This window comes from Miscanthus floridulus, chromosome 6, assembly GCF_019320115.1.
Source record: "Miscanthus floridulus cultivar M001 chromosome 6, ASM1932011v1, whole genome shotgun sequence".
NCBI lineage: Eukaryota > Viridiplantae > Streptophyta > Magnoliopsida > Poales > Poaceae > Miscanthus > Miscanthus floridulus.
Genome location: NC_089585.1, coordinates 58,296,862 through 58,368,950, shown reverse-complemented (window position 1 = coordinate 58,368,950; position 72,089 = coordinate 58,296,862). Strand labels below are relative to the sequence as shown.

At 47.5% G+C, this 72,089-nt stretch overlaps 1 protein-coding gene and 3 pseudogenes across 3 annotated transcripts; 2 read left to right on the top strand and 2 right to left on the bottom strand.

Moving 5' to 3' along the window:
* Positions 1-34,801: 34,801 nt before the first annotated feature.
* Positions 34,802-64,210, bottom strand: LOC136456061 (2-oxoglutarate and iron-dependent oxygenase domain-containing protein CP2-like). Of its 3 annotated transcripts, none has more exons than XM_066455819.1 (9): positions 63,747-64,210; positions 62,035-62,082; positions 54,062-54,238; positions 53,834-53,984; positions 53,654-53,740; positions 46,964-47,088; positions 37,049-37,167; positions 35,133-35,244; positions 34,802-35,043 (listed from the first exon to the last, which is right to left on the bottom strand). In XM_066455819.1, exons 1-9 carry the CDS (start codon positions 64,074-64,076, stop codon positions 35,008-35,010), a joined length of 1,185 nt encoding a protein of 394 aa, XP_066311916.1. In that variant the 5' UTR covers positions 64,077-64,210; the 3' UTR covers positions 34,802-35,007. The 3 variants fall into 3 exon arrangements, with proteins under 3 accessions (XP_066311916.1, XP_066311917.1, XP_066311918.1); XM_066455820.1 differs by having other exon boundaries at positions 35,133-35,232; XM_066455821.1 differs by lacking the exon at positions 34,802-35,043 and having other exon boundaries at positions 35,162-35,289.
* Positions 47,276-48,511, bottom strand: LOC136456062 (uncharacterized mitochondrial protein AtMg00810-like; annotated as a pseudogene).
* A 1,056-nt stretch (positions 64,211-65,266) lies between the features above and the next one.
* Positions 65,267-66,789, top strand: LOC136460622 (probable inactive receptor kinase RLK902; annotated as a pseudogene).
* Positions 66,790-69,943: 3,154 nt separating this feature from the next.
* LOC136461467 (uncharacterized) lies at positions 69,944-71,050 on the top strand (annotated as a pseudogene).
* Positions 71,051-72,089: the final 1,039 nt, after the last annotated feature.

The window sequence follows — 72,089 nt, the reverse complement described above, 5'->3', positions numbered from 1 at the left end:
CTTAAGACTCTTGTGATCTATGAAAATGTTGCACACATTACCAAGTAGATAATGTCTCCAAATTTTTAGGGCATGCACAACTGCAGCAAGTTCAAGATCATGTGTTGGATAGTTGACCTCATGCTTTCTCAATTGATGTGATGCATAAGCAATGACTCTCCTTTCTTGCATAAGAACACAGCCTAATCCAGTTTTTGATGCGTCGCAAAATACATCAAATGGTTTCTCGATATCTAGTTGTGCTAGAACAAGAGCAGTGGTCAATAGTTTCTGCAAAGTGTGGAAAGTTGCTTTACACTCCTCTGTCCACACAAACTTGTGATCCTTCTATAGGAGACTCATCATCGGTTTGGCAATCTTTGAGAAATCTGGTATAAAGAGACGGTAATAATCGACTAGTCCTAAGAAACTTCTAATCTCAGGAACTGTGGTCGGTGCTTTCCAATTCATAACTTCTTGCACCTTACTTGGATCGACTGAAACTCCATTCTCTCACAGAATGTGACCAAGGAAAGGAACTTTCCTCAACCAGAATTCACATTTGCTAAACTTAGCATACAGTTGATGATCCCTAAGTCTGGTCAAGACAGTTCTCAGATGCTCTTCATGATCTTTCTCATTCTCGGAGTACACCAGAATGTCATCGATGAACACTACCACAAACTTATCCAATTCTGGCATGAAAATTGTATTCATCAAGAACATAAAGTATGCAGGAGCATTTGTCAAGCCAAAGGACATGACAAGATACTCATACAACCCGTATCTGGTGGAAAATGCAGTTTTTGGTATATCCTGTAGCCTAATCTTGATCTGATGATAACCGGATCTCAAATCTATTTTTGAGAACACCTTGGCCTTGGATAATTGGTCAAACAGAACATCAATATGAGGCAAGGGATACTTATTCTTGATGGTCATAGCGTTGAGTGGCCTATAATCTACGCACATTCTCAAAGTGCCCTCTTTCTTCTTCTTCACAAACAAGGCGGGACATCCCCATTCAGACTTGCTTGGCCGAATAAACCCCTTTTTTGATAAATCTTCTAATTGCTTCTTTAGCTCAGCTAACTCATCTGGAGGCATCCGATAGGGTCTCCTTGAAATTGGAGCTATTTCGAGGACTAACTCAATTCCAAACTCAATCTCCCTATCCAGCGGAAGACCAGGTAGCTCATCTGGGAATACATCCGGAAATTCACACACTACCAGAATCTGATAAATAGGAATGACTACCGTAGCACAAGTAACACTTATAAGGTCTGTTCTCCGAGGCAATGGTACTTGGAAAGTACCCTTACCCAGGGGATCCTTAAGGGTAAGTACTCGACTTCTAGTATCTATGACTGCTCCCCAATCCTTCATCCAATTGATCCCTATAATGACATCCAAAACTAATCCAGGCATAACTATCAAGTTCACTCGGAACTTCCTGCTACCTAATTCAAGGGTTGCCCCTCGAACCATCTGGTTGGTCAAAACATTAGCCCCTACTGAACTTATACGGTAACCATAACCCAATCCTATGCATAGTTGTTCATGTTTCTGTGCAAATGCTTGACTCATAAAAGAATGCGATGATCCAGAATCAAATAGAACAACTGTAGGGTTTTTGTTGATAAGAAACTTACTAGCAGTGATGGGCTCTCCCTTAGGAATTTCATCCACAGTCGTACTATGCACTCTAGCATTATAAGTTTGCTGCTTCTTCTTGGGTGGGTACGGACAAAACCTTGAGAAATGGCCGGGTTGATCATAGTTATAGCAGGGTCCCCTCACTGTCCTGATAGATCCCACAGCTCCCTTGGAACTGCCTTGTACCACAGTTGCGGCTACTTTGTTGGGCTGCACTGCCATCTTGTAAGGCTTCTGGGGTCCATGGAAATTCTAACTTCTTTGCTGAGGTGGCCTGAACCTAGCACAAGGTGCCGATGGGTGATATGGAGGATGACCTCCCATAGGTGCTCTAGCTTGGGATAGACCACCTTCAAGGGCTCTCTTGCGTGTCTTGGCTGCGATGCTGGTGTTGTTATTCTTCTCTTGCTTCAGACAGTCGCTGATGAAGTCATTGAATCTGACGTGGTTGTTGGTACCAACATGTTTCATCATTTTTGGATTGAGTCCTCTCTTGAAACTGGCTATCCTCTTAGCATCTGTGTCAACCATGTCAGGAGCATAGCGACACAAGTTGTTGAAGGCATGCAGATATTGCATCACGGTCTTGGTGCCCTAACTTAACGCCAAGAATTCTCCCAACTTCATCTCGGTCAGCCCGGGTGGAATATAGACTCCACAGAAGGCCTCAGCAAACTCTCTCCATGAAATCTGAGCATTTGGAGGGAAAGTGGTGCGATGGTGCTTCCACCACATTCCCACTGGTCCTTGCAACTAAAGTGCAGCATACTCTGTTTTCAACACCTCAGTCATCCTCAACACACGAAATTTATCTTCCATCGTGTTGATCCATTCCTCAGCATCGAGTGGCTCTGTTGCTTCCTTGAATACTGGCGGCCTGGTGTCCATGAAATCTTTGAAGCTACTATATTGGTTCACTCCCATGCCACCGCCTTGATTGTTACCACGTTGAACGTTGTTGGCGATGGTGCGCAAAAAATCCTCCATGTTATTCTGAGATTGTTCCGCGTTGCGCTGACTCCCGAGCAACTGTGCGAGGAACATCTTGGGGGTAAACAGGGGAGGAGGTGGCAAATGCGGTTCATGGGGAGGTTCATTGTTGTTGCCGTGGTTTCCACCACCACCACCACCGGTCCCCACACCGTTAGCACCGGTCTCAGTGGCCTCATACATGATTCAGCGAGTGTTTGTCATCTGCATATTTCAGCAACAAGTAATGATTGAGTGAAGCTGTAATAATTGCGAGTGAAGGAAAAATTACGCCATACTAAATTTACTGGAGAGAATAAATTCATACAATAAAATAGAGGCACAACAATCGCATCCCAATTAAAACAACATCACTTAATCAAATTACTTCAACAGCAAACATCGCGTCCATACAACCAAATTGCCAGCATACATACACTAGACTTTTTATGTGTTCAGATATCGCATTCGAAATCAAGTTCCCACCACATGCCAAGTCTCATACGTTCAAAGCAACATACAATAGGTTACATGCCAACAAAAGAAAGGTCATCGCGACAGGACCTAGATACTAGCGCAAGGCAACTAGCCTACTCCTCGGGGCCATCGTCGGGATCGGAGATTTCACCATCGCCCCCAGGTGAAACTATAGGCTCGTCCTCGTTGTCATCGTCGATGTCCATGCCAGCGGTGTCTGGTGGAGCATATGGGCCAACCCCATTGTAGAGCACGTGAAACTCCTCGTGTAGGTTGTCGTTGTATTCCTCTAGCTCATCGACCCTCTGCAGCAGAAGGTCCCTCTCATCCTAGGCTTCATTCCTTTCCTGAACCAACTGTCCTATCATGCGGTCTGCATTGTTGTTGGCTTGAGTCAACATATGCACCCGTTGCATAGCTCTATCACCTCTCTCAACCGCCTAATCTCGTTGTAAGTTTATATCAGCCAACTGCTCCTACAAACTAGCTATAGCACGTGCCTGTCTCTTCTTCTACTTTCTCCCCTTGAGCTTATCCTCACCACGCAAGCCAGTCAAAGTCCAGTAGGTACTCTCAACACCCTTATACGCTCTGATGGCAGTGAACATAGCACTCATTGCCTGGTTGTCGCTAGCCTATCCTTCAGCTAGACCTCTGACCAATGCACTTCCCTAAGGCTGAACCCAAATGGCATCACGAGGATCATCCCTAGGAAAAGTGCCAGCTAGAGGTGCTGCAAGCTCACTGGGAAATCTGCTCATAATATCCCTAATGACATGGAAGGCTACTCCCTCTGCACCCTTAGCAGGAGTGCGACCTTCAAACTCCAAGTGCCAACCATCCCAATCTGGAGCATCACCGAGAGTAGGAATCATGATTTCTACCACTGCAAGTCCATCCTCTGCCAACTGGCTCTCATTCTAGGAGTACACTGGTTCTTGACCCTCTGGGTACCCCACATCATGGAGCACTCTCCAAAGCAAGGTCGGCATGCCAAACTTGCTCAAGAAGGTGTCCATGGTGCGGTGCTCCCTCAGGGCCAACAGACGTCGAGGTGCTCTTCCTCTGGTGGACTTACGGGCAGTCTGCTTCGTGCGGGCCATCTGTAGCAAAAGTTCTTTTATTACCCCGGGGAAACATATTTTAGGTGATACAACTTTTATCAAAAGGAGATAATCAATTTATAAGGGGAGGAATGCATGACATGAATGAAATGCACAAGTAATATGATGTATGTACGTGCCGTACGTTCTCACAAACTTATGAAATAAATAATTTCTAACGACAAATTCGGTGGCATACAAACGATCTCTCAAATACATAGCTAATACGTTCTACATAATAGCGTTGTTATGTACCTGTAGAAGATTCATTTCAGCCCAATTCCCAATGAATGCATAAAAGCAGTAAATTTTATCTACACGCTCTACACGAATCCCCAGATACGTGTACAACGGTAGTAACTACCCGAACCATCGTCCTATTGACGGCATCGCCTCAATAGACGGAAGACCCACACATGAGATACCTTTGTAAAACATGCGTAAAACATGTAATTACTTCAGCATCATATAAGCATTCACCCTAGATCGGCGGTGTATCTGATCATGCTCTCACAACTCACACTTACCGAGGCATAGAGGCAATTGATCCATACATTACCACTCAAACAAGTGGCACTCATACAATAGCACGCCATATGAGCGACAAAAGAGAAATATGATGCAAGAACCCCAAGTCAGTACTTAATTAAGCCACCTAGAGTCCTTAACTGGGCATAAAGGATATGATCACTGGCACACTTTATAGTTTGAAAATCACGTTTTCCAAATGCCTTTTTGTTTTAAATACACTTGTGAACAGTAACACGCTAAACCATGCTCTGATGCCAGCTGTAACAGAACCGACCAATTATACGAAATTAAGTAAGAAAATCATCCGCTAGAGTAGACAATTTAGTAAACTTAAGCCCATATAACCCGGTAGTCCGTGAAATCACAAAGGATTTCAAACCAACTTCCATTCCAGCCAAGATCATAATAAGTTTAGCGGTCACCATCACATATTACATAAAAGTTCACAATCTCAGATACATCAGAGTTTCAACATAGTTATTACAAAACCAGTTCGAATAAAAGTAGCGGAAGCCATTTGTTCAAACCACACACACACTCACGCGGAGTTCAAATATAGTGCCAGCGAATGATCATCTCTAACAAAAGCATCAGACGAGACGTAAAGAATGACCATGCCCATGGTCCTAAGCATCACCCATCACAGGATAAAGGCAGTTGATACAGTAGCCATAATACATCTACCCATCTGCAACAAGTGGGAATAAAACCCTGAGTACGAGAAGGTACTCAGCTAGACTTACCCAACATAACTGAAAATAAATGACACCAAGGATTATGAAGGGCTTTATAGTAGGGTAGCTGACTCATTTGCAAAAGAAGCATTTTTAGCATTTCAAGAACCTTTCTAAAAGCATTATTGTCAAGTTAATTATTATTAACCTGTCGACTAGATTTGCACCTATACTAGAGCAAACACATGATTAAGCAGATAATGATAACCCATGATCATTAAACAACTTCCATACTGTCATATTCATTATAACTGTCCAAGTGTTCCATAAACATTTACTACGATGAAGTCACTCAAGTCAAGTGCTCACTATGCAGGAGCGATGGCGATTCGAATCGATTCCTAACCAGCTGGTGATTTATTCCTTACACAAACCTCACTCACCCGCTAAAGTGAGATATTGATCATCGAGTCAACTATCCAGGAATCTCGAGTTTGCCAGGAACCACATGTACCCGGGGGCCAACCGACTGCACTTTGGTCTTATCATCTCGCCCCCGTGTCCTACCACACCTGCTCTGGCATAGTGCGCTGCAGGCAATCAACTCAGCCCGAATAATCTCCCAGCTTCATGGTCGGAAGGTACTTTATCCGGCTAACTAAATGTAAGGCATGCGTTCAACATGACTGGAGGCCCAACAACGGTCGGTCCTTAATCGACACAGATGGAAAGCACTACAGTCCAAAACTCTACAAGTCTCTGTCCGGTCTCAACTTCATTTAACACTTAGTTATACCATGACTTCATAGTCATCCAAGCAGATCTAGGTAACCACCTATAGCTCGCAGGTGACAGGAAATCACCCGACTTCTACCGGTCTAAGCCAGCTAAGCATTGACTCGACTGCGGATAACAAGGTAACAAGGATATAGTATAACAAAGGTAGACAAGGTATAATGCAGCAATGGTTGCAAACAACTCCTGAACGTAATGCATCAATTAAAGTAAAGCATTTAATTAATAATTGCAAACCAGGAGAAAATGCTCTGGGGCTTGCCTCTCTCGAAGGAGCTCGGGCGGTGATCGGGGCACTCCAGAAGTTCCTCAACGTCCTCCTCGTCGGCTTCGGGCACTTCCTGCGGCTGCACCTCGAGCTGCTCCTCGGACTCCTTGGGTATGATGACTGGGTTCTCGGTTTGCGATCCTGTATGATGCAATGTGCGTAAGTGCTTATGCAATCGGTGCATCGGATGAGATGAATACAATGGATATGTTTAAATGCAAGGTAGTCAACATCATCCAAGAAAATATACTACAAGCACATGTCATCTACTGCATTCTCTTCTACTACTAATATGTTAAGTCAACATATCTTATTAAATGCTTCAAAGATACACCAAAGCTTTACTAATTTCTTAATCCCACAGAAAGCAACACTTCATTAAACCCTAATAAATATAGGCTTGAATAGCAACCCCTATTTTTCTTGCTTACAAAAATCTTAGAAAATTACTACAGCATAGTACTACCCTAAGTAGTCTACTATCAGATTTTCATGGTATTTGAATGAGTGGATTAGCCTACACAAAAATAACAAGCTATGGTAGGATTATGAACATAAAAATACTTTGAACTGTGAAAAGTGTCAAACAACAGAGTTAGTATTTTTCCTAGGTTCTTCATAGCATACAATGACTGTACAAAAATTATCACATGCATGTTTTATACAAAGTTTGCTCTCTAGCTAAAATAACAAAAATCAGCCATTAAAGGTACTTGAACTACACCTCAAAATTTTCCCACAGCACATGCATGAAACATATTTTTCCTAGGAAGTACATTACATAAGAAGATTAACAAACTTGGAATCATATTTTTTTGAAGTCTGTAGATTTTTCTACATATTTTTCAAGTTATCAGTAATATAAATGATTAAATAAAATTCTATAGAAAAGTATCTCAAAAATGACATGCAAGACATGCAATATTTTTATCATGTAGATCTGGCGACAAGGAACCTAGCAAAATTTGTCTCAACAAATTTGGAGCCAAAATGAGTACACAAACATTTTCCAAAGCCTTTAAGTTGAAATCTGAAAAATCATTTTTGAAATTCTTTTACTTCAGCCGACATAATCGCTGGGTGCACCCGGTGCTGTACACCTAGAGAGGCCGCCACGCAGGACCCAGCGGGTCAACCGGCCCCACTGGCCAGTCACCCAGAGGCAGGGGACGGCTTTGACCAGGCCGGATCTCACCGGCGAGTGAGGTCGCCGGCGGCGTGGTCGGCACCGTTGGACTCCACACAGCGATGCGCACCCATTGGTACAACTTGCAAGGCTAGAGGACCACCGGAGCAAGGTGGCCTGCGGCCATGGCGTGCGGCGGCGCTGCAGAGCGGTGGCACGGGCTTGTTCCGGCGCAAGGGTGGCCGGAGCGGCGTTGTTGGCTCGCAACCGAGCTCCGCCATTGCGAGGCGGGCACGGTGCGCGCGAAAAGAGGAAGAGAGGGAGGCGGAGCAGGGCTAGCCACGGCGGCGTGCGTTGCTGCCGAGCACCGATGAGCGACAGCACGGAGGAAAAACGCGCGATTGGGCCTCACCTTCGGTCGAATCACGTGGCGAAGCTGGTCGGCAGCGTAGTGCGCGAGGTGGCGGTGTTGTGGGCGAGGTGGAGGGTTCAACGGCGAGCCATGGTGGCCGGGCGAGCTGGTCGGCAAGGCGCGGCGTGTGGTGGCGATGGCGGGCACGCGCGCTGCTGTCGCTGCTGCTGAGTGAGTGAGTGAGGGAGTGGAGAGCGCAGCACTGCTCGGTAGGTGTAGGCGCGCACGTGGAGGGCGAGGCAGACTGGCTGCGACGTGCGGCGGGCATCGCCGGCGCATGGCTGCCACACGGCGGTCGTGCCCGGGCGCTGATCGGAACGGCGAGCAGGTACAGGCGCGGCGCAGCGCGGAGCAAGCCGAACGCGGCACTGGGCTGGGCCGAGCGCGGGGCGCGCGAGCGGCGGGCGCTGCTGCAGGCCAGGCCAGCTTTGGCCATGGGCCGGAAACGAGGCGGCGGCCCGCGAATGAGAAAAATCCTTTTCCATTTATATTTTCAAGAAATTTTTAAATGCCAGCTTTCAAATATTATTTTGAGTAAGAAAATGACATCTTTTGAAAATGTACCAAAAATGAAAGTTGATTAGAATTTAATTCTCTACAACTTTGCTTTTATGACTAGAGCCAAATTCTTTCTAGATTTTGAATTGTAAAATCAAAGTCCATGTTTAACTCAAAACCCTAATTTTTGGGAAATTACTTTGGAAGCAAAATTTTGAATTAATTTGAATACAAACCTTGCTCCAAAAATTGAACTAAATAATCCTAGATGATTTACAATAGTAGCCAAACATGTTTTACTAACCTAGCAAGCAAAATCAGGGCAAAACCATTCTAACAAATGTATGCAACATTCAGGTTTCACAACATGTTTCATATGTTTCGAACCATCATATTCCATAATACAATTACTACGATGCTGGAGCTAGCCAAGTTTCTCACTATCTAGGAGAGATGGTGATTCGAATCGATTTCAACCAGCTAGAAATTTATTCCTAACACAAACCCAGGCAGACCAGATCATTAGTCGCCTTAGGTCACCTTTGGTATAACTCAGGTACACATTTCGTGGGTTCGTACCGCGCCGCACAATCGGGGACACCAAATGCCAGGACGTTCAGGCCTAGCCTGCCCTTGGGCTCAGTCTAGCTCCCCGCAAGGAGCACACAATAGAATGGGGCCCGGCCTGAGTTGAGCTACTCGGCTTCATGGTCGAAACGAGTTATCCTGGCCAGCTAAGTGATAGGCATGCATTCAATCTTGTCAGAAGTTCTAACAATGGTATGGTCCTTGATCGGCACAGATGGAATCACATGAGTCAACCTACACATAGACTCCACCCGGCCTCAATTTATATTACCCATGGTTCTTTTCCACGATAGCAAATATAGCCAACCGTGCTTCGGTATCCACCTATATCTCCCAGGTGACAGGAAATCACCCGACTTCTACCGGTCTAAGCATGGCTAAGCATATATTCGATCCTAGACCTTGTCGATGAAATATGGTTGGCAGTCCACCGAGGGGGGTGCCCGTGGTGTCAGATTATTGGTAGACGGTACGTGTAATCAGGAACTAGATGGTTACAGATGCACAAGACACAAGATTTATACAGGTTCAGCCACCATGTTGGCGTAATACCTACATCTTGTCTCTCATTATTCTGTATTGATTGAGGTGTAGATGATTGTCCTCCCTGAGGGAGACCCCTGCCTCTCCTTATATAGTCTGGAGGAGGAGGGTTATAAGTAAAGTATCCTATTTGGTACTATTATAATATCTAGTACAATTTGTAATCTTGCTGTGCACGTCTTGATCTTACAGGTCGGGCCACCTCGGATGGTGCGGCCCATGTACCATCTTGTGGTACCCGGGGGTATATCCCCACAGCTAGTCCTCGAGCACCATTTATTCTGATGCGACACACCGTTTTAACCTTCTCTAAATAGTGAGGCTTTAGTTCTTGACATCTCTGACCACCATTGTCGCTGGAGAAGTAGGTTGTCCAAAGAATGTATGGTTCTCTTAGAAAGAAAAAGATTTTCGTCCTGGGAAGTGTGCCCACTTGTATTTCTAAAAAGAAATTTAAGTGCGTCTTGAAGCGTAGCGTCCTTGATCATCAGAGGCGTAGAGGTCAAAAAACAAACACATTCACCGCAAGGTGAAGTGTGCCCACTTAGTCCCCGAGCTTGGTAGTAGGTGACGTAGGCACGTGGTGCCAGGGTCTAAAAAGAATTCCCAGTTAAGTTGAGAATCCAATCGTCATATAGGCGATACAAGATGCACCGATAGGTGCATCATACCGATGTAGTCCCCGAGCTTGCTGGAAGGTGAGATATGAGCCTTGTAGCAAGGTCTAAGTAAAAAAATATCCCAACTATATGCGAGTTGCCAGTCGCATGTAGTCGAGATGCAAAGTCCTCGAGCCGTAGTCAGAGAGTGGTCGAGGCAGTCCCCGAGCCGTAGTCAGAGAGTGGTCGAGGCAGTCCCCGAGCACAGGTCGAGGAGCGAGCGACGAAGTCCTCGAGCCGTGGTCGAAGAGTGATCGAGGTAGTCCCCGAGCACAGGTCGAGGAGCGAGCGACGAAGTCTCCGAGCATAGCGCAAAATTCCTGCAATATAAATATGTAGAATGGTAGTACATGATATATAAAATAATAAATTATGGAGAAAAAATCAGCGGTGAAGAAATAGCGTATGATGCTCAGCAGTCATGAGCATGATGTGATAAAGCAGTTGGTGCTTTGTAAACATCAGTGTTAATGTGAAGTTTGTGTTTATACTTAATATAAATTGCTCGACCAGTTAGTATGTAGCTGAGTCTCCAGCCCTAGCTAGCACGTTAACCATAACGCGGGGCGCGGAGCCTGTGCATGTGTAGGATGAACAAAGCGTCGCTAAGGAGCCGCTGCCGACCACCCATAACGCAGAGGGCAGACGCTCGTGCATGTGTAGGGAGGAGCCGGAGACAGGGCCTTTTCTAGAGACATCGAGCGTCAACATGACCTGGTCAAGGATTTGCATTAAGTATAGTTGTATGTTATATTTAAGATTGTATACATGGACAAATGTTATTTGAAGAATAATCATGACAAGGACATTGTGGAGAAACGTCGTAATGAAAATTATATTGAATATAAATATTAGAAGTGTACTTATCTTTGATAGAAATCTGGTCGGTGGCGATGAAGTTGTCCGATCCTCGAGCTTTTTGGCCTGTTATGACGGTGGTCGCGGTCGTCATAGCGCTGTTCTTCGTGGTGATCATCATTACCATGTGGTCTGGTGGTCTAGTGGTCAGAGCTCGGCGGAGCCACTCGGGATGTGGTCTGGTGGTCTGGTGGTCGGAGCTCGGTGGAGCTGCTCAGGACGTGGTCGACATGGTCTGGTGGTCGGAGCTCGGCAGAGCCGCTCAGGACATGGTCTGGTGGTCGTCTCGTCATGGCTCGCTGGATGGCTCGACGCGGTTCGCTTAGTGGCTCGGTCGATGGCTTGATGTGGCTCGGCGATGGCTCGACATGAGTGGACGCCTTGCTTCTGAATGCTCCAGTGGATGTACACATGTGCACATATATCCATATACGATGATGATTGCATCACTGTTGTTAGCAATAAAAGGCAGGTGTACATATATCCAGAGATACATAAAAATATTTAACCAAAAGAAAAGTCGTGACTTAGCTTTTAGATCACATGAATATGCATCGCTCCTTGCATGGGCATGTAGATTGTTTAGGCTTCTGGTTTGTACGTGTACATGCAAATCCACATCTTCCTTGTTTGCATCTCGACGACACTGGCGTTGCCCAAAAATCCATCAGGTGGTGTTGCTGTGATGGGCCTGAGACCTTCCTTGACATACGTGGTGCTAGCGAGGTCGGGGAGTTGTACACCGTTTCTTGAGCTGGTACATGCTGATCTGATCTGCCTGTGTGGCAGACAGCAGGAAGCACAACGAGCCCCACTGTAGGTCATCGTGGGTCGTTGTTGAAGGATGTCGTAGATTGTCCATCGCCAAGATGTCGCAGTAGCAGATTGATTCCATCACGAAGATGTTGCATGCAAAGATATCATCGAGTTATCATAGAAATTGTTGTTGATGGACGTCTGCTTTGGGAAGCAGTCGCCATGGATGATGTTGATGAAGAAAATCGCCATCTGGCTCAGCCGAAAGATTAGCATGCACAACCCCTAAAGGGGATAACCCCTAGAGGGGACCCCTACCTAGCACGCCACTATCGATGAAATATGGTCGGCAGTCCACCGAGGGGGGTGCCCATGGTGGTAGATTATCGATAGATGGTGCGTGTAATCAGGAACTAGATGGTTACAGATGCACAAGACACAAGATTTATACAGGTTCGGCCACCGTGTTGGCGTAATACCTACGTCTTGTGTCTCATTATTCTGTATTGATTGAGGTGTAGATGATTGTCCTCCCTGAGGGGGACCCCTGCCTCTCCTTATATAGTCTAGAGGAGAAGGGTTACAAGTAAAGTATCCTATTTGGTACTATTACAATATCTAGTACAATTTGTAATCTTGCTGTGCACGTCTTGATCTTATGGGCTAGGCCACCTCGGATGGTGTGGCCCATGTACCATCTTGTGGTACCCGGGGGTATATCCCCCACAGACCTACATAGGGTTAAAGGTGTATTATCTGGACAAGGAATTTATATGCATCAAGTGGTTCCAATCAACTCTTATAACCTAATGCATCAATCATAAGGACTTGAGTAATATTTTGTAAAATACTAGGGAGACTTAGAATGCTCCTGGGGCTTGCCTTTCAGAAAGGAAGTGGGGCAGTGATCAAGGCACTCTAGAAGCTCTTCAAGGAATCTGCTCCTCTTCTTCGGGAGCTGCAGCTTGAGGAATCTCCTGCTGGTCCCCTTCCTCTCCTTCAGTTGAACTCTAGCAACGTTATCTCTTCCGTCGATCCTAGATGCATGAATATGGCATAAGATATTGCGAATGCATACATGCTAACAAGTATAATATGATGATACATGATGAATGCATTCTTGTAAGTATTCTTAACATCATGGTGCTGAAGTAATAACAAGTGCATCATGTTCTACTGAGTATATGCATATCTCTTCTTGATTATTTAATTAACTACTTCAACAATGCATCTACTATATCACAAACAGCAGCTACTCATTTTACTCATAACTAAAGTTATACTTATCCAAATGTGGTGATCTTGGACTTTCTAGAAAGTTTATAAAATTATCTACAACTTTCCTTTAATACTCTCACTGTGATTCAAGAGTTAAATTGGGCAAACAAATCATTCAATCAAATCTGTCCAGAAAGTAAACCTTTCGGACAGCAAACTTGTAACAGCTAGAACTCAAAAACCCTAAGTCCTATGGCTGTGAAATTTTAACACAAGGTAGATTAGTAAGTTATCTACAACTTTGTTATTACAAGTTTTATAGTAGGGACCATTATCCATGTGAAATCATCCACACAATCAAAACTATACATGCAGTCCGGTATTTGAATGATAAAGCGATAAATAGTTATTTGTATACAACCAATGGCTTCTAAACTTTACCATTGACATCAATAGTTACTATGCATCATAAGAACCATAGAAAACATCATGCTTAATCACAATCTAATTATTTCAATGCCTTTCTTATTTTAATTATATAATTAGGGTAAATAATAAACATATACCAAATGTGCATCATAAATTCTCAAAAATTTACAGTGCCTTACTAAGGCTACCAGTACACTACTATAAAAGTTTCATGCCATTTTACCAAGCAAAACATCCTATACAAAAATGACAAAGCATAAAGGCTTAAAATAGCATGAATAGAAAACCCTAGTGAAAAGTGTCAAGCAATAGATTTTATATTTTTCTTAGCATCCATATGGTACTAGAACAACCTCCAACAAATTTCATTAATATTGGATTTATAAATAATTTATAAAAATTCATACAAGGATCACTTAATTATAAAAGGAAAATCTATAACTACAAACCCATACATGCTCTGACCCTCAAATTTTTTCCTAGAGCTCATACTTGTCAAGAACAGCTCACCACATAAATTTCATAATTTTGGGAGCAAAGGAACTCTAGATATAAAATAAACAAGTTTACATACATTTAAAAACACATTTCAAGTTTCATTTTGAATCTTCCTAGAAATTCTACTACAAATGCTAATATCATATTTTTCATAAATACTACACTTCCTAAGGAACACTACAAAATTTGGTTCACAAATTTTGGATCTCTATAGCTCAACTTATCAATTTCCAAAGTTACACACAAAAACAAGAATAAATGGACTAGCTTTCTAAACTAAGTCACTCACAGACGGGGTCCACCGATCAGACGGACCCACGCATCAGCGACCGAAAACAGGGGAGGCGGCGCTGTTCGACGTGGGTCAGCCGGTGTTGGACGACGGCGACATCTCCGACGATGGAACCTCGACTACTATGAACCCCTTGACCTGGTGCACACGTTGGGCTATTTAGGCGGGTGGATTAACGACACGAAGGATGGCGGCGGCGGCCATGGCGGAGCGGGTCGATGGCGCTACGCCAGCGATGACCACGGCGACTCAAAATAAATCTCGGACGAGCATCCACTAACCCTAGCGAACCTAGCGCGCAAGCTAACACCGAGAATGGTGGACGGACACGCCCCAGCCACGGTGACAGGGCTCAGCGGCGGAGGACCGGCAAGGTGGTGCGCGGTGCGGTGGCTTACCAGGCGCGGTGAGTCTCTGGGCTGACGGTGGAGTGGTTGCAGTAGCGGATGGCAAGGTGGAGCTAGCCGGGGCCAAGAATGGCGACGGTGGTGCTCGGTGCTGTGGCGGCTGCTGTGCGCGGCGAAGGAGGAAGCCAGAAAACGAAAATTGTGAGCGCGGGGAGGGAGCGGGTGAGTGTGGGGTGATAAAGGCCTGCTCTGGCTCGGCATGGCCATGTTGGGCAGGGTGCCAGTGATGCACGGCTCGCTTCTAGCTCCACGCAATGGCCCTATTCTGGCGTCGGTCGGCCACTGATGCCATTCGATTCAGTTCATCAGTGTTCGTGATTTTGGCCTGATAGCGTGGTTTGCAGCGAAGAAATCTCCAAATCTGCAACTCCATCATGCAAACAACCTAAATGATAATTATAGACCTATGTACCAGCTCCAATTCTTGTTTAGAACTCAAGCCCTGAATCTCAACCAATCTCAAGTTATGTCATCCCAAATTCGGGCTGTCAGCACTATCAGCTGAAAAAATGACTTAGTGAAATTGCTAAGTGTTGAAAATAGGGAATTAATGATTCTTGGGAGTCTAATTCAAGCATGTTAGGAGCTAAATCAGTCTATAACCCAAAAATAAAAGTTGTTCCTCTTGCCAAATACTACAACTTTGCTTCAGTGACCACCTCCATGCAAGGTCTCTATCACATAGTTCAAACTTGGTCAAACATGCTACAATCAAATGATGGTATACACTTCAACTATGGCTTAGTGACCAAATTACCCCTAACCATGAATACCAAAGTTGTTCATCATTATCTTCTAAACATGTTTAACCTATTTGTAAGGTCACACACTCATTTCATGCATTGGTCACACATAGGGCTATCCAGGTCAACACATAACATCACTTAAGTACTTGATCATGAAAGGTGACTTTCATGAACAATGTTCCATTTGTTAACCTAAGTGTAGCTAATATGTTTGAGTAACTCGCATAAACCAATTACATGTATTCACTCAAGATCATATGCATATATACAAAGAAATATTAAAATAACAAGCAATGTTGCATATGTTTCAATCAAATGTTTCACTTGTAAAAGCTTAAATATGAATGCTTGATGCTCATGCTCATGCCATGCAAGTCAATTTATGCAAGGCTAACACCTAGGGTGTTACAGTAGGTACACATGAAAAGCATCTCCAATGGAAGCAACCACCAGCATGGATGCCCCCTTGCCACGCATGCCAAAGCAGTTCTATGATGGTCAGTTTTCATCATAGATCTATCCACATCTATGACAAATTTCTAGAATCATCATAGAAGTTAAGGAATGACGTGACTTCTATGACGAACCATTTTCCGCCATAAACTCATCATAAAACTAAAATTATGACGAATTTGGCTCCTTCAGTGACGAAAGCTATTCATCATAGAAGTGGATATTTCTAGTAATATGACTGGATACTCTTGAGGGTATATGCACCTTTCTCGAGATACTCTTGGGGGTTGACCTCAATGAGGCTAGGCAGTGATCAAGCGCAAGGCGTGTCTAGTGGCGCATGGGTTCGTTCAGTCGAAGAGAGTTGACTTTGATGACCCCTTCGCACCCATTGCGTGGATGGAGTCTATTCGTCTCCTAGCGCTGGCAGCCTAGGAGGGTTGGCATTCAAGGAAGAGATGAAGGCCACTTTCTAGATGAGTGACTTGGACCTTCTCTCCTTCTACCTAGGGATCGAGGTCCACTAGGATAGCTCTAGCATCTCCCTTTGCCAGATCGCCTATGCTAAGTGCATCATCGAGTTGGGCCGGCTCACCGGCTGCAACCCAGCCCACACTCCCATGGAGGAGAGGCTAAAACTGAGCCGCGATAGCACAGCAAAGATAGTCGACACCACACAATGCTAGTGCATTGTGAGTAGCCTTGGCTACCTCATCCACATGTGGCTAGACCTAGCGTTTGTCGCTGGCTATGTCCATCGGTTCATGCAGCAACCAATGACAGGAGCATCTATAGGCTGTTAAGAGGATCCTCTGCTACATCAAGGGTGGAACACTTCATCAAGTACAGCGACAGCGACCTTGCCAGTAACATACACAAGCAAGAGCACTAGTGGGACATTGTTCTTCCTCGGCAAGTGTCTGATCAGCTGGCAGTCGGTCAAGTAGCAAGTGGTGGCTCTGTCTAGTGGCGAGGTGGAGTACATCGCTGCCACAACCGCTTCGACTCAAGCTCTCTGGTTGGCTTGGCTGCTGAGCGATCTCCTAGGCAGAGATGCGGAAGTAGTGGAGCTTAGGGTGGACTAGCAAGTCCGCTTGGCCTTGGCGAAGAACCCCTTCTTCCATGAGCATAGCAAGCATATCTGCATCAAGTACCACTTTATTAGGAGCTACTTGGATGAGGGGAGCATCAAGGCTAGGCTACATCAACACCTAGGACCAGCTCACCGACTTCCTCACCAAGTCCCTTGGGAGGGTCAAGTTCTAGGAGCTTCATGCTAGGATTGGGATAGTTCAAATTCCCCTAAAAGACGCCACATAAGACTTAGGGGGAGGAAGAAAGCATAAGTCTTGTTGTTATCTATCTAGGATGCTTATCTTAGGAGTAGTTGGCGCATATGTCAGCACCCTTATCATCTATCTTATCCTAGTTTAGCATCTACTTTAGTAGTTGGAATATGTTGTAGCTTTTTTAAGTTGCAAGCATGCTACTCTATATGTATCTCCAACCTGCCATGGTTTGTGGCAAGGCTAATGAAATGGAAATCTAGCTCCAAATCTATGTTTTGTCTCCAACATGTTAGGACTAGAGGACTCAGGTGTTGGGTCAGGCCTCTGGCCAATGGGAAGGCACTCCTCAGGGCTCGCTGTGGGAGTCACTCAGTCCATTGGGCCGCATCCACCGCCGTAGTTGTCCAGCCTATAGTCATACACTCGTCGAGCCATCGTTCGGGTGCATGAGCGGGGTGGGGCTCCACCATGGGCCATCAAGGTGCTCAAACGAGTCGTCGCCTCACTGTATAAGGGGTGCCCCATCATCCATTCACTCGATCGAGTACCATCCAAGTCATCGGCGACCAGGGCCCAGATCCAGGCTAGCAATACCTCCTCCTACCTCGATCTGCTCTCTACCAGTCCAGGCCACCATAAATGAAGGTGTAGGGTTTGGAGGAGGGAGCATGACATGGGAGGGAGAAGGTAGATGAAGGGAAGTCAATGTGCTACGTCGGGTGGAGGTGGGGCAACCACACGGGCAGAGGGTGAGATGTGAGAGCGTAGGGCCCATCTGTCGGTGTCATTCGCCTAAAGCGGAGAGGGATGATGAGGACATGACACCTATGGATATGCTTAAAGACGATGAGCTCGTTCCTATGTTTGCATAATGATAAAACTAAGAATTGGTTGCTACCTAATAGTGGTATTTCAAATATTCTCATGAACAATGGTGATGATGATAGAGATTGGATATACCATGAACAAGACTGAGCTCAACATGCAAGTCCATCAAAGTTGAACATTCGGTTCACCGGCAGCACGACACTACCTCATTAGAAAGGCCATAACTCCTTCATCCGAAGTGAGTTTGATGTCCATGAGCACTTGATGGAAAACTTATTTCATAAGCTATCAAATAGATCTAGTTTGACCACAAGATCATGTCAGCAAGGCCTCCAAACTATCATGACAAATTGCCAGTTGTTTCTGCCGAAAGCTATATTGTCGTTTTGGGCTTGATATTCACCCTTGGGACCCTGGCGCAAGTTGGAGCATGCCCCAAGGAGATAGAGAAGACCTTAGAGATGCCCAAGGACAGTCCTCCACCTTGGCCACATCCTTAGAAGGCAAGCAAGGGCGTCTAAGCCAAGTTGGAGGCCTAATCCATGTCAAGTTCGAGTCCATCTCGGGCTCTAGGAGCAGTTTATAGTAAAACAGACGTCCAGGTCACATGCGGACTCCATTTTCACCGATGTGTAGACCATCGGTGGCTTCAGCACTCAAAACACTCAGGGAAACTGAACAATCTATCCTTATTTAGGCTCCTGAGCTCTACTTCCTAGTAGTATGGCATTCTTCGTGTTAGAAATGCGCAAATGAGAGTTCTTACAATGGAGGAATCGAGAAGGAGAGTGGTAGGGATAGCATGGTGCTATTCTAGGGTTCTTAGTGAAATAATCCGATCAACTAGTCTCGGTCCGATCGTCCCTCTCTATGGGAGCCCATGCCTCCCCCTATATCTTGAGGGCATGGGGTACAAAGTGGGTGGTTCTTAACCTAGGGCTTCTTGCCTTGGACTTCAGTCTTTGTCGTCCTAGCACCGTCTCAGTCCTTCTTTGTCTTCTAGCTGGGGGCCAACAAAATAGAAAACACTCCCTGACACTCCTACTACAACCTAGTCCTAATAGTAAGGTGATGTCTGCCGCAATGGTGCCTTCCTCGGGTGAGCCTTCTCCTAGCTTCTTTGAAACGCTAGTCTCCTCCTTTCACCTAGAGGGGCTAATAGGTGGGCCTGGAGCCCTCCCCATCGTGGGTTTTCGATGCCCCAAGTGTGACCCTATTGAGTGAGTGGCCGACAGCGCCTCATGGCTATGGAATGGGATGGAGGTAGGTGATATCTGCCACAATGGTCCTTTCACCCAAAGGGGCTGACAGTCAGGCCTGAAGCTCTCCACATCAGTGGACTTCGATGCCCCAAGCGTGACCCTATCGAGCGTGTAGCCGATAGCACCTTGCGGCTGTGGAATGGGATGGAGGTGTACTACTTCTACGCCTATCAGGTTCTAAGAGACTGTGTAACACCCTACATCCAAAATCTGCTTATATGGCCTAGCTTCGCACGTGGAACGGGCCTGCATACACATAGCACCTCTCTTAAACTTTCTTCCTCGCTTCATTTAAAAGGGTTAATCTGGAGGGGGGCTACAGTTTGGAACAAACATCACCCTCCTAAACTTCCAAGGTGGTACTAAACCCACCAACCACAATCACTCATGAGCCACTTGGGCCATATGGGTCAATTTCACAACTACTATAGGCTACCAATGGGCTAGGGTGTTACATTCAAACCCCCCCCTTAAGGGTTGCGCCCTCGGCAGCTCACCACATATATGTGGCAGATGTACTAGGATCACCCCTTGGTACACCCCTCCATGGTAAGGATTGATGCTCCGAATACCATCTATAACACCCGCGTCCAAAATCTGCTTATATGGCCCAGTCCTGCATGTGGAACAGGCCTGCATACGCATAGCACCTCTCTTACACTTTCTCCCTTGCTTCATTTAAAAGGGTTAATCCAGAGGTGCTACATTTGGAATGAAAGGATCAAGATGCCCAAGAGGGGGGTGAATTGGGCTAATTCCAAAATTCTTTACAATAATTATACCCTACACTTAGCCCACTTCACCCCTTGTGCCTAGAAAGTGATTCTAATAATCTACCGCACACAAGTTTAGCACCCTAAGTTCCAATCCTACTCTAGCATGGCAATTCTAAGAATGTAAAGATAAGAATTGAATTGCTCAAAAGTAAATGCTCAAAGTAAAGAGAGGAGAAGGAACGTGGCGATGTTTTGCCGAGGTATCAGAGAGTCACCACTCCCCACTAGTCCTCGTTAGAGCACCCGGCAAGGGTGTAGCTCCCCCTTGATACACGCAAGGATCAAGTGCTCTCTATGGGTTGATTCTTCGACACTGCGTCATGCTGAATCACCTACAACCACTCACAACTTGAGTTGGGTCATCCACAAGCTCCGTCGGATGATCACCAAACTCCCAATCACCACCAAGCCATCTAGGTGATGGCGATCACCAAGAGTAACAAGCAAGAACTCTCACTTGACCACAACAAGCCTAATGAGAAGGGTGGATGCACACTTGCTACTGTCTTTGAACAAATGAGGCCTTAATCTTGGATTCTCAAATCTCAATCACCTCACTAGGCTCTTGCTCTCCTAAGCACTCTCAAGGGTGTTTATTAGCTATTGAAATGGGCAAGAGTGCTCTGTTGAATGAATAGAGGAAGTATTTATACCTCCTCATTCAAAACGAACCATTATGTGCCTGAGTCAGCATTCTGTGGGTGACCAGATGCTCCGGTCAAGGTGACCGGACGCTCCAGTCAGTTCTCCCTGCCACTGAGCCATTAAGTTGTGACCGGACACTGACCAGCGTCCAGGTCAGCACTGACCAGACAGCGTTCGGTCATGAAAACTGCTCTCTAGGAACCTTACTGATGTTGACCAGATGCTGGAGCCTAGAGTTCGGTCACTTCGCTGTTCAGCTGTCTGGTCAGTAATCGGAACCTAACTAGCGTTCAGTCAGCACTGACTGGATGCGTCCGATCAGGATTCTCCCTCTATGGAACCTTACTAGAGTTGACCAGACTTCTATCACCCAGCGTCCAGGTCACATTTCACTCAATGTCTGGTCGCAACCAGATGACTTCAACTTGATCAAATGAACTAATCGGACTCTACGCTAGCGTCCCGATCAACATTTGACCCTCCATTCACTTCCAACTCGCAATCATATGTGAATGAAGTTTGATCCAATTGATCTTAGGGCTACTTAGGAGCTACCTAGTGCTAGATTTGACAAGTGTGCACCACATCTAACCCACTAGACTTACCTAGGTCAACCTACTAGTTTATACCCCCCCCCTTAATAGTGTGGCCAAAGGAAAAACAAAGTCCTAAACTACTCTAAGTGTCTCTTCAACCCCAAACGACACTTAGAACTAGTCCATCCTTAACCTTAGTCGTCCATCCTTTGAAAACCTGAAACAATTTCCATCGTAGGGGCATGACAACCATGATTGCCCAATCAATTGCCTATTACCATGACCTAACTTAATTGCCTCTGCAAAACACATGTTAGTCATAGTAATCTCATATTGTCATTAATCACCGAAACCCAACTAGAGGCCTAGATGCTTTCAATCTCCCCCTTTTTGGTGATTCATGATAGTATAGCCTCAAGTATGTAAGAGAGATGAGGTTTTCAATATGCTTGGTTCATATAAGCTTTTGACAATAAGAACAAAAGAGTTAGGCAAGCTTATATGACCCAAGCCATCATGATGTACTCAATAGATATGAAATAAGCATGAGTACAAGAAATAAAGCTCATTTGCATCAGAGTAAAACGCGGAAGCAAAGCAAATAAGCACATAACCAAGAGACATGACATATATAAAGATCAAAGTAGAGAGCACACATGTCACATATCACATAAATATCACGATCACATAAATATCACTATCACACGTATGTAGTTCAATGCATGAAAGTAAACATGAATGCATAATAGTGTATCACACATAAAAAGCCAAATATAATAAATAAGCTCCCCCTAGATATATCGCTCCCCCTATGTCTATCATACTTGATCCCTCTCCCCCTTTGGTGTTAAGCACCAAAACCTAGGGTTCGATCGGCGGGGCAGCAGCGGGCGAGTCGGGCGCTAAGGTGCGATGAGCGATCTAGAACTAGGAAGCATCATCCTCTGATCTAGAGCTCTAAGCTGTCTGACCCTCTATTGCTAGAAGTGATGCTAAAGCAGTTTGGGTCTACTCTAGGTACTGGTGCGACCTGTGACTCTGCAGGTATGACTATAGCAGGTGGCTCTGATGATGCAACTGATGATGGGAGCAGTCTTTGTAGTCCTAGTAATAGGAGCAATTGTGAAAGGACCAGGGACATGTAGATCTGGTGGTGTAGGTTGCCCTGTCAACTCTCTAAAAGTGGCACCAAGGCTCCTAGAAACTGGGGATATCAGTCATAAGCATCGACGAAGTCTGAGCTGGTGTGAAGCCCATATGTAAAGGTGTGAAAGAAAGACCCTAGGCTAGCACTGGCGAAGCAAACCACTGGGACACCTGCTCTGTCGGTGAAGGAAACTGTGTCGCTGGTTGTCCCTGACTCTAAAGTCCACTGGGTTGTACAACTAGAGTCTATGAAGTGGTGGCAGGCTAGCCGAGCTGAGGTGTAAGCTATGGCGGTGGAGCCCCAATAGCAGAGACGATATGCTGCATGAATCCAAGTAACTAGCTGCTGCATGAGGAGTTGCTGTTGTTGCATGCCTGCTGCTACTAGCTGGATAGCCTGCTGCTATCGCTAGAACTCGTCATGTCTGACCTGAACCTATGCAAGAGCGGCTATGGTCTTCTAGGCTTGGCGAGCCTGATCCTGCCTCATCTGCTTAAGTATAGCAAGAAGAGAGGGGTCTGTCTATGGTGCCTGTGGAGCTGAGCTGGAGCCACTGGCCTCACCGTCATGTCATCAGTGGAGGTCATCATCAAGATATCCTGGTAGTCATCATCTGAACTATCGCTAGGGGTCGCTCTTCGACCATACCCTCCTACTGAGCATCTAGCTGCTCCTCCTCTGTCGTTGCTATGCCCTTGATGATCTCATCCTACTGGGCGGCAGTCTTTGGCACCTCTGGGCGACAACACGGCTGGCTAGGTGTCCTTGCCTACACTATGGTGAAGCATCTAAGTCATGTTATATGCTGGAAACTCTGTAGTTGCACCAGAATACTCTGCCAACATCTTAGGAGGCCTTACTATGACTGCCCTATGAATCAGAAAAGTGATCCAGTGAGCATATGGTAGCTGTCTGTGACCACAAAATCCCTCTGCAAGTGTATCCTCCATCTTAGAAAGAATGAGATCCCATATATCAAATATTGTCTGCTGGATCAGGGAGTTCAGTAGCCACAACTGAATGCGAGTCAATCCCTCATGATATCCCATCCTCAGTAGCAGGGTCCTCCTCATGATAGCATCAAGTAGTCTAGCTATAGGAGTAAGATTCCCTAGGTGTCCTGCTTGACCCCTCGCCGAATGGCTCTATGATGCAAGGTTGGATGAGATCTGTGCGAGGCACAAAACCACCATGAGGGCATCTAGGAGGCTCTGTGTGACCATAGCAAACCTCATGTAGTAGGATAGATGACTCCTGAAGCTTGAGAATCTCTCTGACCCTGAAGCTCATCAGCCTATAGTCACGGCCTCAGAAAGCAAAGTGAATGAATTTGTGCCCTAGGGTCAATCCAAAGTGTAGCATAGAACTCATAGACCCAAGATGGAACATATCTGCCTAGTCCATCCAAGTAAGTCTGTCAGCCCTAGCAAGTAAGAGAGATGAGGGCGGATCTGCACTCCAGCTGCTGCTACAATGGCCTCAATGGAACAAACCCTCTGTGATCTGAATGCAACCCCACTGTTAAGATATGCGTTATAGAAGTCCTCCTGCAGTGGTGTATAGAAACCCTCTAAAGCACGCTCATGCCTCCTCAGTGGGAACCAGTCCTCGAACTGAAACAAACCTGAGCTACTACACCTACTTGGCCAGTGGTGGCCCTCAAATCCAGATGAGTCACTAGAGGCGGACCCTATGGTCTAGGAGGTGGACGAGAACCCCTCCTCTGTGTCTCTAGCCTCGGTGTCACCTAGGTACGGGTACGACTAGAGCGGCATAACTATGGCTAAGGTGCCTACTCTATCTCCTCTGTCTGCTCTCCCTTCTGAGTCTACTCAGCAGCCCTCTAACTACACTAGTGGTTGTGTCTTCTACTGTGGCTCCCCCTAAGGCTGAGTCTCCTCCAAAACAACACGTCGTCCCTCAAGCATGACAGTCCCAGCTGGACTACCATGACGATGCTCAACCTGCTCAATGGCTGCCCTCTGTGCTGGTGAAGCTGATCTATAATGACAACACCACTCCGAGCACCTCCTCTCTCTACATGCTCTGTGATGGCTACTACTGCTGCTGCTCTCACTATATCAGCATCTACAAACTTTCACTTCTTTGATGTAGTCTTCTTTGTCCCCTTGCCTTTCACCTCAGCAGGCAAGCAAGGCGGAGGCCTTAGATCCCCATCACCTGGACCACCTCTAGCATTCTTGACATGTGTCATTGCTGGAGCTGAAACAAACTATAATCACAGACAAGAACCAACTGTCACTGACACTTGTGAGGCTTGGCCTCGATCCGTACTCACGAGCTTGGCCCCGAGTTTCGACTGACAATTGCCAATGTGACCTCAACAACACCAACTTGCTGCATGTTGGAATAGATTGGATATATGAATAATTTAAATATACATCTAAAGATACGAAATCCTAAGAAGCAAGCATTAGATACGAAATTAGAATCGAGGGCATGCTACCTAATGAATCGGTGTCCAAAGAGAAAAGGAACGGATCACGGGCACCACCGGAATCGGCAATTAGGGTTAGGGGCAGTGATGGTCTAGGGCATTGGCATGGAGCAATGCGGCTCAGGCGCAGTGGCTGGGGCAGGCTAGCATGGCAGCGCTAGGGCACGAGCGTGCGGTTGTTGGCATGGTGGTGGTGCTGGAGCAGGGCACGACAGCGCTGGGAGTGCTGCGGGCGTGCGGAGAAGTGGCGTGGGCGTGCTGCAGTGGTGTGGTTGTGTGGCGGCAAAGGTGATGCACAGGGGCGAGCAACGGTGCATGGGCATGGGGAGGTGCAATGCGGCGTGGCACGGTGGCGCTGTAGGCGATGCCTAGGGCATGGGAGCACGGCGCGGGCAAGAGCGGCGAAGTCGGTGAGGCGAAGATTGGAACGGGCTAGGTCAAATCACGCACGGTTATATGGTGGTCCCTCGATGGATGAGAAAAGGAAACGGAACAGAGACCGGAACCCACATGACTTCGACTGACCGAACGCTCTGGTGGCAATGACCGGACGCTGCCACCCGGAGTCCTATCGACAACAGAGAGGTCCAGAACCTCCCAAGTCATGACCGGACGCATCCGATCACCACTGACCGGACGTAACCAGAGTCTGGTTGATCCTTAGATCTTCTTCTTCGCTTGTCCGGACGTAGGGACGTCATCTGACCGGACATAGGAAAAGAATTGTTTCAGCGTTTGTTCACTCCTTGCACAGCAATGGTTCACCTCATGTGAACTGACCAGACACTGGACTCTAGAGTCTGGTCACTCTTTTTCAGCAAATCTTCAAAGTTCCTTCGCGCTGCCTATTCCCAATCAAGTCTCAACTTCAATAAGACCAAAATAAACACCAATTGGGACTGATGTGAGTGACCTCTCTCAAACCCTCAAAATTTTCAAAGTATTTTGCCTTAGGCTATAATTCTTTTTAAGAAAATAGGCAATAAAAGGGTGATTGAAGAGAAACAACAAAACAACAAACATGCATATGCAATGCAATACTTGAAAGTAATTCTAGTTGCTTGTCAAGTTTGATCCAAGATTAAGCTTCTTCACACACTTTTCGGCGATTATCTTAACCATGTTAGACAAGCCCTAAATGCATTACCAAGAAGTAAACATGTTTGTATATTACAATGCAATGCAAGGGACAACACAAGCTCATTTTCTAGTGAAGTTACTAAAATCAAGCACATTGAGCTCATTCCTCAACCGACAAAATATAGCCTCATCTAGCGGTTTAGTGAAGATATCCGCCAATTGATCCTCGGTCCTTACACCTTCTAATGATATATCATTCTTAGCAACATGTCTCTAAGAAAGTGATGGCGGATATCTATGTGCTTGGTGCGAGAGTGTTGAACCGGATTATTAGCAAGCTTTACCGCACTCTCATTGTCACACAAAAGAGGTACTTTTTCTAGAACTACACCATAGTCTAGCAAAGTTTGCTTCATGTAAAGTATTTGTGCACAACAAGCACCCGCGGCAATGTATTCTGCTTCAGCGGTGGACAAAGCCACACTATTTTGCTTCTTGGAGGACCAAGGCACAAGTGATCTACCAAGCAAATGGCACCCTCTGGATGTGCTTTTCCAATAAACTTTGCAACCAGCATAATCCAAATCAGAATAGCCAACTAATTCAAATCTAGCTCCTTTGGGATACCAAAGGCCAATGCTTGGTGTGTGCTTAAGGTACCTAAGGATTCTTTTAACGGCAATCAAATGAGTTTCCTTAGGATTAGCTTGAAATCTAGCACACATACACACACTAAACATGATGTCGAGCCTAGATGCGGTTAAATATAACAAGCTACCAATCATAGAGCGGTAGAGAGTTTGATCAACCATTTTACCTCTCTCATATAGGTCGAGATGTCCATTAGATGGCATTGGTGTCTTGATTGGCTTACATTCATCCATATTGAACCTCTTGAGAAGATCCTTAGTATATTTTTCTTGAGAGATAAAAATCCCTTCTCTCATTTGCTTGACTTGAAAATCAAGAAAGAATGTAAGCTCTCCAATCATAGACATCTCGAACTCCTTCGACATCAATTCACCAAACTCTTTGCAAGAATCTTAATTTGATGATCCAAAGATGATATCATCAACATATACTTGACAAATGAAGATCTCCCCATCAAGCTTCTTGGTGAATAGTGTGGTATCAACCTTCCCAATGGTGAAGCCCTTCTCGATGAGGAAATCCCGAAGGCATTCATACCATGCTCTTGGGGCTTGTGCCTTGGACAACCTATAAACATGATTAGGATATCTAGGGTCTTCAAACCTGAGAGGTTGATCAACATAGACTAGTTCATTTATGAAGCCATTTAAAAATGCACTTTTAACATCCTATTTGATATAATTTCATTTCATGATGTGATGCATATGCAAGGAGGATACGAATGGCTTCAAGTCTTGCAACCGGTGAAAAGGTCTCTCCAAAATCCAACCCTTCAACTTGAGAGAATCCCCTTTGCCTTGTTCCTCACAACAACACCTTGATCCCTTGCTTGTTGTGGAACACCCACTTTGTTCCAATGACTCTTGCACCTTGTGGTCGCTCTTCAAGAGTCCAAACTTCATTGCGGGCGAAGTTGTTCAACTCTTCATGCATGGCATTTATCCAATCGGAATCTTGAAGAGCTTCTTCTACATTCTTAGGTTCAACACAAGAGACAAAAGAGTGATGTTCAATAAAAGAAGCAAGTTTTTTAGATCGAGTCATTACACCCTTTGATGGACTCCCTATGATGAGATCTTGTGGATAAGCTTGTAGTAGAGGTGAATTTCTTCTATCAACCACTTGAGGGGGAGGTTGTGGAGCATCAACATCTTTTGCTTGTGCCACCATTTGATCATGAGAGATATGAGTATCTTTATTTTCTACTCTCCCATCTTTATCACCATCTTGTGGCACATTTGATGAAGAAGGTGGATCAATCACTTGTACATCATCTTCATCATCTTTAGGCTTGATGTCTCCAACCGGAATGTTCTTCATAGCCTCCCTTAATGGTTCATCACCTACATCATCAAGATTCTCATATGCTCCTTGGGAACCATTAGATTCATCAAATTCCTCATCATATGTTTCTTCAACCAAGCCGGTGGCATGATTAAATACTCGATATGCTTTGGACTTTGATGAGTAACCAACAAGAAAACCAATATCACAATGTCTTTGAAACTTCCCTAGGTGTTGCCGCTTCTTGTAGATGTAGCATTTGCAACCAAACACCCTAAAGAAGGAGACGTCTGGCTTCTTCCCATTGAGCAACTCATAAGGTGTCTTGCCAAGAAACTTTTGAAGGAATAGGCGGTTGGATGCATAACATGCGGTGTTGATAGCTTCCACCCATAGAGCTTCGGGTGTGTTGTACTCATCAAGCATTGTTCTTGCTAGAGTGATAAGTGTCCGGTTCTTTCTCTCAACTACACCATTTTGTTGAGGAGTATATGTTGCGGAGACCTCATGCTTGATCCCAACTTCATCACAATAGGCTTCAATGTTTGTGTTGTCAAACTCTTTACCATTATCACTTCGAATCTCCTTGAGCTTCACTTCAAACTCATTTTATGCTCTCTTGGCAAACTTCTTGAAGCATGATGCAACCTCGGTCTTGTCATGAAGGAAGAACACCCATGTATATCTTGAGTAGTCATCAACAATCACAAGACAATAAAGATTTTCTCCCAAATTCTTGTAAGTTGTTGGTCCAAATAAGTCCATGTGAAGGAGCTCTAGCATCTTGTGGTTGACATGAAAGCTTTTGTAGGATGAGTGTTTGCAACTTATTTGCCGGCTTGACATGCACTACAAAGCTTGTCCTTCTCAAATTTCACATCCTTCAACCCTCTCACCAATTCATTCTTCATAAGTTTCTTGAGTGAACTCATTCCAACATGAGCAAGTCTTCTATGCCATAGCCACCCAAGTGATGTTTTGGTGAATAGGCATGTCTTCAAGTTAGCATCTTCAGAGGTGAAATCCACTAGATATAGGTTGTTGTATCTAAATCCCTTGAATATAACTTGATCATCATCTTTCTTAGATACAACCACTTCCTTCTCAGTAAACAAGCATTGAAAGCCAAGATCACACAATTGTCCAACGGATAGCAAGTTGAAACTCAAGGAAGCAACATATAGCACATTTGAGATAGAATGATCATTTGATATTGCCACTTAGACCAATCCTTTGACTTTGCCCTTTGAATTATCTCCAAATATAATTCTTTCTTGGACATCTACTTCATCTAGTGAGGTGAACATACGAGGATCACCTGATCATATGTTGTGTCCAACCACTATCAATTACCAATGACTTCCATCGGTCTTGTAGTTCACCTACACACAAGAGATCAAGCTTGTTTAGGGACCCATACTTGTTGAGGGCCCTTGACTTTCTCTATTAGTGACTTTGCAACCCAAATTTTCTTAGGCCTATTCTTGTTGGGAGGTCCTAAGAACATGACTTTCATTTTACCACTAGAGTCCTTTCTAAGCATGTAATGAGCATTGAAAGCAAAAGGTCTAGCATGCTTGGGCAAGGGTTGTGGTGGTGGGGTTTGACACTCATGGGCAAAGTGACCTTCTTGTCCACACTCAAAACACCTCTTTGGATTTGGCTTTGACTTGTGTTGTTGTTGTTGAGCTTGAGCCTTCTTCTCTTGATTTGCCAAATATCCAATTCCACTTCTATCCATCTTCATGACGGTGTTCATGAGTAGCTCAATTTGAAGATGTTGGCCTCTTGTGAATTTGCTCAACCCGGTCTTGAGATGCTCTTTTTCTAGCTTGAGCTTCTTGTTCTCTTCTTTGAGCTCATCATGATTCTTCTCCTTCTTGAGTCTCTTGTTTTCTTCTTTAAGCTTTTCATTCTCAAGAGCTAGATCACTATCATAGTCAAGGTTCTCTAACACAATGGTGTTGGTGGTTGATAGCTTCTCAAGATCTTTCTTTAGCTTCTCATTCTCATTCTTGATCTTGACATACTCATCATAGTCATTGGACTCAACTACTTGCTTGCCTTTGCTACTAGAACCTTGCTCAATGCTCTCAATAATCAAGTCATCACATGATGTAGCTATATCAATCTTAACAACATGGTTAGTAGCATCATGTGGCTCATTGGATAAAAACTCCTAAGAGATAACAAGATTATCATGATTGATCTTAAGATTTGTATACTCTTCTTTTAGCATGTTATAGCTAGTGATGAGCTCATTATGTATCCCCTCAAGTTTATCATGTTTATCTTTAAGCTCTTTCTTAGAAGATTTGAGCTCCTTGAGTTTGGATGACATAGCATCATTTGCTTCTCTAAGCTCAACACTAGCCTTTTCGGCTATGTCACATTTAGCTAGAAGAGAGTCAATCTTAAGTTCAAGCTTTTCATTCTTAGCTCTAGTCTTTCTAATGATCTTAGTATATTGATTTAGCAATTTAACAAGATCATCATATGAAGGTGACTCAAATTCATCATCATCACTATCACTATCACTATCATCATTGCTAGCATGTTCATCACCACTACTATCATCATCATTTGATACCTTTCATTTACCCTTGGCCATAAGGCATAGGTGTGTAGAGGATGATGGTGGTGGTGTTGGTGAAGATGATGAAGAGTCAATCACAATGGTGGCCACCTTCTCGTTGTCACTATCATCATCGGATGAGCAACTTGATGAATCAATGTCCGTGAGCCAATCATCGACGATGTATGCCTTGCCATTTTTATTCTTCTTGTAGAAGTCCTTCATCTTGCCATCCTTCTTCTTGTATGGCTTGTTTTTTTCTCATCTTCATCTTCATCACTTGAGTCATCTTTCATGCCCTTGTTCTTCTTCTTGTATTTATCTTTCTTAAGCTTGGGGCATTGATGTGCTAGATGACCAAGTTCTCCACAATTATAGCAATCCATCTAGAGATTGGCTTCCTTCTAGTGCTAGTGAAGAACTTCTTTTTCTTACCATCAAACTTGACGCTGTTCTTGTTGAGCTTCTTTAGCATCTTGGTGGTTCTTCTCACCATGAGAGCAAGACTTGCATCATCAATTTCTTCATAACTTGAGCTCTCATACTCAATTCTTGCTTTGTCTTTCTCTTGGCTAGCCTTGAATGCCAAGTCCTTGTCTTTCTTCTTGTTAGAGGATGAGCCATCTTGTGGTGTGATGTGCATGTACATCTCATGAGCATTGATCTTTCCTAAGATTTGAGTTGATGTAGCGGTGGAAAGATCGCCTTGATGAAGCACAGTCATAATATGCCCATATTTTTCAATGGGGAGGACACTCAAGATCTTCCTTACAACATTGGATGGTTGCATTTGCGTAAGTCCAAGCCCATTGACTTCCTCTACAAGAACATTTAAGTGTGAGTACATTTCATTTGCACTTTCTTTAGGAAGCATCTCAAAAGAATTAATCTTTTTCATGATGAGATGATAGCGTTCCTCACGCTCACTCTTTGTTCCCTCATGGAGCGCACAAATGTCCGACCATAGTGCATGGGTGTCCCTATGGTTCCTCACCTGGTTAAACACATCTTTGCAAAGGCCTCTAAAGATGGTGTTTCTAGCCTTTGCATTCCATTTTTCATAATTCACTTCATCGCCTTGAAGGTGCGTGGGATCCCTAGGTTTTGGGAAACCTTGAGAGGCGGCTCTAAGAATTCCAACATCTAGAGCTTCTAAATATGCCTCCATGTGGATTTTCCAATAAGGAAAATCATCTCTCTCGAAGATAGAAGGAGGTCCATCCCCGTGGGACATCTTTCTCTAGGTAGTTAAGCCTAAATACGTGAGCACGAGGCTCCGATACCAATTGAAAGGATCAAGATACCCAAGAGGAGGATGAATTGGGCTAATTCTAAAATTCTTTGCAATAATTAAACCTACACTTAGCCCACTTCACCCCTTGTGTCTAGAAAGTGATTCTAATGATCTACCGCACAAAAGTTTAGCACCCTAAGTTCTAATCCTACTCTAGCATGGCAATTCTAAGAATGTAAAGATAAAAATTAAATTGCTCAAAAGTAAATGCTCAAAGTAAAGAGAGGAGAAGGAACGCGGCGATGTTTTGCTGAGGTATCAGAGAGTCGCCACTCCCCACTAGTCCTTGTTGGAGCACCTGCGCAAGGGTGTAGCTCCCCCTTGACCCACGCAAGGATCAAGTGCTCTCTACGGGTTGATTCTTCAACACTCCATCGCGGTGAATCACCCACAACCACTCATAACTTGAGTTGGGTCATCCACAAGCTTCGCCAGATGATCACCAATCTCCCAATCACCACTAAGCCATCTAGGTGATGGCGATCACCAAGAGTAACAAGCAAGAACTCTCACTTGACCACAATAAGCCTAATGAGAAGGGTGGATGCACACTTGCTACTGTCTTCAAACTGATGAGGCCTTAATCTTGGATTCTCAAATCTCAATCACCTCACTAGGCTCTTGCTCTCCTAAGCACTCTCAAGGGTGTTTCGTAACTGTTGAAATGGGCAAGAGTGCTCCCTTAAAAGAATAGAGGAAGTATTTATACCTCCTCATTCAAAATGAACCGTTATGTGCCTGAGTTAGCATTCTACGGGGTGACCAGACGCTTCGGTCAAGGTGACCGGACGCTCCAGTCAGTTCTCCCCGCCACTGAGCCGTTAAGTTGTGACCGGACTCTGACCAGCGTCCGGTCGGCACTGACCGGACACGTCCGGTCATGAAAACTACTCTCTGGAACCTTACTGATGTTGACCGGACGCTGGAGCCCAGAGTCCAGTCACTTCGCTGTTCAACGTCCAATCAGTAACCGGAACCTAACCTGCGTCCGGTCAGCACTGACCGGACATGTCCGATCAGGATTCTCCCTCTCTGGAACCTTACTGGAGTTGACCGGACTCTGGCACCCAGCGTCCGGTCGCAACCAGACGACTTCACCTTGATCAAATGAACTGCCCGGACTCTGCGCCAGTGTCCGGTCACACCGGAACTAGCGTCCGGTCAACATTTGACCCTCCATTCACTTCCAACTCGCAATCATATGTAAATGAAGTTTGCTCCAATTGATCTTAGGGCTACTTAGGAGCTACCAAGTGCTAGATTTGACAAGTGTGCACCACACCTAACCCACTAGACTTACCTAGGTCAAGCTACTAGTCCATACCCTCCCTTAATAGTATGGTCAAAGGAAAAACAAAGTCCTAAACTACTCTAAGTGTCTCTTCAACACCAAACGACACTTAGAACTAGTCCATCCTTAACCTTGTCGTCCTTCCTTTGAAAACCAAAATAATTTCCATCGTAGGGGCATGACAATCATGATTGCCTAATCAATTGCCATTATCATGACCTAACTTAATTACCTCTGCAAAACACACGTTAGTCATAGTAATCTCGTATTGTCATTAATCACCAAAACCCAACTAGGGGCCTAGATGCTTTCATGGAACAAATGTCACCCTCCTAAACTTTCAAGGTGGTACTAAATCCACCAACCACAACCACTCATAAGTCACTTGGGCCATATGAGCCAACTTCACAATACTACAGGCTACTAATGGGTTGGGGTGTTACACTCAACCCCCCTAAGGGCTACGCCCTCGGCAGCTCACCACGTATATGTGGCAATTGTCTAGGATCACCCCTTGGTACACCCCTCCACGGTAAGGATTGATGCTTTGAATACCATCTGTAACACCCCGCGTCTAAAATATACTTATATGGCCCAGCTCCGTACGTGGAATAAGGCTGCATACACGTAGCACATCTCTTACACTTTTGTTCTTGCTTTGTGTAAAATGGTTAACCCGGAGGTGCTATGTTTGGAACAAGGATTATTAGCTGACCCTCAGCCTCCTAAACTTCAACGGTAATATTAAACCCACCAACCACAACTACACATGAGCCACTTGGGCTACATGGGCAACTTCACAACTACTACATGTTACTAATGGGCTGGGATGTTACAAGCTGACAAATTCGGGAGCTTGCCCTGGCCTTGGCTCAGGACGGTTGTTGGCCCCGAGCCAAGGTTGGAATGGCCGCAGGGGCGATGTCTTGGCTAGGGCTCCCCTTAGGCTGGGAGTTCCCATGTCTTGGCTGAGCCCCCACCCCCCGAGCGATGGCAACTTTGCCGCCTCAGGCTCGTCCTTCTGATATCGAAGACTCCCTCAAGGACTATCTGCAAGCTGTCGAGCCATCCTTTTCCCCCGAGCCCCCAATTGACTTTCAAGTCGACCTAGGAACTTTTACAATGTTTTTGGGGGCACGGCCAACAGATAAGGTAAGGATGGATATATGCGAGCGGAGGACGAGATGAGGCCCTAGTTTTTTTTTCATAATATAAGGTCGCCACGACAAATAAGAAATGGTGCAGTTGGTTGCGACGGGCTGAAAAATGACCGTGGGAAGTAAATCGAACAGTGTCATGAAACCTGTCTGCCCACGGAACCCAGCTCCCTTATAATTAGTAGAAATTAACCTGATCCAGTGGCATGTCTTGCTACATGATCGTCAAAATCTCAATTGTCACCTCTTTTACGACTCTTAAGTTCACAATTAGAGAGTTCCATTCTTTGACTCTAATCAAGAGAATCTACGCTGTAGTTAATCAGGATAACTCTGCATATGTCCCTCGTTAGAAATGAAAAACGAACTGTCACGTTAGGAAAAGTCATATCACGGAGCATCTGGTATAAAAGAGGGAAACCCACAACAGCATGCAGTTTCCTGAGACAGGTGCGAGCGGGCGGTAAACAGGTGCGAGACGAAATAATCATGCAAAGTTATTGGCGTTCCAATTTATACAATTCTGGCAACAAAAGTATTCAAATTCATAGCAGTATAATGTGCACACATTGACGCCGCAGAAATTGCAGGTCTGAAGCTACCAGATTATAACCCGTTATTACATTTCTTTCGGTTGGATTTGATAAGGTTTACATTTACATACACCTGCGATCACATCAATGAGCGCTCTAGCAGAAAGCTGGCTGTTGATTACAATGGCCACCTCTCAAGTCCCAAATGATGAACAAAGTTCAGTATGCCACAAAACTGTATATAACATAAATGCCCTACGTACAAACTAAATCGTTGCACCTCCAGAACCCCTGAGAAACGCCTACGCAAAATAAAAAGCAAGTGTCTAAGAACTGGCAACAAAAGGCATTGGCTAAGAAACGTACAAGCAATATAAATGTTGGGACTTACCATCTTGGTTGCTTTAACGCACTGACTCTGCCTTTCCCTCTTTTCACGCTGGCATTCACCACACCAGCTCGGAAAATCCTTCTGGTATTTTTTCATCTCCCTGAACACAGAGCTTGACGTAGGAAGAACTCATTCAGTTGCAGCATTTCACAAGCCCCTATTAGTCAAACTACAACTTTACATTTCAAGGCACAAAACACTTAACTTCTGAGGATGCACAAGATTGGCAAGCATTTTCTCTATGATCAAAGGTAACACCACAGAAAGGCGAAATGTAACATGGTAATGCAACATGTAGCAACATACCAGCAGCAAAGGGCAGGCACAGAAAAGATAAGCCAGCCAGCCATGTGATACCATACCATCACTTGCCCTGTTTAAGTGTAAAGAACAGAACATTTTGGGCATGATTGGTAAACTACATTCTATCCAACCAGGCTCCCTAGATGCAAACTGAGCTTGATTGGTAGACTGGAGCGGCACCTGGGCCTGGACCACTTGGTGCAAAAGCGCTACCCCAGACTGGTGGTGCATATGCCCAAAAAAATCTGTGCTTCTGCTGGGACTGGCTGGCATTGCGCATGGTGCAGCTTGAGTAGGGTTGCAAACGGTATGGATATTTTCCGACCATATTTGAGACCGAATCCGTTTAGAGTTCAGATCTGTCTATATTCAGATATTCAACATCCGATAGCGTATCCATATCCGAATATTCAAATCGCATATTTATGATGTAGATATCCAATCGTATCCTATCCGAAATAGCTGACACTATCCGTATTCATATTCGAATCTGAATAAAAATATAAAAACAAATGTAACATCGGTGATATCCATCCGTATCGATCCGTTTGCAACCCTAAGCATGAGCAAGCGGGCTGTGCAGCAAGAGAGAGCAAGTGTGTGTGTGTGTGTGTGTGTGTGTAGGCTGTGGCATGAGAGAGCAAGCATGCGCACGGGCTGTCCAACCAATCGCCTTTCCCCGTGTCCTGGCTGGATGCCTATGGCAGCCAATCGGACTCCTGTGGATGCACCAATCCGGATCAGCAAAGGCCTGGTGCCCCTTGTGCAAACCAAGCTAGGCTTGGCAAGGAACCAATTTGAGTGCATACATGTTTCGCATGGTATCAGGTGGGACCATGGATGTTCTTATATTATCTCACAAAAGCCGACAGCACTCGTACAAAACCGAGGGCTCTTTGAAAGTTTATATGCTTACTCAATTAACTTGGCTAATTTGAAGCTTAAGGCCCTGTTTGGTTGGGCTGTGGCTGTGGGAAAAAGCTGCTGTGGGCTGTGAGCTGAGGAAAAGCTGCTGTGGGCTGTGAGCTATAGAAAAGCTGAAAGCTGTTTGGTTAAACAAGTATAAAATATACCTTTTATCTTTATCTCTCTTGAAACAACTACTGGAAGAGCTTTTTATTCCACCAATTTCGAAAAGCAGAAAGCCAAAAGCCAAAAGCAGGATCAAACCAGCTTTCAAAAATGAACTACGGAAAAGCAGCTGCTTCTGAAAAAGCACCCTCCAAAAGCAGCCCCTTTGGTTGGGCTTTTGGCTTTTGGGGCCAAAAGCCAAAGCCAAAAGCCACCAACAGGGCCTAAGATTGATCAAATGGCCTGTATCCTGATACCATACTTATTGAGCCACATGAGTATGAGCCTCAAAGAATGCACTCAATAAAAATGGCTAGAACAGAAAGACAACAAACAAATGCACTAATGGAAGCAGGGAATGACCCCCTAAACTGCATCAACACTTTCAATAAATGATAATAAGATCAGAGGTATTAAAACAAATCTGCACATGAATATATCAATGATCTCACCTCAGGCATCAGTGCATTGAAATCTGCAAATACATATTGATAGCAATGCACTCATGAGATAAAGAAAACTGCAGGGAAAGGCCTGTATACCTCCGGCACCACAAAAGCAGATTGATTCTGAGACCAGATGAAGTAGCTCGAGCACCATGCCTGTGTCGCCCACGGTGGAGTACAGCCCGACCAGGAATATGTGTGTAGTCATACATTTCCTGCGCAGATGATCAGACAAAGATAAGAATATAGGAAGATGACACTTGAAGGTAACTTCGAACTGCATGTCACCAAAGAAGTCACATGGCTAAAAGCTATATTAGTAGAGACAAGAATATTTCTAATAAAAATTCTGAATAAATATGTTGACCACTCGAAGCTTAGAATGCTGCAGGTTGTGACCTGGGCCAGGCAAGGGTGGCAGCCAGGACGGCAGCAGTCGCTACCATCCCTATAGCCACCAGCCAGCTTAATTCCCAACCAAGGCAAGATAGGTGTCAATTAAGCAGGCAATAGGATTTAGTTTAGGGGATCAGTTAGGAAATAAAGAGGAAGGAAAGATACTTTCAAAAGATGTGCATCCCCCTTGGATACAAATGTAAGGCCAACACATTATTATTAAATCAATAAAGGAAAGAAGAGATTTTTCCAATCCCAACCTTTTGCCTCCCACTGCTGTTGACACGCACAAATCAACTACATCAAGTACTCATCATGTGAACAGACTAAGCCCCCTCCCCTGTACACACATATTCCTCCTCCAGTCGGGCAACATAGGCTAGCCACACTGGTCCTAGGACACACCCTCCTCTCACCACTACTTCCTACGACCTATGCCTTCCTAAGTTCCTATACTCGTACATAACAGTTATTGATTCAAATGCAAGACTTTTATACATCTTTCCTGCATCTTGAAACACAAGAATTATCTAAAAGAATATCCCATGACAGTCCTAGCTCATAAACCACAAAATTGTACTGGAAATAAATGTCCAAGAATAGCGAAAAGTTGTACTGGATGAAATTATAACATGTACGGCTGCCTGCTATAGGACCATATAGGACCTGGCTGCCTGCTATTTTCGCCACGCCTACTGCCCTTTTGGATTGGAACAAGAGTTTGTACACGTGATAACTTTTTTTCGGATTGAAATTGCATATGCTCAACAGAACAGAAGAATCAAGAAGACAGCACCACAAATGCAGTTTGTCATTTATGGTATGAGAGCAACCCCAGTGTTACCAACACATGGTAAATCTTAAGAATAAGAATCAACACATCATACCATCATCTAACATCATGCAGAATTCGATATTGAACAATACCTTCTGCAAGAAGGTAAAAAAAAAAGAGAGAGAGAAATCAGCATTTCGATAATAGCAGGTGGTGGGTTCAGACATGAATAATTGCATCTGCAACTATCCACAAGTCAATTTCTCTTTTTTTTATTCCAAACAAGTTTTTGTTCAAGGTCGGTTTTCAGATGATGGTTGATCATATAATCCATACATTCAATTTTTTAAAGAATATTTTATGGTCTTTTAGGGGTGCTACCATGAAAGAGGCGTTCCCTTTATGCTAACTCAATTTATGCTGAACTCAATTTTAAGCAACACAATATCCTGTAATACTGAGCTAACAAATCTCTCCTACTTAAAAATTACGAGCCCAATTCACTCCCCTTCGTCCGTCTGTCGCTTGCCCTCCCCTTGTCTGACGCTCACAACAATCAGCGCCGACAAGGTAGGCCATTCAGTCCATCCTAAGTCCAAGAATCCTCTCCCTCGCTCCTGCTGCGCCTCCATCCTGCCGCCAACTGTGCCGGTCTCAATGACGAACGCATCGTGCCTCCGACCTCATGGGGTATGCCACCACCCACCACTGCTGCAGCACCCAAGAGGACCCTTTCCCCAATGGGTGACCCCCCTTTATGGTCTTTTAGGGGTGCTACCATGAATTGGTAGCACAGTAGCACCCCAAGGAGGCGTTACCTTTATGCTAACTTAATTTATGCTGAACTCAATTTTAAGCAACACAATATCCAGTAATACTGAGCTAACAAATCTCTCCTACTTAAAAATTATAAGCCCAATTCACTCCCCATCATCCATCCATCGCTTGCCCTCCCCTTGTCTGATGCACACGACAATCGGCACCGACAAGGGAGGCCCTTCAGTCCCTCCTTAGTCCAAGAATCCTCTCCCTCACTCCTACCGCACCTCCATCCCGCCGCAAACTGCATCGATCTCAATGACAGCTGCATTGTACCTCCGACGTCGTGGGGTATGCCACCACCCACCACTACGGCAGCACCCAAGAGCACCCTTTCCCCAATTGAGTGACCCCCCCCCCCCCCCCCCCCCCCCACCCACACCCACACCCACACACAATCGCATCTGATCCCTCTCCACAGTCGAGCTCGATTCACAGCCGCTCGCCGGTGCCGAGGGTTCCCATGTGGGAGATTCAACAATGAACCATCCCCAAGCACGGTCGTCCATAGCTCCAGGCCAATTTGTGGTCTGAACCAGGGTACACAGATAGGATGTAGGAGAGGACGAGGAACACGGCGTTGTGTGCTCCCAATCGTGCAGTGACGTGGAGCACCATGGATGCAAGCGGCTTGGCAGAGGAGCGACGCGAGTTTCATCTGCCTGCCAGCGGCCGCACATGGAGGACCATGTTCCCGACGGCTATGGCAGCGGTTTGGAGGTATGAGGCTGCCGGGTCCGCTGGGAGTGCCTTCACGAGTCGCCGTTGATATCCAGCCTCCTCATCGCTGATCTCGTCCCACCCGCACCCAATGGTTTCGCTCTCCTCCACAGCTGAACAAGCCAACAAATAGGCATAGCGGCAAGGCACCTCAGATCCAAACTCCCCCTGCTCTGTGTCCACCTTGCAACCACCGAATCCACGGTTGTCGCCCAGGTCCTTGCTCCCGGTCCATGTTTTTATGGTTGAAACAAACCCATTCTCCTGTCGATTTCGATTTGCCTTGCGCACCTCGTATCCGATCTGGGATAGATCTCCTGATGTTTTTGGGTCTTTGCAGTGGCATTTTGTAGTCATCCTTGTGATTCTTATGTTCATGTTTTGGGGTCCGATGTTTCGTTCTGATGCAGGTTTCGAGAGGCATCGAAGCCCTCAGGGAAGGAGACCAAGGTACATGCATTCTCTATGATGAGCGAATGTAGAGAATTGGTATACTAATGTTGTACCATTATGTGTCTAGGAGTGGTAAAACGGTGATAGGCTACTCTTCTCAATGTATTATTAGCTTAGATTATGCAATTATTTCTCTTATCATATCGGAAACCTACCGCCGTAGTAGGGTTCAATACCATTTGATGTTGTAGTGAACATAATTATGCGCACATCACTTATTTAAGTCGTAAGCAATGGGTGGATTACTGAATGCAAGTTACTTTTTTGCTTCTTTGGCCAAACAAAGTTCCTTCATGTTGGGTTTAGTTGTATTCTTTGGTACAAAATCTTTAGGACAACCGGACACTTTGTGTTGGTTGGTTTACATTTCTTGGTTTTCCTTAATATTTTTGTAGTTTTAACCGACTACTGAATGAAAGATTCTCCTTTACGTATGTGTTTGATTTGGAGGATGAAAGGGGATGGGACAGGGCGATCTCGAGACAATTGGAACAGTGTCCATCCCCTTTGGAGAATACCCATGGAATATTCCTCCAAATGGGGGATGGATCCATCCCTCAGAGACAAGGGGACGGGGCTCGTCGCTCTTGTTCTTCCTCACGTACCGGCCGAGCATCGTCTTCTTCCTCACGAAGCGGCCAACCCTGGGCATGCTGAGGCAGCAGTGCGGGCCGAGCACGGCTCCGGTACGGTGATCCACTGTGTTAGCAAGTTATGTTTGCCTCCTAGGTCTATTGTGCCTGCGCCTTGGACTCTGGATACAGCCATGCGCCAGGCTAGGCACTTGTGCTATTTAGTATGAGTTAATTAGGTTCCTAGATTGTGTTCACACCTTGAACCCTTGAGTTCTCCTGCCTATATATTGTAATCCCTTGTAATCTGTGATTGATTAACATATACTATTCAGAGTTTATCTCTCTCACGTGGTATCACGAGTCCGGGTAACACCCGTTTTCCCTTCCGCTTCTCTGGCGTGCCGCTTCTAGCGCCGCTGCCTCCGGCGTGCTGCCCCTTGCGCCACCCCTCCCTTCTCCGCCATGGCTGGCTCCCTTCACCCCTCTGCTGCTGACAACGAGGCCGAGCGCAAGCGCCAGGAGGACGCATGCGCCGCCCAGGCTGCCGCCCGTCGCGCCGCTCTCGCTCGCGCCGAAGAGGCCGAAGCCGAGGCCGCCGCCGCGGCAAACGAGCGCGACGCTGCCGACCCTCCCCTTGAAGATCCGCCAGAGGACCGCGACGAGGTCGCGTCCTCCCTCTTCGATGGCCCTCGTACCTCAGTTCAGGCCGCCATAGCTCTGCTGTTCTTAACCTGCACGCCCAAGCTGTGGCCGTCCAGAACATCCGTCATCTTGTCCACGTCGTTCTCGACGTCACCTCCGGCAGCTTCACTCGGTGGCGCGAGCAATTCCTGCTCGCCCTGGGCAAGTACTCCCTTCAGGGCCATGTTCTTCAGGACGATCGTCCCCTGAACTCACCAGACTGGGAGCGCATGGATTGCGTCGTCCGCTCCTGGCTCTACGGCACCCTCTCCGACAATCTCCACGACATTGTCCGGCATTGCGGCGACCAAGGCGATACTGCCCGTACCACCTGGCTTGCCATTGAGAGCCAATTTCTCGGCAACCGGGAGGTGCGCGCTCTCATCCTTGACGCCAAACTTCGCACGCTTGTCCAGGGGGACCTATCTATCACCGACTACTGCAAGCTTCTCAAGACCACCGCCGACAACCTCGTTGATCTGGGTGAACCCGTCAGCGACCGCTCCCTCGTCCTCAATCTCATCCGAGGTTTGAACGAGCGGTTTGTCTCCGTTGGCCGCCATCTTCGACTCAGCCGTCCCTTCCCTTCCTTCTTGGAGGCCTGCGATGAGCTCACTCTCGAGGAGCTTACCATGGGGGCCCCGACTCCGTCTCCTCCCACGGCTCTCGTCGCCAGCACAGGTTCTCAACATCCTACCCACCAAAACCCTTCACTCCTCCACACCTCACTCTGTCCTGTTTGGTGTTCAGCCCCAATACAACCATCTTCGCGTGCCCAGCACATGAGGGGCGAGGCTGGTGAGCTGCGGTAGCGTGCGTGGGGGCATCCTACGGCAGTGACCTAGGGCTAAGCTCGGCTTCGGGACGGCGAACCATGGCAGTAACGTGGCCGAGCTGTGGGGCAGATGTTTAGCACGTGCAGGGCGTGCTTACAGGAGCGTGGGGGTGGTGGCGCTGTCCAAAAAGCTGAGGTGCAATGGCAGCGCTACGTGGGAAGGAAGAAGTTAAGAAAACAGAGAATGACAAACATGCCCCACATGTCAGATGACTCGTCCCATATTTCTGAGTGGAACGGAACACGAAACAGATCCCATCCCTTGCAACCAAACACAAAACAGGGATGCTCCCGTCCCAAAAAACAGGAATGGAACCATCCAATACCTCGTCTCTAAACCAAACACATGGTAAGTTAACTCGTTCTTGGCAGCTTGAGTGCTTCAATTGTCTGTGCATGTCACTGGTAATCTTATTATCTGTCCGATTTGTCTTTAGGTTCTAGAAGCTCCATATGGCATGGTGGCACAGGCAACCATGCTAGTGCATTGTTCCTTTTTTGTCGAAAACGCAGAAGAGTTGTGTTTCTTTGCATTAAGAGGAAAAGGGGCGAGAACCCTTACAAACGCACACAACATACCAACACAAAAACAAAAAACACAATTCAGCAAACTTTACTAATGCCAGTGCATTGTTCCTCACAGCAGCTAAAGCTAATACATTGGACAAAGTTGAGTCAGAGATTAAAACTGTTGTAGAGGCATCCAATAAAAGCCTGTTGTTTTCTCAATCCATCCAGGACTTGTCGGTTCCAAAAGAGACCAGGGTGAAAAAAAAAGTTCGATAAGGTGCTCTTCTTTTCTACATGCCTTACTAATGAACTGTGTAGAATGTATTCAGCCATTTATGTGTGCTCATGGAAGGTGTGGATGACGATGATGTCTATGCCGCCTCCAGCGAGGTTGGTGGATATTGGCTGCGAGGACATCATGGTGCAGAGGCCAGTGGTGGTGGCAGACATGGATCTGTGTGTGAAGGTTGCAGCACTGTTCGCCTAAACGGCTGTTTAGCCCGCTTACACACCGTTTAAATGCTACACGGTGGTACGCCATTTCTGTTTAATCGGTTGTTTTGACCGTTTAAACGTCCGTTTTGCCCGTTTAAACGTCCGTTTATCGCACCGCGCAGAGAGTGCAGCACACCTTGAGGTGGCACGGATACTGGACTAACGGTAGGAGGCATCGGCGGCCAAGGGTCTGGCTGGCAACGCAGCACCATGCACTGAAGCTTTGGTCTTGCAGTTGGCTCTGAACCAGAATCTGCGCTATCACCTGTTGTCTCAGATTATTAGCCCATGCTTTAGATTATGGACTCATATCATTGGGTGTCTCATATTGTTGATACGTACTCCCTCCGTTCCAAGTTGTAAGTCGTTCTGGCTTTTCTAGATACATGGTATTTACTATGTATCTAGATACGTAGCAAAAGCTATGTATCAAGAAAAAGCCAGAACAACTTACAATTTGGAATGCAAGGAGTAATCGTTAAGTGTATGAAGGCCCATCTATTATAGGCCCATATGGCCCATGAGGCTATCTATATATAGTTATCTCCACTAATGGAGTGATTATTCTCTCAAATCCCCAGGTTAGTAACATGGTACCAAAGCCATGGATTAGTGTTAGGGTTAGAGCTGATCACATCTATTAACCCACCCACGATCCATTTTTTTAACCCGCCGGCATCATCATCCTCTATTTAGCCACACGGGCGGCCATCTTTCGTCCGTCGCTATTGCGAGGACGATATCAGTCGCCATTCGGGCTTTGTTCCAGCACGTCCACTTCATCAATGCGGCGCATATCCTATCCGTGTGTCGTCCGCACGACGTCCGCAAGCCATCCTCGCACCTTCCACGTGGGTCGTCCGCACAGATGTCTCCGACTCTGCCTGTTCTCATCGTGCATCGCTGCCCGTTCGTGCGGGGTTTTGCGCCCACTGCTTCATCACTACACCTGCCGATGTCCGTCCTCGACTTATGCGCCTGCATTTGCTCTGTTCTGGCTGGGCACCTTTCTTGGGTTGAACTCTGCATCTGTCTGGCCCTTGGTGTTGCTCCTCTGCTGGTGCCTGAACAGCTGCTGCTCTCTGCTGCTGTGGTAGTGCTGCAGTGCTATATTGGTGGTAATCCATTTTGTTCTGATCATTCTCAGCGTTGCTGACATGTTACAACCCACTGCAATTGTCTTTCCTATGAAACTCGATGGCCCTAGTAACTATCGAGAGTGGGCTTTCTCTGCCAAAACTGTATTGAGGGGCCATGGTCTTATGTCTCATTTGACTAAGGATCCTCCAGTTGACACGTCAAAGGATGTCTCTGGTGCTGATGCAATCACAGCTTGGACCAATGATGTACGTGTCATGAGTGCTATTGTCACCAGTATGAGCACTTGCGACTACTACTTCAGAGATTGTATGACTCCGATGGTTGTTGGCCGATTTTGGTATTTCTTGTGATGCCCCCACACCACTTCTCTGTGATAATACAGGAGCCATACAGATTGCTAATGATCCTGTTAAGCAACATCGACTTCATTTAATAAAACAGAATGTTTCAGATCCTCTAGTTCCAGCTTGAGTTTGAAGGGGAGTGTCAAGTGTATGAAGGCCCATCTACTATAGGCCCATGAGGCTCTCTATATATGGTTATCTCCACTAATGGAGTGATTATTCTCTCTCATATCCCCAGGTTAGTAACAGTAATTAGGTTCCCGTTAGTGCTCTGAAGCCTGCAATGATTTTAGTTAATTTCATCATCAACTGCAAATGTTTGCGCTTACAATATTTGTTCTTTATGTTTACTTTCAGGCAAGAAAAAGTGAACGTATTACAGAGTGGATTGCTTTGTGAAATGCGAACGGAAGGGGGGGGGGGGGGGGCGGTGGCGGAGAGGTTCAGAAGAAAAGAGGCAGGGCATTTAGACATTTCCCATGGTCTATACAACCACCGTCGATTGATTCTATAGAAAGAGGCGATGGGCTAAAAAATAGTCAATGGGATCGAGACAAATATAAGCAAATTATTGGTTGTTAGGATTTAAAACTATAAAAGATATAATATCATTTAAATTTTTGTGCCTGCAGCAACACACGGGCCAATACCTAGTAATAACATAAAATATCCAACTTCTTTGTTCACATTACTTCTGTGATTCCTTACTTTTATCTTATCCATCAAGATGTAGAGCCTATTATCACCTTAGATTTATTTGCGCGAGGTAAAACCCAAACTAAATTATCTGGTTGCTTACTACACATGCTAATAGCACAGTGTAATCATGTTATCCAATTAGTCGTGATTAGTCATCCTTATTGGTCCTTGCACTTCAACTAGGTAGTCTGAGCCTCCGAGGTGACTAGGACGATCAGAAACAAAGTCATCCAATTAGTCTCTGATCCATCATGACAAGTCGTCCGATTACTGCATGGACGACTAGTTTGTGACTTGTGACTGAGCTGGCTAGGCAGCTAGCAAACTTGGGATTTTTATTTTTAGCACAATAGGGTTATCAAGCTGTGGCAGCAGCACCTTATCCTCCCCAGCCTGGACACTTCTGTAACCACACTCAGTTTCTCTTCCTCGTCACTGCCCTTCCCTGAGCTTACGTGCACCACCCCTGCATTTCCTGAGGTAGTATGCCAGTCATCCTCTTCTGTGCCACGCGCCACCTCCTTTTACCTGCCACTACTTTGCTACGTTTCTAGTTGTTCTGCTGTTTCCCTGGGACCCTCAACTTGAAGCAGGTGGTGCTACTGATGCTGCAGGTTCATCAGCTGCATCAGGAGCTGCTGCCTCACCTTCCTTAGGCCCTGTTTGGATACCCTATGATTATAATAATCAGATTATATAATCATATTTTGATCCTAACAGGATGGATTAAATGATGGATTATTATAATCAAAACCCCTGATTACCATAATCCCATAATCCAGGTGAGACCAGGTTTTAGGGGCTTATGGATGCTAAAAGTCTTTGCCCTCCAATCAATTGTCCAACTTACCAGACTAAAGGATAAAGATAGGATTTTCTCACTTTAACCAACCATAATCTAGGGACCCAAACACTCTGATTATTATAATCCTTAATCCTGATTATAACAATCATGCGTGTAATCCAGATTAGCTGTGATCTAAACAAGCCCTTAGTTGCTCTAGATGGTGCACCCGTAGCAGATATACATACTGGCCAGGAAACCAGTGTATGTAGACAGGAAGACTATACTGCCGACAGAGCGCGACTAGTCGACTATCAACCTGATTGATACCTAATCACGATTAGTCTGCTGATCTGTGCTCCAGTGACTAGGCTCGATTATACGATTTGAAAACATTGCTGTAGCATAGCATCTATTAGCCAATGACTCTGGAATGTAAGGGCCTGTTTCGTTCGTGCCAAACATTGCCACGTCACATGTTACTCATGCCACAGGTTCTTAGGCAGTTGTTTGGTTCACTCCTGCAACTATGGCACGCCACACTTTCTTAGCACCTTGTCCCGCACGTCATAGACTTATTTCCTTGCCAAACTTTGCCACAAGTGGCTTTAATTTTGTTCGCCACACTTTCTATAGCAGACACAGTTTGTCTAAGGTTAGGTGTGGCAAACTATCAACCAACAGGGCCTAAATAAAGAATTATCAGGGTACGAGGAGCATAATAAAAAACAATCAAAAATGCATGACTTACCATGCATGGGCAGATAAAATAAAAAGAAAAATGACATATTAAGACAGTTGTTGAAGTACAAATAAGGAGTCACCTCATGTTGTGTCTCTGAATTCACATGATTCTCACACCGAATACCTCGGAAATATAATTCACCACCAGAGAATTGTTTTCCAAGGCAAACATTTAATGTAACTTCTGAATCATCCACATGAAAACCTACAAAAGCAAATGTTAACAGTTCAGAAACCAAAAAAAAAAAGATATCCCACTTGTTCAAATATGTTTATACAGTGAAAAGTAATGGAACATATATTTTGCTTCCATAAGGCGGTACTAATAGAAATGTTTATTCGAAATTAAAATTTGCCTGGAAAGAAGGAACTGAGAGCTAATAGGTCTCGGGAATTGATTGATAGATTAGCAGCAGTACAGGGTACAATATATAGGCAAGGATCAATAGGGTTTATAGAAACACCCAATCAACGGTGATCCTTGCCTTATCAATGTAATCTATCTATCTTAACCCCTAAGGCAGCCAGCCTAACAGGCTAGGCGCCAGGCCCAAGGCCAGCCGTCGAATCGTCAGCCACTCTGCACGTTTAGACTAGACCTAAACTCCGTGAAAACTAAAGTAGGCAGCCCTTTGGTGAAGATATCTGCATATTGCGAAGTGGTGGGACATGCACAACACGAAGATCACCAACGGCGACTCGCTCCCGGACGAAGTGAAGATCGATCTCAATGTGCTTGGTGCGCTGATGCTGAACAGGGTTGGAGGTCATGTAGACGGCACTGATGTTGTCACAATACACCAGCGTGGCGCGTCGTAGAGGGGCATGCAGCTCCAGAAGTAGCTGGCGGAGCCAAGTAGCCTCTGCAACTCCGTTGGCCACCGCGCGATACTCGGCTTCAGCACTGGATCTTGACACTGTGTTCTGGCGCTTCGAGGACCAGGAAACAAGGTTGTCACCAAGGAACACCGCATAGCCTGAGGTGGACTTGCGAGTGTCCGGACAACCAGCCCAGTCAGCGTCGGTGTAGACGACAAGATCAGTGGAAGTAGACGATCGCAGCAGGAGACCAAGGTAAAGAGTGCCTCGAACGTAGCGAAGAATCCTCTTCAGGGCAGCAAGGTGAGGCTCACGAGGATCATGCATGTGGAGGCAGACCTGTTGAACTGCATATGCAATGTCTAGGCGGGTGAACGTCAGGTACTGGAGAGCTCCGGTAAGGCTGCGGAAGTCTGTAGCATCAGACACAGGGGGCCCCATCAGCTGCAGCAACCTTCGGATTGGTGTCAACTGGAGTGGAGCACGGCTTGCACTCTGTCATTCCTGCACGTTCTAGAATGTCCAACATATACTGTCGCTGTGAGAGGAGGCCATCACCACTTTGCTGAACCTGCATACCAAGGAAGTGATGCAATGCACCGAGGTCTTTCATGGCGAACTCCTGCTGAAGTGCTGAGATAATCCGCCGAAGGAGACTAGGTGAGGAAGCTGTGAGGACAATGTCATCCACATAGAGCAACAGGTAGGCTGTATCTGATCCACGCTGGTAAATAAAAAGTGAGGTGTCTGACTTGGCTTCAACAAACCCAATAGACAGCAGGAATGAGGCCATCCGGCTATACCATGCGCGAGGAGCCTGCTTCAGGCCGTAAAGGGATTTCTTCAGAAGGCAGACAAAGTCCAGGGTGAGCTAGATCTTCGAACCCGAACGGCTGCTGGCAATACACAACCTCAGACAGATTGCCATGAAGGAAAGCGTTCTTCACATCTAGCTGGTGGATGGGCCAGGTGCGAGAGAGCGCCAAGGAGAGCACCGTGCGGACAGTAGCGGGCTTCACCACAGGACTGAACGTCTCATCGAAGTCAACACCAGGCCGCTGGGTAAAGCCACGAAGAACCCAGCGTGCCTTGTACCGCTCAAGGGAGCCATCGGACTGAAACTTGTGCTTGAAAATCCACTTGCCAGTGACGACGTTGGCCCGAGGAGGTCGAGGCACGAGGTCCCAAGTGTGATTCTGCAAGAGAGCATTGTGTTCTTCTTCCATAGCCGCTCGCCAATTGGGGTCAGCGAGAGCGCTACGAAACGGTCTTTGGGACTACAGAGAGGGGGGCGGCGTGGTAGGCGGCAGGCATCCGATAGCCGCTCTTCGACCGCGTGCCCATAGCGTGCTGGTTCGTCACTGGAATGACAGTAACAGCGCCCTTGGGTAGCGGGGCGGCCGGGGCAGGAGCAGCCTGAGCAGGCGGTGTCGGCGCGGCTAGTACAGGAGTATCCAGCGGTCGGGGTCGACGCGTGAAGTGGTACGTGAAGGCCCGATCCGAGCGGAGAGGTGGGAACCCGGGCGGGGGTCCTGCGCCTGCATGCAGGGCAGGCGGGATGTAGAGTGGGGAAGCCTCTCCAACCGTGTTGGGCAACGCCGTGGCCGCACGTGGCGCGGGAGAGGTGGTCCTGGTGGCCGCGCGTGGCGCGGTAGGTGTCCCCGACGCCCGCAGCGCTGGTGGAATGTAGAGCACAGGCACCGGTGGATCATCAGCATCATCAGCAGGCAGGGGCGCCCCAAGTACAGTCGCAGTGGGACCGGCAGGGGCGCTGGAGACATCAGCGGTGCTGGGTGGTGTTCCTGCAGACAAAAACTGGTGCATCGGTCCAATAGGAGGGAGCACAGGGTCAGTAGTATCGTCATCGAGGAACTGTAGGTCCGCTGGAGCACTAGGACCATGGCGCTCAGCAAAGGGAAAGGCCGTTTCATCGAAGATGACGTGCCGGGAGACGATGACTCTATTGGAGGAGAGGTCAAGGCAGCAGGTACCCTGTGATGAGCGGAATAGCCTAGGAAGATACACAGGACAGACCTAGGGGCGAGTTTGTGCGGTGCAGTAGCCGACATATTTGGGTAGCATTTGCAACCGAAGACTCGTAGATGATCATATGCTGGTGGCTTGCCGAACAGGGCAAGGTGCGGCGTGGAAAACTGTAGAGTCTTGGTAGGCAGTATGTTGAGCAGAATAGTGGCTGTAGAGAGGGCCTCTACCCAGTAGGACGGAGGCATGGACGCCTGAAAGAGCAGTGAACGAACAACATTATTGATGGAGCGAATAATGCGTTCAGCTTTACCGTTTTGAGACGATGTGTAGGGACAGGACATGCGAAGGTGGATGCCCTGAGCGAGGAAAAACTGACGGGAGCTAGAGTTGTCAAACTCTTTCCCGTTGTCGCACTGAACAGCCTTCACCCGGGCGCCAAACTGGGTGGAGGCGTGAGCGATGAAGTGAGCGAGCGTGTTGAAAGTGTCAGATTTAAGCCGCAAAGGAAACGTCCACAAATAATGAGTGCAATCATCAAGTATGACCAAGTAGTATTTATAACCAGAAATGCTGACAACTGGAGAGGTCCATAAATCACAATGTATAAGATCAAACTTGCTAGACGCACGAGAGGTGGACTCATGAAAGGGCAAACGAACATGACGGCCTAACTGACAAGCATGACATAACTCGGAGCAATCCTGAATATGACAGGAGACACTAGACGCGAGCTTCGACAACGCCTCATGACCGGGGTGGCCAAGACGCCAATGCCACAGCGGGGAGGAAGCCTGGGCGACAAGGGAGTGTGCTGGGGGTAGGCGCAGAGGGTATAGCGGCCCAGCGCTATTGCACCTGACGATCTCGGTCCGAGATGGAAGAACCTTCACAGAACAACCAGCGGGGTCAAACTCAACAGAACAATTATTGTCGGTAATAAATTGGCGAACAGAGATAAGATTCTTAATAATTTGTGGCGACACAAGGACATTATTAAGACGTAAATTACGAGACAACCTTGTAGAGCCAGTGGCCGTGACAAGAAGAAGAGAGCCGTTACCGACAACAATGGATGAAGGAGTAGGGTACCGCGGGAGAAGAACATGTGAAAGAGAGGAGGACTGGGATGTCATATGTGAAGTAGCACCTGAGTCGAAGTACCACTCGTTGGTCGTAGGAGGGGTCAGCGACGTTGTGCTGAAGGTGGAGGCGAGGGCCGTCGGGTCCCAAGAGGGGAGGCCGGCCACCGGGTTGTAATACCCAGGGGCGACCCACTGTCCAGTGCCATCAGGAGCAAGGAGGGCAGCGGCCTGCTGGTGGGCAGCAAGGGCGTGCTGCTGCTGTTGGGCGAGGAAGGCCTGCTGCTGCGCCTGCTGCTGCGCAGTGCTATTGTGCCTGCTGTTGTGCCTGCTGCTGCGCCTGCAGGTGAGGAGGCACTGGGATGGGTGCCAGCGGTGGACGAGGTCCCCCTGGCCACATCTGAATGGTCCCGGTCCAGGGGTTGTAGACGCTGGGCCATGGCCGCCCGCCGGCCGGCCGGCTGCTGCTGTGCGCCACCAGTGGGGCGTGACCCCTGTCCAGGAGGGCCACCGCCGTTGTTGCCTTTGCCGCCACCGCCGCGCTTGCTGCGACGGTTGTTAGGCGGCTTGGAGTTCCCACCAGCGCCCGTGCCGGAGGACGCAGGGGCAGGACTGGGAGTGGTGGAGGCGGCGAGCGCAGTGGCAGGTGCGTCCTTGCGGGTCTCCATGGTGAGTTCCTCGAGGATGAGGTCGTCACGAGCCTCCAGGAAGGTGGGGAACGGTCGAGCGCGACGAAGGAGCGTCCCAACGTGGCTGAAGCGCTCGTTGAGGCCGCGGATCACGTTGAGGACGAGCGTGCAGTCGGTGACGGCCTCGCCAAGGGCCGTGAGATCATCGGCCATCTTTTTCAGCTTGCGGCAGTAGTCAGTGACGGAGAGAGGTCGCCCTGGACGAAGTTGCGAAACCGCGTCTCGAGGTGGATGGAGCGAGCCTCGCGGTTGCCAAGGAACTGCGACTCGACGGCGAGCCAGGCATGCCGAGCGGTGGAGCCCTGGGCGGAGATGATCTCGCCAAGATCGTCGGTGAGCGTGGCGACGATCCAGGACTTGACGACACAGTCCATCCGGGCCCAATCAGGAGGAATTGGGGCTGGAGGTTCCTCTCGAACGTGATCCTGGAGGGAGAACTTGCCGAGGATGAGAAGGAACTGATCACGCCAGCGGTTGAAGTTACCGGAATCGACGTCGAGGATGGTGGTGACGTGGTTCCGGATGTTGCTGACCGCAACAGCCTGAGCAGGAGCTGCAAAAGGGCAACGGCCTTGTGATGCAGCATGGCAGCCCGAAGATCGGGTGGCGGCGCTGAAGTGCCTCGCTAGCGCGCTGGGCGGTGGCGTCGCGATCCTTAGCCGCGGCTGTGGCCTCCTCCTCGGCCCGTAGGGCGCGTGCTAGGGCAGCATCATGCGCAGCCTGACGCTCGCGCTCGAGACGCTGAGCAGCGGCGGCAGCCTCGTTGGCCTTCTCCGCGGCGAGGCGTTGGGCGACGGCATCTTCCTGGATGGTGGCAGAGGAGGCGGCCAGATCGTCCCCAGCCCTAGGGGTTGCTGGAGGGGTGGAGGGCATGGTGGCGCAGCACGGAGGGTACCGGCGCGCGGAGGGGCGCAGCGCGGCGAGGGGTCGGCGCGCGTGGAGTGGGCAGCGGAAGAGGAGACCTAAACCTAGGCGGCTGATACCATGAGAGCGAATAGGTCTCGGGAATTGATTGATAGATTAGCAGCAGTACAGGGTACAATATATAGGCAAGGATCAATAGGGATTTATAGAAACACCCAATCAATGGTGATCCTTGCCTTATCAATGTAATCTATCTATCTTAACCCCTAAGGCAGCCAGCCTAACAGGCTAGGCCAGCCCATTAGGGCGCCTATTCTAACAGGAACCATACGTTCATCTTGATATTACAAAGGAAGAAAAAGAAGTATGATAATGAACCTTAGAGAGATTAGCAACGTGGTACATATATGCAGCTATAAGAATTCAACTAATCTTAACATCATAAAATTATATGGTAAGCTAGATTTTCCTGAAAAGCATGAAGGCAGGGTACAATTTTCTACTAACTTAATATGTCACATCACTTCTCACAAGAGGCAGAATGGGCTTCCTGCCTTTCGAAGATGTTCAGGGCATAAGGGCTAGAAGATGCAGTTGGAAAATGAATCTAGTTGTCATTAGTTAAAGCTACATACACTAGGACAGAAGAGAGTTTATTTAACCAATAGTTCTTAATAAAAATTTTCCTTTGATAATCATCCACCTATAGCATATCAAAGTTTTAATCAAAATTTGTTAAAAGGTAAAAGTTCAAAATAATATCAGATATCTAGTATTTTCAATCATTGCTCTTTTGATTTGTTACCATATAACAGTAAGGATTCTGCTAATAGAAAAAAAGAACATATTTATCTGACGAGTAACCTTTGTATATGCTATGATGAAAGAAAATTCACATCTCAATTGTACTTAATTTCTTCTCCAACAAATCTCAAAGAAGGGACAGACAGTGAGGATTATAGGTGATGCATGTGAGTGCAGAATCACATTTACACATCATGTCCTCAGACATTTAAATTTCTTATTGTCTATGACGAGACATCAGCTTTACTTTCATGATGTTTTGTGTTAGAAAGGTGTAAGACAGTAGGTTCAAAGGCTGGTAACTAGCAACAACTGGATATCCTATTTGATATCCCGGTTATGAAACTTGTGAATAGACTCCATGATTTTTTGCAGGTGATTCCTCCAATAGCATGTACATTCAACTTACATGTGAACCAAAAATATTAAAAGCAAACGAAAAACTTATGACAATGCATTCCTTGGGCACTTCAAGGTGTTTCTAACTACGAGTTTTCTGGCATTCTTTGAATATAGTGCAGGAACGTACCTAGTTCAAGATCCCTGTCTTTCCCATATTCAACAATAAAAGCATGATGGGAGTCCAATGTTCCTCCACCAACCTCAGGATAAAAAACTAAAGATCAACCCAGAGCATAAGATTAATGAGAAACAAGAACTAAAATAAAGTGATTGCTATCTGTAATAATGTAGCAGTCATTCAGACAACCTTTAGAAATTGGAGCTATGAACTGTTCCATGAACTGGTTCAGCATAGCTTCCAGGCCAAAATCATCAAGGACAGCACCATACTTGTTCATTGTATTTGGCCTCATTATCTTAAATTTCATAGCATGGACCCATTTTTCAAAGTTCTCTACCTACAAAGGTGCACAAAATTAGAAATTGATGAACAAAGTTTGAAACAAATCTTATTTTTGTCCTTAATATACCATACCTCCTCCAATAACATCTCACAGAAAGTAGGTTGCAACATAGCAAACGAATAAACACCAGGAATTGGCTCAGTCATAATACTTCTAAAGCTTTCTTCTGTATTGCTCCTAACTGCTTCAAGGAATGTTGGTAAGAAGAACACTGAAGGATGCATATTGTATAATTCTTCATGAAGAGGCTGCCAGAAACAAACAAATAAAAGAGGTGAGTTTCTTCTAGAAGAAAAAGAGGAATAAACAATGTTAAGAATGTTACAAATAAGGGAGACTGAAATGGTGATAGTATTGAGGCCCAATGGCAACTATATATAGAGTAGATGAGAGACACAAGAGGGGAAACACTAGACTAGGAGATTACACTAATACCCTTGAGTATTACACCTTAACACCCCCTCTCAAATGCAACATGAATGCAATGTCAATGCATTTGGAGAGTTGACACTATGCACTAGACTGAAAACAAAAGACTAATACATCCAAAATCTAAAATCAAAGATGCCGTCGTAGAGTGCAACTCTTGGCCAATGTCGATTGTCGATGAAGAAAAAGACCCCCACAAGAGGGTACTGCATTCACAACCCGTACTTCAGCAAATACCTCAAGTCTTCACAAACGGTACTTCAACTCTTCAAATATGAACCTTGCTTTGGAGACTTTGGACGAGATATGTGTCAAATCAAGCCAAAGAAAGAATGGAAAGGTCATTGCTGCAAGATGGCAAGCAGTAGGATAGAATGGTGATGACGACAAACAAACAACCATTGATCATGATGGGCAGACTACGGGCCACGACGGGCGCCTGAGGCAGCCAGTTCGCGACGATTCGATAAGGGGCCACGACAAGTGCGCGGACGATGAATCCCACGATAGGCACATAGACGGCATGGACTCCCATGATGGTCGCGTGTACATGCGGCACTGAAGATGTCCATGACGGGCGGACTCATGACTCTAACTGATAGCTGAGGCAGGTCGCGCAACGGTCACGCGGATGGCACGGACTCAAGTAACGAGTGGAATCGGTGAAAGGTTGACGGCGACACGAATACAGATCCACGATGTGCGAACCGTGGTGGATGAAGATGGGGACGCCTGACCCGGGTGGCAGGAAGACTTGCAAACAAAAAGAATAATAAAAGACCACCGAAAAAGAAAAAGGAAAAAGAAATAGAAGAAAATAAAATAAAAATAAAAAAGAAATAAAAGATGAAAAGAAAGATAAATAAAAAAGAATAAGAGATGACAAGAATAATAGAACACAACAAAAAATAAAAAATAAAAGAAACCCTTGGTGTATGCTTTTTGCAGACGATGTAGTGCTAGTTGATGAAAGCCAGGCAGGAGTAAATAGGAAACTGGAGTTGTGGCGGCAGATCCTTGAGTCCAAAGGTTTGTGTTGCCGAACTTCATGGAGCCGACCACGCCGTCGTCCAGCTCCGTGAATGTGTCCTTGTCACCAATGATGTGGTTGCTGACTCCAGTGTCCAGGTGCCACCTCTGCTCCCCGTCGCCACCCTCGCTTCCAAGATGAACTTAGGTGCACGACTCATCAAGGGAGACGCTCTGCTTCGCCTTCCCCCATTCCGTAGAGCTCCTCTCCTCCCTTGACACTGGCTCTTCAACTGCTTCCTTCAGCGCACACAACTCCGTCATCAGGATCATCGGCTCGTCATCATCCGCCTGTTAGTGATTCTTGAGATTCTTGCAATCCTGGGCCCAATGGCCCATCTTCCCACATCTGCGACAAGTGTCCTTGTCGAGAGGACGCAAACCCGTCGCTGTCGTCCTTCTTCTGTGGGGCCTTGCCGCAGTGCTTCCCTGTGCCGCCAAGGCTGGAACCTTCCCCGGACTGTCGTCCGCGCATGCGAGCCGCCCACTTGGTCAGCAGGAACCTACCGTCGGCCGTCATCATCGCCGTCTCCGCGCGATCCTCCACCACCTTCAAGCGCCCTGTCACGTCCTCGAGAGAGAACATCGATGACAAGTCGATCAGCGTCTCAATCGAGATCACGATCTGCACAAATTTGGCAAGCACGGCCCATAGGTACTTGGCGATAACTTTCTCGTCACTGAGGACAACACCGAGCGCCACCAGCTAGCTGACCAGCGACTGCAGCCATAGCACGACTGCAAGTGCTAGAGACTTTTGGTTCAGATGCTCCGCAGGTTGATGTCGCGGATGACAATGAGACAAATGAGGAATAGGAACTTGCTGCTGCATGAATTGCAAGCCTGAATGCCTTTTATTAATTTCCTAAATTTGAGACTACTATAATTGAGAGTTGAGACCTGTTATTCTGTAATAATAGTACACTTAAGTAGTTAATTGCGATGTTTTATTGTTATCAGTTTTAATTCAGACCTGCATTATTATTATTATTTTATTTTTTAAAAGTAAACGATCCGCGTATCAGGTTTTTTGGGAAATTGCCGTATCCGCGTATCCGTATCCTTCCGATACCGATACACGTATCCGTATCCGTGCAACTTAGCACAGCACCTTTGGATGGAGATAGAAGAGGGGGTGAGTACAGAACACAGCACAAGTGAGCACACGCACAACAAGTGCAGGAATTGAAATGCTCTTTCATTTCCAAGCAAACTAGTGATATATACAACTCTTACCTACCACCTACAAGGTACACTAGTACCACAACTTCTACTATAGCCACTACTTGCTACAGCTACATACTACTGGGCTCAGATCAGCCACTACTTGGCACTATTGTCATGCTGCTACAGTAGATATAGGACAGCAAAGTTTGACCTATTGCCTAACCCCTGCTGTAGCAAAAGATCAGAAGAATGCAGCAGATTATCTTACAAACCTGACAGAACAAATATATTGTCAGAGTTACACCCAAATCCTCAGCCCTATAATTACATGAAGCATGTGTTCTAGGTATAGGCCTGTTGTGAAACTCATAGATTATGGCAAACTAGCTTGAAGCATCATCCATGGAACCAGCATAGCATGCCGGATGTGAACTCTTTGTCTATGTAATTTGCAGATATCTAGTGTACTGGACAAACTTAAACCTAATTCAGCCCAGTGCGTTGCCGGGCAATGAACTTCTGATACAGAATAACTTATAGACTGTCACCGGCTTGTTTGGTTGGGGGTAATTGAAAGCAGGGAATAGGAGTTTGGAGATAGGAGTTTAGAAAATCTTTTGTTTGTTTCATGGGAATGGGAGTTTGGGTGGGAAGGGGAAAGGGAGTTTAGAGGACCAACTGCCATTAATCAATTCCCTAGGGGAGGGGTGGTAATTAGGTGGGAATTGTGTTCTTAATAAAAGAACAATAGATCCTCACCGTCCATCATGATTTCTCTTTTAATTTTCCCCAAAAAAACTCCACACCAAACAGGGGATATGACTTCCCTCTTAAATTCCCTTTCTTATTTCCCTCCACGAACCAAACAAGGGATTGGGACTAAAAGTCAATTTCCCACCTTAACTCTCTCTATCAACTCCCATCACTAAATCCCATGCCTCTTCCCACCTAGTTGCCAAACACACCAGTAGGTATGTTACGGCGCGCCTTGCTGCGGAGAAAGTATGGAGGGGAGGAGGCGAGCCGCGGCTTGGCAGGACGGCGGCGTGACGGCGCCGTGCTGCAGCTGAGGGTTTGGAGGGGGCGAGGTTGACAGAGATGCCGATGAATCTCAATGCCAGGCTACCCTTTCCTTAATTCACTGTCTATGCCATATAGGCTTTCTTGTTACAAAGATAGAAACAAATCCCTATTTTCTCTCCCGATCTAACAAACTCTCGCTGAAGGGGAAAACCGGCCTGGGGCGCGGTGACCGCGCCCAACGCGCCTCGCGCGTTTCCCCCCCTTCTCTCAGCCACTATTCCTCCTCCTTCTCTGGTAGGTCCGGCCCACCATAACATCTCTCCCCTCCTCGGGGAACAGCTCGTCCTCGAGCTGAAAGTCGGGGTGCGCCACTTTGAATTCTGCAGCATGCTCCCAGGAGGCTTCCGACGCCGGCATGTCAGCCCACTGCACGAGAACGTGCCACTCCCCGCGGCGCAGGCTGGAACGCAGCACACGTTCTGGGCGCAAGAGCGGACGCCCGTGGCGCAACGGCGGCAGCGCCGGAACGTCTGCTGGGGGATCACCACGGAATGGCTTGAGCACCCCCACGTGGAAGACGTCATGAATCCGGGCGCCCTCGGGTAGGCGCAGCCGATAAGCCACCTTGTTGATCTGCTGAACGACTTGGTACGGACCAGCAAACTTCGGCCCCAACTTGCCCCGGCCCCCAGGCACCAGCGCCTTCGTCGGGGGATGAAGAAGCCGGAGCCACACCCAATCGCCAACAGAGAATGTGAGCTCGCGGTGCTTGGCGTCATAGGCACGACGGGCATGCTCTTGAGCTTGAAGGAGGCGTGCGCGAACTTCTGCCAGGAACTCGTCGCGGTCAGCCAGCATGGCATCAACGGCCGCCGTGTGCGCCTGTCCTTGCGTGTATGGCAGCAAGTCGGGCGGAGGCCGCCCATAGACGACGGTGAATGGCGTCGTGCGGAGCGCCGAATGGAAGGCCGTGTTGTAGCAGAACTCGGCCCATGGAAGCCAATCCAGCCAATCCCGGGGGCGGTCGCCGGTGAGACAACGCAAGTACATGCCGATTGTCTTGTTGACGGCCTCGGACTGGCCATCCGTCTGGGGATGGAAGGCCGTGCTGAGGCGCAGCTGGACACCCGCCTGGCGAAAGAGAGCACGCCAGACGCGACCGGTGAAGACGGGGTCGCGGTCGCTGACGATGGAGTCGGGAAAGCCATGCAACCGAACGATGTTGTGGAAGAAGGCGCGGGCCACCGAAGCTGCCGTGTACGGGTGCCCCAGGGCGATGAAGTGGGCGTACTTCGAAAACCTGTCCACGACGGTGAGGATCACGCTTTTACCGTGGACTTTGGGCAGCGCCTCGATGAAGTCGATGGAGATGTCCGCCCACACCCTGGACGGCACCGGCAGAGGCTGAAGAAGGCCGGCCGGGTGGAGAGCCTCGGTCTTGTTGCGCTGGCACGTCGCGCAAGCCCGCACGAAATCGCGAACGACGCGCCGGTCGTGCTCCACATAGAACTCGGCGCGAAGGCGCTGAAGTGTTTTCTGGACGCCTTCATGTGCCCCGGTGTGCGTGAGCTGAAGCACGTCGTCGAGCACCTGGGACGCAGCGGGGATGAACACACGACCGTGATGGAGGAGGAGACCCTCGTGCACCCGCCAGTCCTCACCATGGGCGCCCGCCATGACGGCGTCGCGACGGGCGCGCAGATCAGCGGAGGCCTCTAGCTCACTGCGCAGATCAGCGAAGAGCTGGAACGCAGGGGCAGACAGCGCTGCGAGAGAGGCCGCTGGGCCTGGGAGCGCCGCGAGCAGTGGTGTGTCGCCGTCCCGCCGGGACAGTGCGTCGGCGACGACGTTGAGGCGGCCTTGGCGAAATTCCACCCTGAAATCATAGCCGAACAGCTTGCTCACCCAATGGTTTTGCGGGATCGTCGAGAGTCGTTGATCAAGGAGGAACTTCAGGGCGTAGTGGTCGGTGCGGACGATGAACGCGCGCCGCCACAGGTAGGGCCGCCAATGGCGGACCGCCTGCACCAACCCGATGAGCTCCCGTTCATAGGCTGCGGACTTGAGGTGACGCGCGGCGAACGGCCTGCTGAAGAAGGCGATCGGGCCGGCGTCCTGGTGCAGGACCGCGCCGAACCCCGAGCTAGAGGCGTCGCAGTCGACAATGAAGTCGCGGCTGAAATCCGGCAGGTGCAGCACGGGCGCTGTAGATAGCGCCGTCTTCAACGCAGCAAAGGCTGTGGACGCCGCCTCTGTCCACTGGAAGCTGTTCTTGCGCAGCAGCTGCGTCAGGGGGGCGGCGATGGTCCCATAGTCGCGGATGAAGCGCCGGTAATACCCAGCGAGACCCAAGAAGCCGCGCAGCCCCCTGGCTGCCCTTGGCTGCGGCCACGCCTGGACCGCGCTCACCTTGGCGGTGTCCATGGCGACGCCCTCCCCGGAGATGACGTGACCGAGGTAATGCACCGACGGTTCAGCGAAAGCACACTTGGAGCGCTTGATGTGGAGGCGGTGCTCGCGGAGGACGTCGAGAACGGTGCGAATCTGCTGCAAGTGTGTTGTCCAGGTAGTACTGTACACCAGTATATCATCAAAAAAAACAAGGACGCACCGGCGCAGGAACGGCTTGAGGACGAAGTTCATGAGCGCCTGGAACGTGGACGCGCATTTGAGAGCCCGAAGGGCATGACGAGGAACTCGAAATGGCCCTGATGTGTCCGGAACGCCGTCTTGGCTACGTCATCAGGATGCACGCGAACCTGATGGTATCCGGACCGGAGATCTAGCTTGGTGAAGAATTTGGCGCCATGCAATTCATCGAGGAGCTCCTCCACCACAGGGATGGGGAACTTATCCTTCACCGTCGCTGCGTTCAGCGCCCTGTAGTCCACGCAGAACCTCCAGGAGGCGTCTGCCTTTTTGACAACGAGTACAGGCGCTGAAAATGGATAGGTGCTGGGGCGGATGACTCCCTGCTGCAGCATTTCTTCACATTGCCGTTCCAGCTCATCTTTTTGTAGCTGGGGGTAGCGGTAGGGCCGAACGGCGACAGGCTCGGTGGCCGGTTTGAGGTGGATCCGGTGATCACAGGGCCTCGCCGGCGGCAAGCCCGTAGGTGCTGCGAAGACGTCGTCGTAAGCATCAAGGAGGCGTTCCAGCAAGGCCCCCTCGGTGCCCTTGGCGGAGTAGAGACGACCAGCATGGAGGCGTCCTGTGAACTGGCCGGGCGCGCCCGAGGCCCCGATGCCCCGCCAAAGGACCCGGCGTCCCTGACGGTTGAAGGCCATGCAGAGGGTGTCGAAGTCCCACAGTACCGGACCGAGAGTCCGCAGCCAGGCTATGCCAAGCACCATGTCGTAGCACTCCAGCGGAATCGAGTAGCAGTCGACCTTGAACGTCTCCGCCCCGATGCGCACGCCCACGGCCGAGGCGAGGCCGCGGCAGGTCACGCGATCGCCGTTCGCGACGACCACGTGCGCGCCCGCACTGTCGCTGAAGGGGAGGCCGACGCGCCTCGCTGCCCCGGTGCTGATGAAGTTGTGCGTGGACCCGGAGTCGAGCAGGGCCGTGAGCTCGTGGCAGCCCAGATGAACGCGGAGCTGCATCGTCTCCTCCGTGCGGATGCCGGTGATCGCGGAGAGGGAGATCATGGGGGCCTCCGGGTCGAACGGCGGGTTCTCAGTGATGTCCGCCGCTGGTGTTGGGTCGTCCTCGGCGGGTTCTTCGACCGTGTAATCCGCCACCTCCAGGAAGAAGAGGCGCGCACACTTGTGCCCCCAGACGTACGGCTCGTCGCAGTTATAGCACAGCCCCTGCTTGCGGCGAAGGGCCATGTCCTCCGGTGACAGGCGCTTGAACGGGCGCGCTGCTGGAGCGTTCGACCCACTGGACGTCGCAGCGCCGGTTGGCGGGGTTGGGGCCGGTAGGGCAGGAAGTGGGCGGCGCGGTGGGCGCGCAGCGGGCGCCGGTAGGGCCAGTAGCGCGGCTGTGTTGCGCCGCTCGTACGCCCGCGCCAGTCGCATGGCTCGCTGCAGGTCTTGAGGCTCCTGGAGTTCCACTTCGACGCGGATCTGTTCAGGCAGTCCCCCGGTGAAAAGCTGCGCCTTCTGGAGCGCCGTCAGGGTGCCCGCGTGCGCTGCCCGGGCCTGGAAGGCTTCCATGTAAGCGTCTACCGTGGAGGTAAACGGCAGCCGAGCGAGGTAACAGATTGGATATGAACAATACAACTGAGCAATACACGTCTCATAGCAGTTTGCTAAATTGTTATCCCAACAGAACTAATCAAACAGAAAAATTAAAATCTAAGGCTTCCAAAACATGACAATTGGCCATATTAAATATTTCACGGGCAATCTAGCTATAGTACTGCACATATGAATAAGAGTGAACTGCAAACCTTGTAAAGGTGGAGTATCCTCTGTCTGTATTCTCTGTGCCTTTGCACCTGTATGAAGATACTTGACATGAGAGCCTTAGTAGCAAGCTAATTTATGATAAGGTAGTAAAATGAAATGATCTCCATGAAAATTTAGTGATGTTAAAATTCTTGCAAACAAAACTGAACTGAAAAGAAAGCCATAAACAGCACAATGATGTACTGTACATCTCATATCCTCCCTCCATTTCACTATGTCCTTCGCATACCATAGGCACTAATCAAGGAAGTATGGATTCCAGAAAGAAAATAATACGAAATGACCATACAAACTCCTATTAACATGATATAACAACCTCTCTTCTTCCAAGGCATTTAATCAGGGGTATGGAGTGGAAATATTGTAATGAATCGTATTCTCCTGAGGCCATGGAGAAACATAGTGAAAGGCAGTGTTTTAATTATGACATTTTCAAGAGTCAAAATACACCTCTGTTAACACTAGCAGCATGACCTTAGTCACCACAAGCCCACCAAATCATAGTTGCCAGATTCAGGGTTGACCTCACTTTTCCAAAACCCTGGGATGCTGTTCTGAATCAAGGGCTGAAGACGACGGGGGTCAACATCGCCATTCCAACAGGTTATTGCCATTCTTTGTAAATGGAAAGGTGCACCAACATAGAATGGGGTAAGAGAAAGGTGCACCAACATAGAATGGGGTTTCAGGCACCAACATAGAATGGGGTAAGAGAAAGGTCAGGCTAACCTAACCATGCTTTGTAAATGGGGAGGACAATGGTAAACAATGTTGGTAAAGCGCAGATGGCAAAACATCACCGAAAGAGCATGGAAGGCGCACTTCATTGGCGGAGCGAGAATGGCAGATGACCTCATCGGTGGAGTGCCAAGGAAAGAAAACCATGGGCAACCAATTTTGCTGCCCACTACCGATTTGTTGGTTGTTGCCAGTGGCACTAATTTGTATGGAAGCATAGAGAGAACAAGGGAGGAAGGAGATGGGGACAGCTGTTTGCATCAGCCCGATACCTTCATAAAGTTGTAAGTTTTGGGCAGCATAGGTGATTTTGGCAGCCTAGTTAATCTTTTCTTTTCCTTTTTTTCTTCGCTTTTATTACTTTGTATCTCAATGACCCACGCCATCTGCCTAGGCACTCAGAATAATCAGCGTCACTCGTTCAAAACAAACCCTTTCAAGCTTAGAACAACATTCCTAGACAGCCACGATCAAATGTCTTTCAACAAAACAAACTCTTTCGAGCTTAGAACAACATTCCTAGACAGCCACGATCAAAATGTCTTTTAACCCTAACCAAGATTTTTTCTTAAATATGCTCCCAGTTACACTAGGCATCGAAGCTGCCCATCTCCAAACTAAAAGTCTCTGATTGCTCGCCAGTGCCACACCCACAGCCCCTGCCAATTTGCCAAACTATCTCCTTGCAGACCAAACCCAGTCTTAACCCAACCCATGACCCAAATTGCCACTTTCCTCAAAAAAGTTGACGCTAGTGCGACGGGCACTAACATTGAAGCAAAATCCAAATGTATTGAAACTTAAAGTGATTTGCCAAAATAGTTATTCAAGTGCCGCTCAGGACCCTAGCAAAACCAAACTTCTTATAACAATAAAAATAACACAAAAAAAACATTTGCGCGAATCCTGCAATGCTGTACATCAGCACGTGACTGAGAGGAATCGAAAGCCAGACCTTGTTACGCTCGCCCTGGGGCCAGTAGCGCGCGAGAATGTCCCGCATGAAGTGTAGCTTGACATCACGGTCGGCATCGAGGAGGCTGGGTGGGAGATGCCGCTCGAGTGCGCTGTACACGGCCGGCGCGTACTCGCCGCGCACGTCGCTGTAGTCCTGCGGCTTGAGCTCCGCATTTGGGTTAAGCCGCAGCCGCCGGTCCGCGTATGGCGCCGCCGTCGCCGCTGGCCGACCGGCTGGCCGCGACGGTTGAGACGGCGCAACGCCGTTTCCGTTCCCCATCGCCACCTGTACCTCGTCCCGTCGCTCCGCCGGGCCGTCCAGAGCCATGGGCACTGTTGCTGGTCTCACAGCATCGAGCCGTTTAGGGCTAGGGTTTGGGTGAACGATTTGGGGCAAGCTTAGGGTTTCGGGACGAGCGGTTATCGTCGTTTGACGGAGTAGGCAAGAGGTGGGTGTGTGTGTGTTTTTTTTTTTAGAGAGAATTCCCAGTGAGCCATAAAAAAAAAGATCGTAACGAAAAGATCGGCGAGCGTCGCTGCCTTCAATTTTTTTTTACCCTCCGTACAGATGTCAACTGCTGGTGCGAAAAATCAAAAATATTCTTAAGTTTAAATATGTCATTGATTTTTTTTAACATCTTAACGACTTCAAATAGAAAAACTCAAAACTAGAAAGTTTTAGATCTCGTCGAGATATATAATTTTCATATAAAAATTATCTTCTTTTAATACCGCACAAAGATATGATTTTTATAAGATATATTAATCATATCAAATCATATCTTTTTTTACGAAATTAGATGAAGATAATTTTTATACAAATTATAGATCTCGACGAGATCTATAACTTTCTATTTTTGAGTTTTTCCATTTGAAGTCGTTAAGATGCTCAAAAAAATTAATGACATATTTAGACTTAAGGGTATTTTTAACTTTTCACAGCTACAATTTGACACCGTTAGAGCCCAATCTGACGGCTGTGGCATGGAGGACAAAAAAAAAGTTGGAGCAGTGACGCTGAAGACCGCTGAACTTTACCAGTGGCTCATAGGGGATTACGATCTTTTTTAATAGCTCACAGGAAATTTCCCTTTTTGTGGAGGTTGGTAAAAATAAAGATTAATTTGATTCGTGTCATTAAAAAACGACGTTTTATTGAGATTTGTCATTATAATTTATCTAATTGGAAGCTTGCCATTGCAATTTCAGCTCTACCCGTGTTGCCAGTTTCTACGTCTGGCCGTCGATTGGGCCCACCTGCAGGCTGTACGTGTGTACAGGGAGCACGTATGGACGGCATTTGACGCCGGCCGTGACTCATCGCGTGGACGTCGTCTCCATTCCGTCTCCTTCCCCGCCCCCTCCTCCACCAACCCTAATCAAATGAGGCTTTTATCTGTATGCCATTAAAAAAGTTTAAACTTGTGCACAAGCCATTAAAAATTTGAGCTCCCACGAGTGCTATCGTTTTAAACTTGTTTGCTCTCCAAGCCATTCCGTCCGCTTTTCTATTTAACGATGTCAAACAGACAGGTGAAATAACCATTTTACCTTACAGTGGGGTCTGTTTGTCAGCCACCCAAACTTTTCCTTTCTCTCTTTCTCTTGCGCCTCCATTCCGCACTCCCCGTGCTCCTGCTCATCGTCGCGACGCTGGAGGCGCAGGCGGGGGCCGACGACCTCGCGAGCGACACGCGAGCGCTCCTGGCGTTCCGTGACACCAGTGGGGCGGCGTCTGGCGTGGAACGCCTCGGACGTCGCGGGTGCGTGCTCGTGGACGGGGTCTCCTGCGAGAACGGCCGCATGGTAGTGCTACGGCTCCCCGAGGCGACCCTCTCGGGGGCGATTCCCACTGGGGACACTAGGGAACTTGACGGCGCTCCACACGCTCAGCCTCCACCTCAACGGGCTCTCCGGCGCACTCTCGGTCGACCTCGCCTCCACCGCGGCGCTTCGAAACATCTTCCTCAACGGGAACAGGCTGTTGGGCGGGTTCCCTCAGGTGATTCTTGTGCTCCCGGGGCTTGTCAGGCTCTCGCTCGGTGGGAACGACCTGTCGAGGGGCCATCCCAGCGGAGCTCGGCAACCTCACGCACCTCGGTGTCCTGCTCCTTGAGAATAATCACTTTCACGGCGAGATTTCAGATGTGAAGCTACCGCGGCTGTAGCAGTTCAATGTTTCGTTCAACGGATCCATCACGGCCTCACTTCGGTCGTAGCCGCGCTCCGCTGTTCCTGGGACGGGCTTGTGCAGCGGACCCTTAGGGCCTTGCCCTGGCGAGGTTTCCCCTTCCCCTGCTCCAGCGGAGCAGACGTTGTCGCCGACGCCTGTTCCCAGTGGCAGTGGCAGTGGCGGTGGCGGCGGCACCAATGGTGGAAGTGGGTGAGAAAGTGGCCATAAGAGCAAGAAGCTCTCCGGCGGGTGCCGCATTTCTCCTCTTCCTCCTCGTCTGCCTTTATCACAAGTCGGGGGGCACCAAGACGTGGTCTCTGGAGATGTCGCCGCCTACTCCAGCGCCTGCTGCTGCTGGTGGCAGGAAAGCTCCCGAGATGACCAGCGACGCTGCTTGTAGCGCCGTTGGCCACAATAGGCCGCGCCAACGATCCTATCGGCCAGTCGATGTCTGGTAAGAAGCTGGTCTTCTTTAGTTCAGCGGTTGCCGTGGCACCTTTCGACCTGGAGGATCTGCTGTGCGCGTCGGCTGAGGTGCTCAGAAAAGGAGCGTTCAGGACGGACATACAAGGCAGTGCTTGAGTCTAGGGCAACTGTGGCCGTGAAGCGCCTCAAGGACGTGACTCTGTCTGAACCTGAGTTCTATGAATGCATTTCTAAGATTGGTGAGCTTCAACACGAGTTCATTATGCCACTCCGTGCATACTACTACAGCAAAGATGAAAAGCTACTTGTTTACGACTTCATGCCCATGGGGAGCCTCTCTGCAATCCTGCACGATGAGACCTTAACTCCCCATCCCCCAAGTTTCTGTTGCATATCTGCTTATGATTCTAGCATCACCATTTTGTTGTACATGTGCTTATGACTACCATGGGCATTGCATGTTCTTGGAGCACTCCCGCGTGTGCCCGGGCTTCGACGAGCATAGTGTCCAGTTCATGACGAGGCTATTGGAGCGGTCCGGGTTTAAGGAGGAGACGTGTCTGCCGTACGTGCAGTGCTACATCTCGCCGTCGTGTGACCTCGAGTCCTCCCGCGCTAAGGCCGAGCTCATCATCTTCTCCGCCATCGATGACCTGCTCGCCAAGACCGGTCGCCGTGAGCGCGCTCAGGGGGGAGCTCCGCCCGAGCCGCCACGGGTGCGCGTGGAGGGCAGCTCTGCCCCGGCCACCCACGGGCATGGGCGCAAGCGAGCTTTGCCCGGCCACCATAGGCGCACGTGCGGAGGAGCTCCGCCCGGCCACCGCGAGCACGAGCACATGCGAGCGAGCTCCGCCCCGGTGCAAGCGCGGGCGCGAGCGAGCGAGCTCCACCCTGCATCGGTGCATGCGCGAGGCTGGCCGCAGCGAGGAGGAAGGTCGAGCCGAGTCACTAATAGTTTGGCCCCACTCGAGAGAAAGAAAGAAGCAAGAGGATAGGAAAAGAGAAGAGTATTTTGGACGTTTACATTGACCAGCCCCATATGTAAGGGTTGTCAAATGGTAAAAACAAATAGAATACAGATGGACAAAGAAATTCAGAACGATGGCACTCGTGGGAGCTCAATTTTTTTAATGGCTTATGCGTAATTACAAACTTTTTTAATGGCACAGTGGTAAAAGCCTCTAATTAAATTGATGATTCGGTGACGATGGCGGCACAGGCGATTTGGCAGTGGCGGCGGCTTAGACGGAGAACTCTTAGGGGGTGGAGGCTTGGGCTTGGCTTTTCTCCTCCTCATCGTGTCCTCCTCACCGCAGCGCAGGTAAGGCAGGGTGGGCAGCGCTGCTCTACGCTCATATAGTAGCCGTGCAGGACAGCGTGGTGTTGCTCTGTTCCTACGACGGTGCAGGCAAATCGACAATGGCGGTAGAGGACTACAACAGCTACGCCCTCATCCTTCTCGAGAATTCCAATCCGACAGCAGTGATGCAATTGTGTGATGAAGGATATGTCGATTTGGGGACATCTAATTATTTGCCACTCTTATGGAGGCCGCCTCTCTGATTGCCAACTTTGTGGTGGCAACTACAAAAATATCCCAAAAAATAGTAACTCGTCTAATATTTAGCCATTTTTGCTAATGTGGCATGCCAGATCAGCCAGCCAGCTTGGGAACAGGTCGTTGACGCTTGAAGACCAAAGGCAAAAGACCATTCTGCCCCTACCATGTATTGCTTAACAAGCACCGTCTCCTCCCATCTGTTCAGTCCACTCGCTATTTTCCCATCCCTCCCCTTTCATTCCTCGTGGCGGCACGAGCTCGAGGTAGGCGGGCGGAAGCTCAACGGCGGCGCCAAGTCACAGGACGGCACGACGCCTACAAGGTTAGATCTACTTCCTTCTTCTACCTATGCGTGGCATCTGTGAATGGGGGGATTCCTGATGCTAGGGTTTCCTAATTTTCATGTGTTGATGTAGGATTCGGATGTAGAGCAAACCATTAGCCACGATGGTGTTGTCTTCGTGCCCCCCGTGGTATGTTTCATTGTTATGGCATGTATGTGAGGGGATCCCTTATGTGAGGGATGTCCTAACTCCCAATTTGTTTGTTTTGCTTGTCACTGTTAGGATTGATCCTGGCAATGCTTTTAAAATCCATGTTAGCGTTGATAAATACACTTTGGTTAACGACTATGGAGTGGTTGACCTAGATGCTCAAGAACATGACCTATGGTTTGACAGTAGCAATGTGTACACACTGAATGGCTTTGTAGATGATATGGCCAGCAAGATCATTTGGGGCCATAGTTAGCAACTGCTTATTTAGGGTGTTGACATTGATAGTGGAACAGAGTGGAAGGTTACTAGCAGTGATCAGTTTGAGGAGATGATAATGTCTAGGATGGATGAGAAGGTAATGCATGTTAGCTGTGATGTTGTTGAGAAAGATGCAGTTGGTCTGAATGATGTTAGCAGAGCAAACAAAGGTGGGTCTTCTACTACTGCTGCCCAATCTGGTGTGACAAATGCAGGACATGCAGAGAATGCAGAAGGCTTAGGTGACACTTGTAGTACTCCTGAAGAAGGTAGAGCTGAAGAAAATGTGGTTGATTGGAACACATTGACTATATTGGCTGATGAGAACTGTGATGGTGAAGCTAATGCTGTGGTAGATGAGGATCAAATCTATGAGGCTTTTGGATTCAAGGCAGCAGATGAGGCTCCTGCAGATGAGGTTCCTATTCCTAACATACCTGCTGATGTGGAGGATGAAATGAATGAGGCAGCAATCCGTGTTAATGATGACCTAGGAGATGAGCCAATGTTTGGTTGTGATAGAGACAACCCTGACATGAGTGTTGGGACACTGTATCTTTGCATGGATGATTTTAGGATGGCAATTAGGCAGCATGCTATTGTGAATGAGTTTTAATTGGGGACAGAGAAGTCTAACAAGGAGAGGTTTAGGGGCTACTGTAGTTCTAAGGGCTGCCCATGGAAAATTAGAGCTAGGACATAGAAGGATGGCAGTGTCAGGGTACCAATACTAACACTTTTTTTGTCCTTTTGATGTAACCTTATTTCTGATATTTGCATGTTGTATATGAATTTATCTTAACTATTTCTAACATTTCTTCATGTATGTGCAGATCCAAATCAATAAGGGTACCCACAAGTGTCCTTCAAAGAGTAGAGTTCTTGGGAGGATGGCATCCCAGAAGTGGATTGCTGAGAGGGCTATACCACTATTGAAGGATAATCCTGAGATGGGTCCCAAAGCTGTGAAGGAAGAGTTAGAGAAGAAGTACAACATAAAGATTCCATATCAGACTGTATTTTATGGTAGACAGAGGGCTGTAGATAAATTATTTGGTAAGTGGGATGATTGTTTTGATTATTTGTTTAGATTCAAGGCTGAGATTGAGCTTAGGTCTCCTGGTATTGTAGTTGAGATAGATATAGTTATTGTGGAAGGCAAGGTACACTTTAGTAGATTTTTTTGTGCATTCAAAGCAAGTATAGATGGATTTAGAGATGGCTGTAGACCCTATATTAGTGTAGATTCAACTGCTCTCAATGGTGAGTGGAATGGCCACATGCCTGTAGTCAATGCAATAGATGGCCACAATTGGTTGTACCCAATTGCTTTTGGCTTCTTTGATTTAGAGACCAAGGATAATTGGACTTGGTTCATGGAACAGTTATGCAAAGCTTTAGGGCCAATGAACCACTTATCTATATGCATTGATGCCTGCAAACGGCTAGAAGTAGCTATGAAAAAGGTTTTCCCTGGAGTAGAGCAGAGAGAGTGTTTCAGGCATCTCATGGAAAATATGAAGAAAAGGTTTACAGGAAATGCCTATGCCAAGTACATGTGGCCAGCAGCAAGGGCATGCATAGTAGAGAAGTTCAATAAATTGATGGACAAAGTTATTGAAGCCTATCCAGGAGTTGTTCCATGGTTGAAAGAACATCACAGTTTACTATGGGCCAGGAGTGGATTCAAGGAAGAGATCAAGTGTGACTTCATAAATAACAATTTGGCTGAATCTTGGAATGCATGGATCCAAGCACACAAAGATATACCATTAGACATTCTAGCTGATGCTATCAGGCACAAGACAATGGTACTTTTTGAGAAGAGAAGGAAGATATCCAAGGCCCTAAAAGGATTAATACTACCAGCAATAATTCATCAGCTAAATGCAACCTCAAAGGGACTGAACCATCTGAAGGCAACTAAGGGTGGACCCAACCAAGCAGAGGTGATAGTCATGTACAATGATGAAGTTGTCAATAGGCATGTTGTCTACCTGGACCAACATGAGTGTACATGTAGAGAGTGGCAAGTGAGTGGCAAGCCTTGTCCCCATGCACTAGCAGTCATAACAGCTGAAAGGCAGCCAAATATGGAGCAATAAGTGGATGTGGCCTACTTAGTGCACAAGTTCCAAGCAGCATGTGCAGGAATGATTCCTGTCATCACTAATAAGAGCCAGTGGCCGGTAGTTGAGAAGGGATTCAAGCTTCTTCCACCAATTGGGAAGAAAAGAGGACTTAGGAGGCAAAGGAAGAAGAGGGTTAAGGGATGCCTGGAGAGAAGTGGCAAAGCCACAAGGCAGGTTACTTGCAAGGGCTGTGGTGAATTAGGCCATAGAAGGACTAGTTGGAGGTGCCCACTAAGTGGCACCAAAAAAAGGTAACTTACTAACCTACCTTTGCTAAAATTCTTTCACCATTGTTAACTAACTTAATGAAATTGCAAGAAGAGGACAAGAAAGACAAAGACCAAAAAGGGGCCAAAGAAGGGTGCTGACAAGGAGTATAAACCTGCTCCAGCTAGTGAAACTACAACAGCACCACCTGAGCCTTCACCAGCTCCACCACCAGCAGTAGCACCTGAGCCTTCACCAGCTCCACCAGTAGTAGCAGCACCATCACTAAGGACTCCAAGAACAAGGGCAGCAATAGCAAGGGAAAGAGAGGCAGAGGAAGCAGCAGCAAGGTAAAATCTGAACCTAAATTGTGACTCGGGAACTTGCCATCTCGACAACAGCTCACTAAAACACTTTCAAATGCAGGAGGTTGAACTTGGAAGCTCCACAACCCCTTGAAATGATCATTCCAAAGGCTGAATCTCTGCCAAACCCTGCACTAGTCAAGAAGATGACCCCTAGGAGGAAGCAACTAGCCACAAAGGTGAAGAATTCTTCTGCCAAGGGAAACTGATGAAGCAATGAATCCTTGTGATCCATATTTTGGGAACTTTGTTATGTCATTGAAAGGTGCATGAACAACTTGTTATGGTATTGTAAGTTGAATGGACAACTTGTAATGTATTGCCTTATAGGCCTGAACAACTTGTGATGACTTATGGTATTGTAAGTTGAATGGACAACTTATAATATATTGCCTTATAGGCCTGAACAACTTGTGATGACTTTGCTAGGGTTATGTCATGTATGCAGACTGAACTTGTTATGTTTGTGTCATGTATGCAGACTGAACTTGCTATGGTTGTCAAGAGCATATCAGTGGTCTTGTAGTGATGATTTTTGGATATCATGTACAAGTGGAATAATAGAAACAATATTCCATTAACCATTCAACATTTTCACACATATATGCCCACTGACTGGTCAGACTCATTCTGAAACACAGAGCTCATTACTCAACTAAGATACAGCTTGAAGTGGTTCAACTAACAAACAAGGGAACTAACAACTAGTGAAACATACATAG

Bases quoted from the DNA above. Each gene is read 5' to 3' on its own strand.
- LOC136456061 (XM_066455819.1), bottom strand. From the start codon at position 64,076: ATGGCTCTGGACGGCCCGGCGGAGCGACGGGACGAGGTACAGGTGGCG. The intron at 53,741-53,833 runs GTTGTCTGAATG...GTTGATCTTTAG, and splicing joins CATAGCTCCAATTTCTAAAG to TTTTTTATCCTGAGGTTGGT. The intron at 35,044-35,132 runs GTAAGTCCCAAC...TATTTTGCGTAG, and splicing joins GCGTTAAAGCAACCAAGATG to GCGTTTCTCAGGGGTTCTGG.